The 60,948-nt window shown below is 34.4% G+C and overlaps 3 protein-coding genes and 3 long non-coding RNA genes across 7 annotated transcripts in view; 3 read left to right on the top strand and 3 right to left on the bottom strand.

The window, feature by feature from the left end:
• Positions 1–350: 350 nt before the first annotated feature.
• Positions 351–19,851, bottom strand: LOC130053189 (uncharacterized). The gene is made up of 4 exons (XR_008801693.1): positions 19,349–19,851; positions 4,698–4,846; positions 3,132–3,231; positions 351–1,791 (listed from the first exon to the last, which is right to left on the bottom strand). It is a non-coding gene; the product is annotated as an uncharacterized LOC130053189 (long non-coding RNA).
• LOC125662808 (uncharacterized) lies at positions 6,351–13,981 on the bottom strand. The gene is made up of 9 exons (XM_048895169.2): positions 13,869–13,981; positions 12,852–12,961; positions 10,997–11,371; positions 10,711–10,803; positions 9,384–9,639; positions 8,915–9,117; positions 8,511–8,652; positions 8,319–8,419; positions 6,351–8,076 (listed from the first exon to the last, which is right to left on the bottom strand). Exons 1-9 carry the CDS (start codon positions 13,975–13,977, stop codon positions 7,729–7,731), a joined length of 1,737 nt encoding a protein of 578 aa, XP_048751126.2. The 5' UTR covers positions 13,978–13,981; the 3' UTR covers positions 6,351–7,728.
• On the top strand, positions 14,006–18,567 carry LOC125662803 (uncharacterized). 2 transcript variants are annotated; one of them, XM_048895163.2, is made up of 4 exons: positions 14,211–14,516; positions 14,843–14,989; positions 15,448–15,660; positions 16,026–18,567. In XM_048895163.2, the coding sequence occupies exons 1-4, from the start codon at positions 14,232–14,234 to the stop codon at positions 17,982–17,984; spliced, it is 2,604 nt and encodes an 867-aa protein (XP_048751120.2). In that variant the 5' UTR covers positions 14,211–14,231; the 3' UTR covers positions 17,985–18,567. The 2 variants fall into 2 exon arrangements, with proteins under 2 accessions (XP_048751121.2, XP_048751120.2); XM_048895164.2 differs by having other exon boundaries at positions 14,006–14,516; positions 15,448–16,414.
• A 2,033-nt stretch (positions 19,852–21,884) lies between the features above and the next one.
• LOC130053191 (uncharacterized) lies at positions 21,885–25,767 on the bottom strand. Its single transcript, XR_008801695.1, has 3 exons — positions 25,592–25,767; positions 24,586–24,735; positions 21,885–22,389 (listed from the first exon to the last, which is right to left on the bottom strand). It is a non-coding gene; the product is annotated as an uncharacterized LOC130053191 (long non-coding RNA).
• A 10,299-nt stretch (positions 25,768–36,066) lies between these two features.
• Positions 36,067–37,037, top strand: LOC130053196 (uncharacterized). The gene is made up of 2 exons (XR_008801704.1): positions 36,067–36,775; positions 36,991–37,037. It is a non-coding gene; the product is annotated as an uncharacterized LOC130053196 (long non-coding RNA).
• A 22,916-nt stretch (positions 37,038–59,953) lies between these two features.
• LOC125675098 (cell death abnormality protein 1-like) overlaps positions 59,954–60,948 on the top strand; it is a 3,785-nt gene continuing 2,790 nt past the window's right edge. Inside the window, exon 1 of the mRNA XM_056159007.1 lies at positions 59,954–60,086. Coding sequence (XP_056014982.1) covers positions 59,977–60,086 — 110 coding nt within the window. The 5' untranslated portion in view covers positions 59,954–59,976. The remainder of the gene's footprint in view (positions 60,087–60,948) is intronic.

Raw genomic sequence — 60,948 nt, 5'->3', positions numbered from 1 at the left:
TGTTGAGTTTCACTTTGTCACCAAAAGTGTTTTTTGCATTTAGATCTGGGAGGTATGCAGATAAAAACCTCCTGCGAGTTATTTTGGTTTGCTTATCTGATGGACTATTAAGTAGCAGTCCACGTAAGAATCATGCAGAAGGTGGCATACTGATAATCTTGGATTTTCATGAAACTTTCCATAACTTTTCATAATAGTGATATATGAAGACATGCAGAGTAAAAAAAGTGTGCATCAATGGTTGATATGGAAATTAAAGCATTTGTGTTTCCATAGCAACCACTGTATTGGGTTTTGTAAAGTGCAGAAATACATACTTCTTAAAATTTGTATAAAAATGAAAATAATAATTTTTCAAACATAATGATAATTTATTTAGGCGAGGTAAAGGTTACTTCAATATAAAAATGTACAATACTAATGAAATACTATTATATGGTATCTGTAGAGGACTTTGGAATAGGCATTGTTTTAATATTTATCAATTTTCTGTAAATTCGACAATTTTAAGGTATTTTAAATACATATTACTTTAGTTATCCGAAAAGTGCCAAATTTTGATACATATTTTCTAAACAATCAATACTAAGTGTACTCAAAATCAAAATCAAAAGAGTCGGAAATGCACATAGTAACGGTTGCTAGGCAACTCTTTCAGGCCCATTTCCAACACAATAAAACAAGAATGTCTGCAATATATGCATTAAAATGATTCTATTAACTGAAACTAAATACAAATCATCTGGGTTCACTTTAATTTATTGACATTTCAGACCAATTGGAGAAATCAGACTTCAACCATATCACCATAGCAACTGATTTTCCTTATCAACGCACATAAAATTTAAAGTTGTATGATTAAATTGCACTGGAATGAGAACCTAATGCAAATATACCAATATATGATTTTCTACTGATATGTTGAATCCAATGAAGACATCAGGTTTAACTATATCACCATAGCAACCAATTTTCCCTAGCAACAAGCAAACATTTCAAACTGTACAATTCCAATTGCCTTCAAATAAGAATATAATACAAATATATCAACATGTAATTATTTACTGACATGTCGGACCCATGGAAGACAATATGTTTACACATATCACCATAGCAACCACTTTCCCTAACAACACTTAAAATATTTATTTGTACAATGCCATTGCACTGAAACGAGTATATAATTGAAAAATATCACCATATGAATCATGATTCTCTACTGACATGCCATACCCATTGAAGACAATGAGTTTAATTATATCACCATATAATTCTCATTCTCTCTCTCTCTCTCTCTCTCTCTCTCTCTCTCTCTCTCTCTCTCTCTCTCTCTCTCTCTCTACTGCATCTTTATAATTATTCTACATTCATGCTTGAGTGAGTCTCTCTTTATGTACAATTTTGCTGCAAGTAAATTTTCCTGGTACTCCTCAAGCTATGAAATCTTGTCATTATCCAAGGTGAAGATAACGAACAGTGATCAATCTCATAACAATCTCATTATCTGGTTAATAGGCCTCTATGCTTCTCATAATTCCTATGAGGATTTCAAACCATGCAGTTCCATCTGCAGTCAGATTGTGAAGTCTTTTTAAGCTTGTGATGCAGGACAAGTAGTTAAAATCCTAAATAACACGGCCCTTGAAAGAGGATGAAATAAGTTTCTTCACAACAGGACTGGTAAATTCATATATGTACAATGGTTGAATGGCAGGCAGTCCCAATTTCTTGTCGAAAGGTTATAAGTTGTCTGCTGTGAAGGTACATTTCTTTTGTACTCAATGATGTTACCTGAAAATAGTTTTGTTGGTTCAGAGACATTGTTTTTAAAAACAAGAGGCCCATGGGCCACATCGTTCACCTGAGTCACCTTGGCCCATATCTGAAGACTTTCCATATATATTTGCATGTAAAACCTTAGTCCCTATTATGGCCAAAACTGCCCTTTGCAATCTTGAATCTACACTATGTCAGAAAGCTTTCATGTAAATGTCAACTTCTTTGGCCCAATGGTTCTTGAAAAGAAGATTTGTAAAGCTTTTTCCTATATTTGTATGTAAAACTTTGACCCCCCACCCCACTTGTGGCCCCATCCTACCCCCCCGGGGGCTATGATTTGAACAAAATTGAATCTACACTATGTCAGAAAGTTTTCTTGTATATATCAGCTTTTCTGACTCAGTGGTTATTTAGAAAAAGATTTTAACTATATATTTGTATGTAAAACTTTGATCCCCCTTGTGGCCCCATCCTGACCCCGGGGGCCATGATTTGAACAAACTTGAATCTACATTATGCCAGGAAGTTTTCATGTAAATCTCAGCTTTTCCGGCTTAGTGGTTCTTGAGAAGAAGATTTTTAAAGTTTTTCCGTATATATTTGTGTGTAAAACTTTGATCCCCCCTTGGGGCCCCATCTTATCCCTGGGGACCATGATTTGAACAAACTTGAATCTGCACTATGTTAGAAAGTTTTCATGTAAAAATCAGCTTTTCTGGCTTAGTGGTTCTTGAGAAGAAGATTTTTAAAGTTTTTCCCTATATATTTGTATGTAAAACTTTGATCCCCCCTTGTGGCCCCATCCTACCACCGGGGGACATGATTTGTACAAACTTGAATATGCAATATGTCAGGAAGCTTTCAGGTAAATTTCAGCTCTTCTGGCTCAGTGGTTCTTGAGAAGATTTTTAAATGACCCCACCCTATTTTTACATTTTTGTGATTATCTCCCCTTTGAAAGGGACATTGCCCTTCATTTGAACAAACTTGAAAGCCCTTCACCCAAGGATGCTTTTGGCCACGTTTGGTTGAAATTGGCCCAGTGGTTCTGGAGAAGAAGTCGAAAATGTGAAAAGTTTAACAGACAGACAGACGACGGACAAAATGCGATCAGAAAAGCTCACTTGAGCTTTCAGCTCAGGTGAGCTAAAAATTGCACAATGTCAAAAATGCCTATTCATTGAAACAGATATTTTCCATAAATGTATGTCAGTTGCTATTAAAAATTCATTTTACATTGGGTAATCATGGGATGTATTTTTTCAGAGTGCAGTGCGAGTTATTTCAATGAATGTTAATCATATCCATTGGATGAAGACATAATTTGGCATTGTTGATAATTTATTGTTTACCTGATAAAAAAGCAGGATTTAAAGAAGTCTAGTGCATGCTCCAATTTTTCTTTATCCATCTTCCAACAAATACGCTTCCCCTTTTCCTGAAGTACAACACCTATTTTGAAGAACAAGAAAATATATAACATATTTCGAAATTAATTACAACTCATCATTTGTTGTCAAACAAAGGAGTCTAAAGACATTGAACAATATTTCTAATATCATTATTGATTTGACCTTTGTCTTGATTTTGTGGCCTCAAATACCATCAAGAGGCTCATGGGTTGCATTGCTCACCCGAGTCATCTTGACCCTGCTGTAGTGATTTTTAAAAGATTTGTTTCCAATCTTTATTCCCATGAAAATTTTTAACCCTATATTGCGACCCAAATCTAGCCCAAAAAGTTGTGATATTGCCTACTTGAATTCACATATGGGGATGCCTCAAAACCAATATGACTAACATGATCTTGCTGTTATTGAGAAAACATCTTTTTTAAAGATCTTCTTTCAAGCATATATGTCCTATAAATGTTAATTATGATTCATTGAGTAACTATAAACCAAGGGTTCATTTTACTGAGGGAAAAAACTTCAAATGAACTTAGGAATGTTGGTATTATGATAGGATTTCGTGTGGCTCTGTGACACTTACACTGTCTTAAACATTTGTTTCAATCAATTTCTGAATAGTCTAATATAAATCTCCAATTGTGTTTCACACCTACCCCTAGGGCCCAGAATTGAATACACAGAAATTTGAAAACCTGTTCATGCATGCATATTGATATGGCTAGTGTAATCATGGTCATCTGTTATTGAGATGAATATTTTTAAAGATGTTCCATACATATACCCAAATAAAACTTAGACCAATTATTGTGCCATACCCTACTTTCTAGGACCACAATTTGAACAAACTTAAATTGTGCAATATATGTGAGTTTAACCTGACTACTAGTAGTACCTGTCTTTTATGAAGATTTATTTAAAAAATTTCCAGTATACTTAGATCCCCTATGGTGATTGAATCTACACTATGTTAAGGAAGGTCTTTAGGTAAACATTTTAAATTTCATCTATGTGATATGAAATCAGATATGAGATCAGAGACATAGATAACATATTACTTAGTTATGTAAATATTCCATATTTCTTGATTATTTCCCCTTTGAAGGGAGCATGACCCTTCATTTAATTTGAACAAGCTTGAATCCCCTTTTCTCAAGGATGATTTTTGCTAGATTGACTGACAATGGCTCAGTGGTTGTAGAAAAGATTAAATTTTGAAAAGTCTACAAACAGATGGACAGACAGACAAAAGCTCACTAAAATGTTCAACTCAGGTGAGGTAAATAGGATAATATGCTCTGTGGTTTATCAGTATACCAAGTTTGTTGTCAACCAAGCAATTGGTGTGACTGACGGGGGCAAACTTAATTAATATTCCAACTCACATAAACAGAACAATATAACAACCTGAACAATACATATATTACATGTAAATATATGCATGTGTATATTTACAATGACAACGGCTTTTCATTTTCATACATGCAAAGCAGATATCATGATGTATACCTTTAATATTGCTACATGACTTTGCATGTATTCAAGTCTGAACCATTCAAGTTCTAATTCTAGGAATCACGTCCATATTCTGTTGTTTGTTGTATGGCAAGCAAGTCATGGAATCTTCTTGGAATTTCAGTGAATAGATTCCTTGTATACTGAAATTTAAGTAAATATATTTCATTCAATGAAGCTGAACTACCAACTATCAATTTGTGGTGATGGCAATGATCTCGATACCTGCAGAGGTGTCAATAATTCAATTTTCAATCAAGTTCACAAGTTACCAAATTCTGTAGACAACAAGTATAACGGACATTATGATCACAGAAAAATGGTGAGCTATACAGACTTTTGGTTAAAAGACCCGTGCTAAATCATTACATCCGATACATTTTTGCTGACAAGAAATATTCATTTGATTAAAAATTATGTTTGAAATTGTTCATCTTATGCAAAATTAACTAAAATAGATTCTTAAGGTCTTCATATTTGATGTGATAAAAATTAGCTAATGAAGAGCACTTTTAATATGTATTTTCAACTATGTGGGTTGTGATTGGATTTTTAAAAAATGCACCTATACTGGTTATAAGAAAATTAAAATGATCTTGATATAGAATGAGGTGTCACAAATGGTGTTTCCTATTTTAATTATTATTCCATGGCTAAGAAAATCAAAAATCATTAATTTTGAATTTCCACTGTGATGACATCATGATTAACAACTATGTGGAATCAACATTTGTACTTTTCTCAAAAATCAGATACAAAAAGACTCATGAAAATTCATGGGACTTGTGAATTTTCATGGGATTGAGGCTGCTCATAAACCATGAGTCTGGGGCTTATCTTTAAAAAGCCCTAGTAACACTCTAAAAAAAGTTTTACTTGTTGTTTTTAAAATAAGAAATTGAATTAAGAAAAACTAAAAATTAATAGTAATTCATTTAGTCAGAATAGCAAGTAATTAGCAATCACTCTTAGTAATTGTAAGCATAAATAGTAATTAGGATGAATTCATTTACTTATAAAATGATTTACTAAGTATGCACAGAATTACTTAAACAATAAGAATTATATTACTTAGTAAATGAACTACTCATTTATGGTAAAATATATATTACTTGATTAAAAAATAACATGGTTTTATTTAATAAATTTTATGAATTATTACTAAGTAAATGAAATACTTGTTATTTATTAAAATCTACTATATTATTTACTAGAAATACTACTAAGTAAATGAAATACTTGTTATTTATTAAAATCTACTATATTATTTACTAGAAATACTACTAAGTAAATGAAATACTTGTTATTTATTAAAATCTACTAAATAATTTACTAGAAATACTGCAAGAATTACTTATAATAAGTAATTGCAACAGCTATGTAATTTTACAAAAAATTAATTAGTAATCAATACTGAAAATAAGTTAAGGATTTAGTTTATCTTTTGTAATTAACAACTTAATGAATCATCGCTGTTTCTCTGATCTATATATCAAATTACCATGCATGAACAACCATACAGTTTACATGTATCTTCAAAAGCTTCTTTACAATCAATGTCTGTCTCATTATGTAAAGTAGTAATTAGAATGTGTATAAGAATATATGTATAAAAAAAAAAAAAAAAAAAAAAACAAACCCCTCAAATTGTCTTGCCCATTTATTTCAGAGAAAATAATAGACAAATTGGAAACAAGTACGAATTATTAAAATTTAAAGTTCATATCTCAAAAAAATTATGTATCAACTTTAAATAGATTTCACAATAACAAGTTTTTGTAAGATTTTTAATGCCCTTAACAACTGGGCCCATCATGAAATTTTCAAAGGATGGATACATAATCAGGTAAAGAAAATATAAACATACTCTATGAAATACAAAAATTGGGACAAAAGAGAAAAATGATATAAATTGTATATGACCAGAGTCTAAAGCATTTGCACAACCAATTATAATACAATAAAAAATAATTAAATTATACTGGATACATTTTCAATCGCAGGAAAATAAAAAATCAAATCAAAACAAGCGTTAATGTAAGAAAAAAATGTCAAACTTAAACAATAACAAAAAATACGCAGTATTAAGTCTTCCCCGGAAGACATGTGTCGCCTGCTAGTTCATTCTATATGTAATATATCACGTATAATGTTGAAAAAGTAAATTATTGAAATGGTTTTTGTCACTAAACAGGAAGTTGATAAGCGACAGATTCGAAAATGTCTTACACAATACAGTTGGCCACAGTGATGCTCTGTGCCAAATATCAGGGAGTTGCCCCATGTGGTTCTTGAGAAAACTGTGACAGAAATTTTTTGTGACGACGCCGCCGCCGCCAGACGACGGATAGTGATCCCTATATGTCGCCACTGCGTAACGCAGGCGACACAATAACATACTAAAAATGACTAGAAAATGAGGTAGCACTTAAAAATAAAAACTAGAATGCTTTAAAAAAATAAAACAATTAAATTGTAAATAACACAATTGTCACATATACCTGGTTGTAAAGTTACTCAGTCAATGCATAGAAGTTGAATATATATATATATATATATATATATATATATATATATATTTATATCACTTGAAATGTAATAACTATAGCAAGTCAGAGAAGAAGAATGATCTGGTACAAAAAAGTTCTTTACAAAAAATTGAACACTGCAGCTAGTAGAGTAGTTTCCACTAGTCCTCAAAGAAGATTGGGGGTCAACAAATTATCCAACAGAACTAATTTAAAAAAGAAAGATAATTTAATTGATAGCATTTAACTATTATTACTAAAGATAAAGCATATACACTATATTTAATGCTTTGATTTTTCATTGAATTTCCTTACTTTTATAAAGCTCTTCTTTTCTGGGAAGTTTAAATAGTCTGAAATGACCATGACCACCCAGCCTTCCTTACATAGAGAAAAAACAAAAGTTTAAGGATTTCAAACATTTAAAGAATACAAATTCATATCTACCAATTTTGACAAAGGGACAAAAATTACACTAGTATGGATTTAACCTGTACTTAGAAAAAACTGTCCAGGGAGTGACTTTCACTCCTCTCCTTGTACGCAGTGAATTCCTTTCTTGCCTTCTGTAGTGTTGGCAAATCACCAGAGTGGACTTTGTCTTCCAGAACAAGGTGTTGTAAAAGTAACAATGGCCCTGTTATCTGTGGTGGGTATGGCAATGATCCTAGATAGTACAACCCGAGCAGAGCCAAAATAGCCTCCTCTGCATCTTTACATTTAAATATTGCATCCTCTCTCTCCATCAAAGTGGTGGAGGTGTTTGATCCTATGGTATTGTGTAGGATCCATGGCCCTGAGGTGCCTTTGTGATTTTGTGCAACTTCACTCCACATTTCAGAGCTCTAAAATTGTATCACATCATAAAAATACAAGTATTTGTTAGAAGGAGGTTTACACATTTCACAAACCTTTCATGTACACTGAACAAATACACATAATGGTTGAAAATAAAGTTTTTAATCACCACAATCATCATTATTATTGCCTCGTGACAAAAAGATCTCTTTATGCTCCACAATCTAATATTTAAACATTACCATCTTTAAAATATTTGTAAAAATCAGTTCATAATCAAAGAACTCACTTTGACGACATGAACCAAATGATGTCCTGGTTTTAACTTCCCAGCCGACTTGTTACCACAAAGATTTGGCAAATGAAACAATGCAACAAAATACTTCTGATCTGAAAATAAACATATATGAATACACCCATTAGTGAACTTACAAATTATCTGAACTACTTCCATTTTTAAAAAAAAAACAAAACACAGTACCTGTTGTTTTAATTGCTGATCGAGGGATCTTAAGGATGTTTTTTTCAAACAACATGTCGAGTGATGTTGTCATAAGGTGCTCTAGTTTCTGCTTCATTTCATGTAGTTCTACAGGCACTTGCATGTACATGTTGAAAATAACCTGTAAAGTAAATATATGTGTTCTTGCAATTAGTTTGAACTTTTAATTTCAATAGCACTGCAACAAGAACTTCGAAGTTACAGTATAAAATACTTTTTTTTATCTGAATTTTTAGCACATTTTACATAGACACAAAAGCAAGAGATTTTTTTCACCATTGTTCAAGACTTGAAAGTCTGTCTAAATTAATTATCATTAAATATAATTTTATTCCAAACTATTTTGTTAGCATTTAAATTCAAAAACTATTTCAAACACTTACACTTTCAGGATGATTGAAAACTTTGTAAGTATTCAGTGTATACTTTAAGCGTTCCTTAGTAGGGATTTTCTCAACTTCTTTCAACCTTTCTGCAACTGTGAGTCTTATAAGCTGCTCACTTGTACATGGGCGTGTGCTTTTTTTAAGTGCGGCAACTAAAGACTCTGTAGCCTTGTCAGCTGGGGTATTTTGGTCATCATTTTCTTCAAGAAAAAAATTAAATAAATATCAAACAATAAGCTTAAATTAACATCTGAATATATGCCTGTACTTTGTGTAAGCAAAAGAGAGAAACAGTTTAATTCGATTTAACAAAAAATAGGGGGAAAATATTAATAATATGATAAAGATATACACTTTTAAATAAAGAGATAATTATCAAACATATAATCTGACAAAGAGTCAACCATGGACATTTAGTTCATTTCTTGATATACATTATACAATGTCTCTGTGTATAAATATATACCAGTTTTTTCCTGCTCTTTGCTGATGCACTCTCCCTGCACCATATTCTTCTCCTCAGAGTTCTCTTGATATTTCTTTTCAACGATTTTCTCAGTCTCTCTTGTATCAGTTTTTTCTTTAGTTTTCTCTCTAGCAACAGTTACTTCTTTCTCCTTAACTGCCTCTTCAGATTTTTCAGCAGGTTCTCTCCTTTCTGCTGGGTTCTCCTGGTCAACAGTTGATTTGATGTTATCATTATGATCCTCATTGTCTTTTTCCTGTTAAAAGTTACAATCATATGTACATAATTCAGGTGAAATCTAATCTATCAAGTAATAAGTAATATTTTGTTAACATGCCTTTTTCTACTGTTAATACCAGGGTTGGGCGGTCAAAACCGCCCCCGGTTTTAACCAGTGGTTTTAACCATCCCGGTCAATACTCCCCAAGTGGTCAATACTGGTCAATAATGGTCAATTGTGATTTAAACTGTCCATTTTCCTATTTTTGTACATTTCTTGCAAAGATAAAGATAAATTAAGTCTTTTCATTATATGGATCAATTATTCATATTTTTCATTAGATAATCAAATGTAATTTCATAAGTTTAATATATTTGGTTTGCTGAAACTGACCGAAATATCTTCAGTACCAACCAGAAGGTCACAGTTCTATAGCATAGCTTGACGATTGGGGATGGACCTTTTACTACATGTACCTGGACAGATTAAGAATAAAAGGTAGCTGGACATTACCTGAGCACAGGAAGCAGAGTTGACAGGTGTTAATAAGCATAGGCTGGGACCAGAGATGACCAGTGTGCCTGTTATTGTTATGAAAACATCACCAACACACCCCCTCAAATGTTTATTCAACAGTTAAAATGAAGATTGATGAAACAATACTTATAGGTAGTTCTCTTGTTAAACTAAGGAATTTGAACAGAAACTTTTACATCTTCCCCAATTCAACAGTCATTTGTACATTATTTATATTATAAACTGATAGTGCATGTTATGAATTAGAGTATTTACCATAATGGTCACTTAAACATTTAAAATAAATAACACAGACTATAATGACCAAATAATCTTCAATCGACCAGTATTGACCAGTATTAACCACTATTGCCCGGTTTTAACCAGTATTGACCACTGGCCGGTCAATACTCATATTGACCACTTTTTTGCCAACCCTGGTTAATACAACTCTTAGAATATAAAATAAAAAATTACTCTTCTGAAAGATAATCTCTACATCAAAATGACACAAAAATAAATAAAAATGAAAACCGTACAAAACCTTCAAGGGGGTTTTCAAAGGTTGTGCAAACACTGCTGGATATTTACCTTTGATTTTGCATATCCTTTTTTCCTCCCTTTTGTGGAGACTGGAGGTGTAACGTTGTACATTCTCCGTCTCAAAAACCCTACTAGAGAATTCTGTAGACAATGAATTAAAAAAAAACAAATGAATTAAGTCACAAACATTTAAGACTGAATAAGATTTACAATAAATGTCATATGCCTATATTTAAAGTTAAGGAGACAACCCCCCCCCCCCAAAAAAAACCACAAAGATTTGTGTCGCTTAACATAAGATTATAACTTTTCCCCTTCTCCAATGTATACTTACAAAATTATCTCTCAGACTTTCTAATGGCCGGTCCCTTAAGCACGGATATTGACTTGCCATCATCCGTGCAAGATTTTGAACTTCACTCTCAGATGGGCGTCCACCATTCTGGCCAATCAAATTGTCCATGGCCAACCGTACAACTCGTCTTCTTTCAGTTTCTATGCTTTGTTGAGAATACTGGCTGGAATTTTCAAGGATTTCAGACTTTGGGACAAAACACTCTGATGCATCAAGAAGTTGTTTTGTGTTGAATGAAGCTGGTTTTTTCACTGGTCTATGTAACACTGGCAGATCATTTGGTGAAGGTGAAGGAGATCTCTTTCTTTTTCTAAATGGTGGAGGTGTATTACATGCATCGGACTCATCTTCATTCTAAAATAAAATATAACAAAAATTAAAGATTTAAAAAAAAAAGAAAAAGATTTGCAGTTATTAACAAATATTAAAAGCCAACAGAGATTTTTTATTAAATGGTCTAGTTGTTGACAAAATCATATTAACAAGAAAACATGTACAGATTTGTGCACTGCAATTACAAAAACTGGGTACTAGTCCAGGGGCTAGTGGCAGTATCAAATTAACTAGCCAGAGGTCGCCAGTTACTAGTCCATGGATGTCCAACAGCATTACATGAGTATAATAAAGCCTAAAAATGATTCAAGGTGAAATAAAATCTTATCAATTTGTTTGGCATCTTCTGGTCACCCATTTGAGCTTAACTAACTTTTTCAGTAGGACCAGCAACACATCTTTTGTCACTGAAATGACTACTGTTAGCAACGCACAATGCATATACTTAAAAACAGATTGGAGATTTTGATTTGGCAATGTGGTTAATTTTACATAAATTCAGTTTTGTAATAGATCTATTGTCACTTGTACAAAGAAAAATGAGTTTACATTTCGTGTTAGATTTACTAGTCCAACAGGCTTATCAACATAATATTTCCTCGCTCGACCTCTAACATAGGTTGTCCTTGGCGATAGGTACAGTACCCGCAACGTTATTCTTGACATGATAAACGAGTGTATAGGATACACGCACGATACGATAGGACACACGGTAAACCTGATAAACGCAAAACCTGATAGAAATGTTGTAAATTTAGAATCAATTTAGACAGAATGAAATTTTGATACCGACAACATAATTACATTATGTTGGTAATAATACTGAAGGATTTCAATATTCATTATACACCTAAAACGTATAATTTCTTTAATACACGGTCGTACTTTAAAAAAAAAAAATTTCATTTCAATTTTTACGCCATCACAGCTAAAATCAGAAAACTAAACTGTATACGGTATTTAATTCATTATTTGATATCTATTTGAATTTTCCCAGCCAATGATTCTAAAATTATAATTGTCACCTAATGTTTAATATATAAATTATACAGTGAATTAATTAAATGTAATATAATGAAGTGATATGCTTCAGTAGTTCTCTAATTCTAATGTCTATTATCTTGAATGTGAAATAAACCAAGGAATATTTTGTGTGTAGCGAGAAGGGGGTTATTTTGCATCAAGCTGTAAGTTCACCGGTCATTCAACAATTAATATTATTTTCACAAAACACGATAGAAAACGGAAAACCTGATAAACACAAAACACGATACGATAGGATACACGCACAATACGATAGGATACACATGTCAAGAATAACGTTGCGAGTACTGTAATGGTAATTCCACACCCCTGAATGTACATGCAGGTTTATACTACAAATTTCATCTACTGTTGAATGATTTGTAACTTTTTGCAGTATGATGTTATATATATATATATATTTAACTCTGATTTCCAAGACGATAGTCATTACAAACATAAATATTATCTCTCTTACCAATTGTTCCAAAATCCTTCTGATTTCCTTCCTTACTTTAAAAGAATTGGAAAGGTCTTTCAAATCTTCACCATTTAGATCCAGAAATGTCCTTCCATCAATTTCATTGTCTATCATGTAAGAAATTGGATTTATATTTAAAATACAAAACATATTGGACAAAGTGTTTTATTCCAAATTATTGTTACTGGTTCTCCCACAGGCACCTGAAGTATGGATATTACTACGCCCCCCCCCCCTTTTTCCTAATTTTTTTTCTGGTGGCAATAATTTCTCTGAAATGTATGAATTCCCAGTCTATCTCATCCCTCTTTCGATTCATGTAATCGTTTCACGCTCTTTGTAAGCTTTAGAGATTGGTGTCCATTCTACCGGTATAATAAAATACACAAGGTAAGAAACAAAAATTTGTAAACAAACAGTGTCGTGTGATTCGTCCGCGAATAATCCCGAGACCCTTCGGATGATCCCGAGACTAAGCAATGTCTTTGCGAACCAATCACACGACGCGTACAACAAATTCGTACTCTGTGACCTCCTTTTTGGCTGCCAGTGGAAGAGATGAAGCCCTGTCCGATCAATGCACGCAAGATTGTGTCAAATAAAAGAGATGAGATGGGTTTTGAGTTGAAGAGACTTGTAGTATGACATCTCCCCGACCTGCCGCTCGCCAAAATTCCTTAGGTAACGCTGTAATTACTTGGAAAATGTGCCCCGAAACGGGGACCCCCTGTTTGTTTACAAATTTTTGTTTCTTACCTTGTGTATTTTATTATACCGGTTGAAGGCCAATCTTTTAAAGCTTACAAAAAGCGTGAAACGATAACATGAATCGAAAGAGGTATGAGATAGACTGGGAATTCATACATTTCAGAGAAATCATTGCCACCAAAAACAATTTATGAAAAGGGGGGGGGGTAATATCCATACTTCAAGTACCTGTGGTTCTCCTGGTGCACTAGTATATGACTTCACTTCAAAGAGTTCAACATACAATATTTGACCAAAATTACGTACCTGCAACAACAATTATGATGTCTTCAGATGCTTTTTTTGATCTTAACCAATCGCACAATTTATTAACATCGAATTCTTCGAACCCTTCTGCGTCCTTCGATCCTGCCATGGCGCTAAACGGATATGACGTTCTGCAGATGTAGTTATTAACTCGTACGCGCATGAGTCGTTCAAGTAATTTTACTTTATCTTATGACTAAGTTATATATTATATGATTATTTTAAGTCTTAGATTTGCATGTCTCAAGCAAATTAAGTTCATTTCTTTCATTAATTTTTATTTTCAATATATTACAAATGTAATAGATATTAATCCAAATAGATGTACAAGTTAACAACATAGTAAGCGAAACTGAAAGTAATATGGCTTGGCGATGTTCAATTTGTTTTGTTTTTGTTGCTGTTACGCTGCGTGTGCTTATGAGACACATTTACTCAGAACATTCACAAGCACCAAATTTTCGAATAGAATGCAGTGTCGATGAATGCAAAGAAACATATCGTAAATACAATTCTTTTTACCGTCACGTAATGAAACATCACTCCGACTTGCTGGATAGGCCTAATGAAATGCATGTCCATCAGTTAGATGATGCTCGAAATCTACCGAATAACAGCGACCAGGAACAGATTGACATAATACAGTTGGTGAGTTAAATGTAATCATGTCATTGTTTGATATTGAATAGTGCTTGTAAGCAAGTGTAATCGAAATTTCAATATAAAACTCTGGTTTTACTTATTGTTAGGGGCTGACAAATAGATTTTCATGCACTTACGCATTGGCAAGTGCATTGCTTGGTTCGCTTTTTTTTTGCCACATCATAAACTGATATGTTGATGTTCATCAAAATTTACTTGCCCACCCCTAAAATTCACTAGCCCCGGGCGTTGGGCAATTGGATTTGTCAGTCTCTTCTTTTATATATTTATAATGATGTGATCTGTATCCTAAATATGTTATCCTGTTGTAGGACACTGGGGAGGTTATGGAAGTGGATACTGAAGATAATCCAAGAGAAGACACTATGGAAGTTGAACTTGACCATAGTGAATGTTACGATACAGGCAAAGCAGTGTCTTTTATTATGAATCTCAAGGAAATGCACAGGATACGGGAGGTATATACTTGTTTGCATTTTATGTTTTATTGAAAGAGAGGTCAAATAACTTACTTGTAATGTATATGTGCTGCTTGTAACTTACAACAATTAAACCCCAGGTATACAAGTATCCTCTATCATCAAGGTTTCCCTTGGCAAATTATACACACATGTGTACCTATAGCAGTGTTAAAATTTGAATATTTATACATTTCTTTGCATGCAGAAACACAGTACAAATTAATAGTTGTTTGTATAAAGATGTTGTACGCATGCAAAATACAAAACTTGTATAATATCATGATGAACGAAATGATGACATGATTCTCAAAATACTCTATGCAGAGCTGTATGATGATCGTCGATGGGATAAAAGTTATTTAAACCTGTCTAATATCCTTTGGATTTTGTATTAAACATGTTAAGGTAGAAAAGCACAAACTGCAATACATGTCTATTATTATCATGAATTTCAGACTACTGCAGAAGCTGTTGCAAATGGGATTAATGGTATAGTCCAGAAATACATCGACATGTTGAGGAATAAAGTGCATCAATGTTTGCAGGGTGCTGGTATTCCTGAACACATCAACGAGTTGAATAAAGTATTTGACGTTGAACTGCCATTTCATGGTGTGGTTACATCGTATGAAAGAAAGAAATTTATAAAGGAGAACTTCCTGTATATTGTATGTATAATGTATAACTTTACATATGTATTTTTTGTAAATGTTATGAATGCACAATTGTTGGTGGGTTTTTTTTTGGTTAAATTTCATTGAAGCAACAATATTGAAGCATAATCATTATCCATGTTAAGAATGGAGCAACAGTTCAATTTTACATGTACTATATGTAAAACTTATACGGTACCAATTTTGATGCACCAGATGCGCATTTCGACAAATAATGTCTCTTCAGTGATGCTCAACCGAAATGTTTGAAATCCGAAATAACTATGAAGTTTTAGATCTAAATATAGCCAAAAACAGCGTGCCAAACAAGTGGAGCCAAATTCGTCCAAGGATAAGAGCTATACAATTTTCTTTCATAGGAACCAGAACTTGTTCGGGTAGGACAAAGGCTGCGAGTGATTAGACGGAGAGGAGATGCTAACCTTGATGTTGTTAGAGACTTTTTCTATTATGTCCCTATTACACAAAGTATTGAACAATTTCTCCAGAATGAGGACATACTTGAACTTATTATGCAGGATCCTTTACCTTTTGATGGCTTTTTTTCTGATATTAGAACTGGCACTGCATATAGACGTAATGTTCTATTTCAGCAGAACAGATTAAGTTTGTCAATTATTCTCTATTTTGATGATGTAGAAATTTGTAATCCAATGAATAAGCAAGCTGGAGTGCACAAAATTGGTATATTCTACTACAGTCTTGCAAATCTTCCTGTAATTTATCGATCTCGATTACCAGCAATACGCTTATTGGCTGTTATTAAAAGAAGTATTATGAATAAGCATGGGATTAATGTTGTTCTGGATCGGCTTAAAACCGATTTAGAAGTACTTTCTAATGGCATAACATTATCCATAAATGGAAATAATTATGATATTGTAGGGGGTTGTCTTTGTTTCATTGGTGACACTTTAGCTGCACATGAGTTTGGAGGATTTAAGTTAGGGGTGGGATTTGCATATCAAAAATGTAGGACTTGTGAATGCACTTTTGACGAAATGCAAACAAATTTTGAGGAACATCTTTTTATCCAAAGAACATTAGAACGATATGATGATCAGTGCAATGAGCTTGCAATAGCACATACAGTGGCTATTAGAGATGCTATTTCTCGTTCTTATGGTATTAATTTTCGAAGCATTGCAAGAGATTTTCCCTATTTTAACTTGACTGAGCACATACCACATGATATTATGCATGTAATGTTTGAGGGTGTTGCAGTTTATGAGATAAAATTAATATTAAAAGTTCTTCTAGATGTAAAACTTATTTCATTAATAGAGCTCAATAATGTTATAGATAATTTTTGTTATGGATATGCAGATAGAAGTAGCAGACCAGTGACAATTCCTGCCAAAGTGTTTAATGGGAATGAAACAACATTAAAACAATCTGCATCTAGCATGATAGTGCTTATGAGACTACTTCCTTTTTTCCTCATTGAAAAATTAAATTGTGATTTCAACAATAGATATGTAGCATTTTTGGTAGAATTATGTGAAATTACATTGATTTTGATGTCTCCAGTTATATCATATGAGTCTGTGCAAATGCTGAAAATGATTATATCTGATCATCTAAGAAAATTTACATATTTATTCCCTGACAAAAATATCATTCCAAAACAGCACTATCTTATTCACCTACCCTCAACAATAGAGAAATTTGGATGTCTCAGTAATGTCTGGTCCATGAGGTTTGAATCAAAACACAATTTTATTAAGGAACGCATGACTGGCTGTCATAATTTTAAAAACATTGAAAAGTCTATTTCAGATCGATGTGTTATGTATGAATGTACTTTAAATTTGTGTGATGATCATCCACTTTTTAACAATGACTGTATGTATGGCAAAACAAAGCCTGTGAAAAATATTAACTACTGCAAAGAGAGGCTTTCAAGTTTTTTTGGAATAGATGAAAACCAGGTAATATCTATTCATGAGGTGGGATGGATCATATACAAGGGTAAAAAATTTGTATCTGATCAATGTGAAATTGCATTTGGTGTGGCAAATGGTATGCCTGAATTTGGAACTGTTAAGTCTATTTGGATTACCAAGGAACGTGTTGATGAATCTGACATTCAGAATGTTTACTTTAATATTCAAATGTTTGAAACTTTGAATTTCAATGAAGAAATATTGTCATATCACGTAAAGCAACCTGATTTACCACAAGGTAATGAACTGATCTACATAGAAAACATGCTAATGCATTGCCCTCTCCATTTATATGAGGGTAAACAGCAAAACCTGTTCATCCCAATTCCTTATGATTTAGTTGATGTGATACATAAAGAGTCAAATATGTAAACAAAGACATAATTAGCTCTATATTTAATATGTATTTTTTCATGTGAAAAATCATCATTACAACACTACTATAAAGAAAAACAAAATTGTGTTATTTTACCAAACTCTTTCTTATTGAAGACATAAGTCTGTCTGAGTATCATATTATATGAATATTTCTTTACTGGCCTGGCTATTTTATATTGTTATGTGATATTAACAGTTGATTATGTGATGTAAATATCTTTACTTGAAAATTTTGACATCCTATCATTACATCATGACTATTTTCACAATCTATTATTTGATGTCAAAGTGCATTATGAGATTTAAGTACATCTGTACTTTCCATAAAAATTGTGCTAAATTCTTGATTGCAATTTAGATGTAATTAGAAGTTTACCACAATGTAATGTATTATCTGAATCAGATCCATTATTTTTTTTCTTCTTTCAAATATTGTATTTTTAATTATCAAAAATGAATTTGTTATTTGTTTGCTGATGTTTTGGAAATATTTTTTTAACAATAAAACTGTTGCAATTATGTGAATGTGAAATAATGAAATATATGATACTGGAATTAAATCCAATTCTGAAATCTTTATCTTTTTTTATTATTCTAGTATATATAGTGATTAGACTACCAGATTTAAGTAATTTGTACTGCAGCTGCTCTGAAATTTCCTTGATGTAGTAAATAATTTATTGTTTTAAGTAAACCAATTAAATATTGCAATTTAAAAATATTTTTGTAATAGTTAGTAATTAATAGTAAACTGTAAGTAAAAACCAAGTAATTTGTTATTACTTACATACACAAATTTAAGTAAATATGAATTACTTAGTAAAAGTTTTTTTAGAGTGAATAGCCCTGATGTGTTATGAAATTTGAACCTGCGGTACATGTGTTAGATTAGAGTTGTGAGGATCAAGATACCCCAACATATCACCATATGGCATATGTCATTGACTTGTCTAAACAATGTGTAACTGTTGACCCACCAGGTTCAGTAATCATGGGATGGGGGTGGGGTTGTTAAATCATTCATTGAAATAACATGAAAAAAGAGCAATGATTCATTAGTTTCATTTTAGCTGATGTGTTTTGATTTTAGCCTGTGGAAGAAAAAGTTACTTTCAACCACTGGTTGGCAGAGGGAAAACAGAAGTGTTTCTAAAATGGCCTAAATTTTAAAGTATAATATTTTTACATAGTTTTCACCCCCCCCCCCCCCCCACACACACACACACACCCACTGATACTATTTATTCATTAGTCGACAGCTTATTTATGGTACAAAGCAAAATAATTATTAAAATAAAGTATGGTGAAATTAGCTTAAGTAACCAATGCATATTTATGATTTATTCACACAAACTTACCTGCACCGCCACCCATACTGGCCATAGCATTTTTCCACAAGCATGTTGCTCATCCCAAATGTTAATGATATGTGCCCATATCCGGTTCGTATATCCAATACAACTGACCGAGTGATCTGGGAAAACACATGTAGTATTCCTCATCCACTCCAAAGAACTCTGATGATATGAAACAACCGCTCCAACGTGTGATTGTGAAAATAGACACAGGTGCAGGCGGGCCTTGCGTCATGGATTTCCCGCAATGTGATTTGTTTAAGGAGCATAAATATCTAGCTACCGATTTCTTATAGTCATTCACATAAATTGTCTTTGAAACTTCTTCACATGGAGTATTTGTCCATAAAGAAATTTTACAAAACGGCATCGTCTGTCTTCAAACCGCCAACTCGTATGACATGTTGTCATGTTTCCCCAAATAATCGTATCTTTAACACTAAAGAGTTAGCAAAGGGAGATAATAAAATCGTCAATCTGCTAGATCGTACGTAGTTTTTAAAAATCTGTAACTAATTTGTAAACATGTTCCCAAATGATGTTTTTTATTTCTTTTACTGTCAATACTATTGACTTTATGTATCTATTAATCTTTAATGACACAGTGTCCGATAATTAATTTTTATGACCATTTTCATTAGTGCTCTTTATAAAGAAAACAACGGGAAAATATTTTTGAAACCGAATATCCTTTCAGCCGATTAAAAATCTTACGAAGGATTCAAAGTGAATTTTTTTATTGGATCAAGTACAAAACATGATTTTCTTCAAAATCAGCAATTTTTCAAGAGATTTTAAATTTATACCTGTGCCACGTATTTTTCATTTTGCATGATTCTTACGTGGACTGCTACTTAAGTTTCCTCTTTACACGCTCCGATTTTTTGAGTTGGTTATCATTACCCTCACTCGACATGAGTTCTATTCACACACAAAACACTACTTGTAATCCCTTTGAAATCTAAAAACAGCAAAGCGGGAATGAAAATATATCATTATATAACATTAAACAAATAAAAAAGGCATGCTCTGAAATAAATATTTTTTTAGAAAATTTCAATATAACATTTTAAAATCTCTCTGAATGTTTCGATTTTAATGCAATTTCGGTTATCGTTCTTGAATTTAACCTCGATGATCGCTAGGGGCGCTGCGTTGTCAACACGCTAAGTGCGCGGAATATGGCGGATCCAAAACTGAATGCCGTGTAGGACAATATTCCGACAGAGTGCAGGGCCCATATTTACTAAAGTTCGTAGACGTAAACGTAGCGTAAATCTAGACGTAGCGTACGTTTACGTGTGGGACGGTATTCACTAACAGTCGTAGACGTAGATTTACGTCAGAAATAAGCGTAACTCTACGTGTGCTATACTAGTACACGTAAGCTGATCGTAACTTTAAGAATAAACAAAGCAAATGGAGACTTGTCATTTTTATCGATAATTTCTTGCGTAAAGACCTTACAAACCCTCTAGATGCATATAAGCTGGTTAGTAATACACAAATTAATTGTATTTATTCAGATTATCGTTTTCTTTGAGATCATCTGCAATTGTGTGACAATTCTCAAAATTTTGAGCCCGATCTAATTTACCTTGTGGCGGATCTCAGTCTGATTTAAAATCAAACCTCTCACTTCGCTCGACATACGGACAGTCGCTGTCCGTATATCGAGCAAAGTGCGAAATTTGATTTTAATCAGACTGGGTGGATCTAACCTTGCCTTTAGAAATAATTGGGAAGCTTTTTATTTTAGTCATGCAGGTTATTTAAAAAAAAAGAATATTTGCCATTTATTTTATTATATAGGGTAGGTCTAGCATCTTTCAGGGAAATACATTTTTTTTTTAATTTTCCAAACATGGTAGAATTAATGTATATATATGCAGTCAAACATGCAATGTTTTAGATTTGAAAAGAAGAGAGTCACTGTGTGTACAAGAATACATGGTGATTGACAGCTATAGAAAAACTATTTCTGCTTAAAGATATGTGATCTTTACTTTGTGGTTATAAGCAAATATTGGTAATCCAAATAACTATTTGTTACATTGTAACTTACACAACAGGGAAATGAGCCTCTAAATAAATATTTCTTTAAAAAAAAAAAAGATATGCATTTCATTCCAAGAATACAATTTTGTGTAATTTGTTTCAGAGAGCAATTGTGATGCCTACTAGTTTAGTCATGTGTAGACTTTCAATCTTTCAGAGTGCCATTTCCTTTAACTATAATCCTACAGTAGTCAAACCTTCATTGATAATGCATATATATGAATCTTTCTACCATTCATGATTTGTATATAATTGACCTTTATATGTGATCAGCTAGGTAAAAGTCTTTGTAGTGTGTATTACCAAACTCCAAGGATGATGCCTTCAACATACATATTATTTTGTTGAAGCCCCCCCCCCCTCCAATTTACAAAAATCTCACTGATAAAAGTTCATTCTGAAGGCTTCTCACATTAAACCGACATATGTACTAATGCTCCTCTTTACAAATTTTAACCCACCAGACAACAACTTTGTTGACAAATATTTAAGATTTATTTATTATGTCATCTTTTTAATATCAAGATGTTAAAATCATTCTAGAAATGGAAGTAATACATGTACATGTTAATATCAATAACAAAATGAAAATTCATCTAAAAATTTATCTATTAACAAATATAATTACATGTACATAATTGTATGCATAACAATGCATGTACATGTACTTAATTTCTTAAACATGTATTATAGCAAATTCTATTTTGCTGAATATCAAACTTTTTTTTATTTTACTGTCATGTCCATATGATATAAATGAATAAATAAATATATAAGATGACATCAATGTAGCAGATGGACCATCAACATGGATTGATCAGTGGGTAGAGTACCATACTACTGGTCATGGGTTAGATTCTCAATCCTGCCATATATTTTTGAATCATTCCTCTGCTCGTCCTTTTACACAATCATGGAATGGAAGAAGAACATTTCTCGGTTTCGCAAAAGATTTTGCAGGCCATTACAGCAATGTACCCATAGACCTAGAAAAATAATAGTATTACATTGATTTAAATAAACAACTGTCATTACACTGCAATCAAAATTCATAAGGCTTGAAAAATACATGCAACATAATTGTTAGTTAAATAAACTGTAAAATTGTGATAATACTGATTTTATTTACATTATATTTATCTACCGTACACCATATCTGGGAAGATATCATTAAGTATCACCTACAATTTCTAATTTTAATGATTTATAACCCAAGAGCCCATATTAAGAAAAAGATTTCAAATGACCCCAAGGTCAACTTTAGTATTTTTTCATTAACCATTCCCCTTGTAATGAAATTGGCTTCTTTCCAAACCAGAAAAAAAATACTTTTTAACCAAGAATGGTAAGTTTCAGTTAAGGTCATTCACGTTTATAAATAAAAGATAATTTTTTGTGACATTTCAGGTACAATTCACTTGCATTCTATTTTCTGTCTACAAAATTCTCAGGTTTAATTAGTCTAGAGTTAACAGATTTTGATAGTTCCTGGTTGTGGCAAGTAAAAATGTAAAATCTGCTGATATGTACTGCAGTAAGGTATATGAATGGGATTTTACTGTAGCAAAGAAGGTGAGAAAAATCTTTAGCACAATTGAGTATTGAACCTGGTACCTTTGCACTGAGCTACTCAGGCTGACATATAATACATGGTAGTACAACATTACAAATTTAAAGGGGCATATTTGCTGTGAAAGTGATGGCAACCATTTTTATCTCTCAAAATCTCCCAATGGCAAAGGAATATGTATTACTGACTAATAAAAATATTTCTTTAGTAAAATAAAAAAAAACAAACAACAGAAACCTAACAAGAGGCCCACAGGCCTTATCGGTCACCTGAATACTAGTGGAAAAGTATCATCACTTCCATGGACTATGAAATCTAGAAAAAATTTCCTGTTCTAAATATCTAAGCTAATTATATTCTAATGTTCATCAACAGTATAAAACAAGATGTGTTCTTAAAACTTCACATCCCTCAAAGTGCATACACTGATGAAAGGCTTTAAATAGGTGTATTCACATGAAAACATCTAAAGATATGACTAATTTGGACTCATCTTAAAGTCATAACCCAGGGTTGTGAAATTCACCATTTTTTGTACATCCTTTTCTGCATTTAGATTTTATACAGTATCAGCAAACTTACACATAAATACTATATACTAAGTTTGGCCCCACCCTGGGGTCAAAACCCTTACTCTGGGGGAAATCAAATTTACAATTTTGGTAAAAGACTACCTGCTCTATCCATTTTGTTTCAATTTAGTATCAATAGCATTAAAGAAGATGTAATTTAAGTGTTTTATACACATAAACACTATATAACAAGATTTGCCCCGCCCTGGGGTCAAAACCCCTACCCCGGGGATTATGAAATTTACAATTTTGGTAGAGGCCTGCCTGCTCTACATCACTATGCATTTAGTTTTTCTTATATGTGTGTTTCTTGATAAGAAGATTTTTGAAAATTGGTCCCCCTTGTCCCAATGATGCTTCACACCAAATTTGAAAAGAATTGGACTGGTAGTTATTAAGAAGTTAAAAATGTTCAATTGTTAACGCACGACGAATGAAAACTAATTGCAATAGGTTACTGAGTAAACTCAGGTGACCTAATAAAAGTACATTTGATAACCGCTTTTAGTGTAAAGAAATATATAAAGAAGAATTATTGGCTTGCAAGATAATAATTATTTAATCACCAAAATTACATATATTCATTTGCTTGCTTTGAGATTAAAAGGTGTTTCAAATAACTGAATACATGTGTTATTACTGATCAGAAATATATAATATAGAGCAATTTTTATTGAGTGTTGATTTCAAATTTTGGTGACAAAATTACAGCTATTATTTTGGAAATCATGCAAGAATTTTTAATATCGAGGAGATGAAAAATAATTTCAAAGAAACATAGTGTATGTCCTTAGATTGGTTAAATTTCTGTTTGCCAAAAAGGTGAAGATATGCTTAGACAGACAGGCACAAAACATGCAAAATGGACAAACTTTGATCATAAAAACTCATAAATTTATGTTCTTAAATCTTTGCCTAAGGATTTAATCATCAATGCATTACAAAAATCATTACATCATGTACCATAATTTGTTTTGGATTTTTTAAAACTTTGTAAGTACAGAAATGATTAAATGTGTACAAACAGTGGATATACTTACATCATATATATGTACTGTACATCTTGCATCCCAATCCTAACCCTGAGGCATCATGGAAAATCTTTCAGGAGAGGGCATGAAGAGAAATGCATCTAAATCAAGGAATGCTGCTGTCTGTTGGCAATTTATTTCTTGACCACCTTTATGACCCTTTGAAAAATAACAGAGGTCAGCTAACTTGGATATATATCTAGTGCATGTTACATGTATATCACACCTAATATCTCCAATTAATATAAAGTCAATGTTATTCTACATTAAATAAATTAACACTGACTTCACACAGTTGTACAACTGTATTTGAATGCGATTTTGTTACACAATATTTTCTGAAAGTTTTGCACATGGATGTGCACAAGCAATAATTGAAATGATGCTAAAAGAGACTGTAACTGTTCTCATCTGGTACCGAGTCCATTCACCCTATCTACCTGTTCGACCAGAGTATATATTGTTAAAGCAATAATAATTTTCATATTTTATAACCATGCAATAGAGGGGCACGTACAAATCACACATTTTAGAATTAGTGCCTGTATATATAATGTATATTTTAGATTCATTTTTCACCAATATTCTTGTTTTTCTTTTTGCGAAATGATGTGAAAGCATGTGCGTACTTGTGTACAGGTAGCTATGATACTGCTTTGATGTTGTCCCAGTCATGAAATTAAAAAAATGGGATGAATATTTTTGAATTTCAATTGTGGTATTGTGAAAAGTTTGAAGTTACCATGTACACAAATGAGCTTGTGTTAATAGTGGGCACATATAAAATTGTAAATAACTAACACATATGTATATGTGCTCACTATTTAGAAATTAAGATCCAGGCATTATAGCAGCTACATAGGTTGAGAACAAAATGAATAAGGGGCTGTGATTTTGCGATGTGTGTCATGTACTGAATTCCCTTGAAGTCAATTTAACATTATTTAGGGGCCTAGTAACGAGTAGTCAGTGGTAAAACATTTAAGGTTATTACTACACAAACAACTTAACTTACTTGTCAGTCCATGCCGACTTCTTTTTGAACACCTACAGCATCGCAGATCCATGCACAAGTCAAATGCGTTAAATTTGATGAACCTTCCATTTGGATTTGTAAACAACACTGAATAACGGTACAGTTGATCGACATGCCGTTGGCAGGCTTACGTATACGTTGAAATTCGTTGCTTTCTCGGTAGCGCAGGGAAGTCAAAGTAAATGAGCAAATTCACACTTTTTACGCTTCGAAGTGAAAATAGCCACTGCGCACGCGTAAGTGCAATCGTACATCGTAAGTTACGTTTGCGGCTACGAACGGTTTTGTGAATACCCTTTTATGAGTACGTAACTCTAATCTTAAGTCAGACGTAAATCCTACGTTTACGTTTACGTCTACGAACTTTAGTAAATATGGGTCCAGGGCCGTAAATTACATGGAGGCGGAGGAGGCAGCTGCCTCTTCCAACTTTTGAGCCAAAAAAAATTAAAATTTAAAGTTCATTAGAATTTATGTTGTTTCCAATAACTAAGAACATGATACTTCCCTTAAAAAGCATTCCAAATCTTTCTTTTAGAATGAGTTAGTCAAGTAACATCTTAGAAGGCCCTAGAATCAAGGATTTTGCACGAAACGTGTTCAGTGTGCACAAAATGTGCTCAGCGTCTGGGGGCCTGGGCGGCCCCCAGACCCCCGCCTAATTTCCTGCCTCCTCCAAATTGAAGCTTAATTTACGGTCCTGGAGTGTGATCTACCCTCAAGCCTTATCTAAAGGAAACGAATATATTTACCTTCGGAGAGTGTCAGAAATACAGTGATGCATATGGCGTCACTGAAGATAGACCGTGTGTGGAGCAGCCGACAACGAAGACCGAGCAACATATCTGGTAATTTCAAATGGTGTGATTTACATATTTAATAAGTCAAAACTCGCAATATTTATTATTACTAGCATAAAAATCATAACGAATGTTGTATCATACAATGTAGCATTGTATGAGACGACTGTGTACAGATGACACCCCTCCCTTGTTTCAAAAAGTCTCATGCTTTCAACAGTTACGCTATGATATGTTTTAGGCCTAATCCATGCGGCGGAAGGCATGTATTCCACAATAAATATCGGACTACATCAATTATAAGGAAATACCGAATCAAATAACATGAGTATATATATACCGACGTAACATTCTAAAATGTCTTTAAAGGGTAGGTTTTCCCCGGAAAAGGGCTTCTTTGGGAGATAAAAAAGAAAAAAATGGGGCTTGGTTTTTTGGGTTGTCTGAAATATTGAGAAATCGCAGCAAGCGAATCAAATAACATGAGTATATACCGACGCAAAACGATTGATTTCCAGCGATATTCATGACATTTCGGAGTCCGTGCATTCCCCAGCATGGATTATAAGTAAATAGCGAATCAAATAACATGAGTATATACCGGCGCAAAATCACTGATTGTGTATAATCCATGCGGCGGCAAGCACTCATTAATTTTTATATCAATGAAAGTGAAATACGTTTTAAAATGTTTCGTCTATATATATAGTAAAGGTATGCGTCGGTATATACTCATGTTATTTGATTCGCTATTTCTTTATAGTCCATGTGGGGAAAAGCACGGACTCCGAAATGTCATGAATATCGCTGCAAATAAATCGTTTTGCGTCGGTATATACTCATGTTATTTGATTCGCTTGCTTCGATTTTTCAATATTTCACACCCCCCTCCCCCCCAAAAAAAACCAAGCCCCATTTTTTTTCTGTTTTATCCCCCAAAAAACCCTTTTCCGGGGAAAACCCCCCCCTTTAAAGACATTTTAGAATGTTGCGTCTGTATATATATACTCATGTTATTTGATTCGCTACTTGCTTATAATCCATGCGGGGGAAAGCACGGACTCCGAAATGTCATGAATATCGCTCCAAATCAATAGTTTTGCGTCGGTATATATACTCATGTTATTTGATTCGCTTGTTTCGGTTTTTTTAATGTACATTAAACAAAATGGAAACTATTTTTGTATATTATGATATTGCAATACGATCCAGATTTTATTATTTTGTACGGATTGGGTTTTACGTTTTGTAGAAAAAATGGCTGAATCCTGCATTATTTATCACATTTGAGTTGGGAAAGAGACTAATACCTCTTTAATGTAAAATTTGACGTTAACGTCTACAACGTCAAAATTATTTGAATCGCGAATCAAATAACGTGATTATGCCGTAATTTTTTTATGTTTGCAAATTCCAGGGGGGAGGGGTCCGGAACCCCCCCACCCCCCACCCCCACCCCCTCTATATCCGCGAATGATTATGGTATGTAAACACATAAAGAAGATCATTTTAGATATTAATGAATATGATAATTACTAGAACATGACAGAAAAGTGTACTTGTTGAATAGCTTTTAAGTAGAAGAAAACTTAAAAACATGAAAATATATTATTTTCCCGCCATTTTTCACAATCTTCATATATTTTTTTCCGAGTACAGTAAAAACTTTCAAAAAAAAAATTGATTAAAAATTATTCAATAGCATGTACTTTATCCGTCTAATTATAAAACTTTTTTGAAAGTGTTTGCTGTTTCGAGAAAAATGGTCTTAAAGTTGGAATGTTTTTCCGTTAGAAAATCCTTTCGTTGACTACAGTAACGGTTACCATGGTAACACATAACAAATACTCACTGTGACAACAGAAATTCGTAAACAGTAGCCTTCTTCTTCATTTAATATAAGCCATTTGAAAATGTATGATCTTTTCATTTAACAAAACCTTTAAGAATATATAGCATTTTTATGAGTCAATTTTGGTCAAAACATGGGTATTCTATTTTTAGTAACACAGCTCTGTGAAGGTCCATCATATAAAAAAAAATAATATCACCGAATGATTTCCTATAAACAATGTTACTATATATATAAGTACAGGCTCAATCCCTGACGGTCGACTTATCACCCTCTGCCTGATTTTTACATGGAACCATACTTAACAAATAAAACAAGTAATTTTGTAAACTATGCAGAAAAAAAGACTCTTGTTGCGATATTGATGGATACCGTTTTAAAATATAACTTGTCTTTTAAACTTTCTTTCCGAAATGAGTAGAGCGCTGACCACGTGACTGTCATATTGAAATACATGTACCACTTGGTATTATCGACACATTCTTGGATATATGCATATTCAACTACAATTTAGTGTTTTTATATGATCTAATTGAACGCATTTAGCCTGATAAATCCTTATTCTTCTATCTACAATTGCTAAACCTGATGCTGAAACTTATTGATGCCTTTGTTTTATCACAAATGGAAAAGGACAAATATTGCTATGTTTGACATGCCATAGAAGAATAGCAGCCTTACTCTCTTTCCTATATATATATCTACTGAGGAACATTTGAAAACCATACAAGAGGTAAAGAAGAAAAACTCCGATCTTAAGATCAACGTTAATGAAGGAAATTGAGCAGTTTCCTTCATGAAACCAAATTGCGTGGTTATATACATGTAACCACTATGAAGCAAGACACACTTAACTTGTGCCGTGATGCGAATGTACCACTTTTGGATTCAGAGGTATCGGAGAAAGCTTAAGGATTCTGGTAAACTTTCCTTTGTATCTGAATCAGGTAAATACTGCATTTGTAGGGGGGACTGATACAGGGACCACCGTGATTCAATTGAAAACAATAGTTTCACGATTCCCATGTCAAGGTCCCCTGCAGAGACGGTCAAGATTATTGGTATCTGTAGGCAAGTTGTTATTGTTTGCTTTTTATACGTCCCGTCGATAATTTTTCACTCATATTGAGACGTCACCAGTTGTAGGTGAAGTACCAAAAATTCAGACCTATGCTAAACACTCAGGGGTCGCAGTAGTGAGGGTTCTTTAACGTGCCTACGCCTGTTGCGACGTGGAACCTCCATTTTAAGGTCACATCTAAAAGACCCGTGATCCTCACTCCTAAATGCCGAGCATTTGGTGAAAGAGCAACCAATACTTTTTTACGTCTTAAGTTTGATACGACTATGACACGAGTCGGGCTCGAACTCATGACCTCCCGGTTACAAAGTGAACACTCTAATCGCTAAGCTATTGCGACCGGTAAGTTGTCCATTAAAAAAAGACTACACTAGTGGATCATAGGCATGTGTTTCTACATTTCAGGTTGGATGAAAATTGTGTTTTAAAGCAGTTTTTAAATTTTGAAACATGCAAAAGATACAATGATATAAATCCGCGAACAAACTGTCTTAATCCAAGTATATAAATCTGACAAAATAATGTTGCCCATGGGTTTGGTTTTATTTTTCATTTCAAAAGCTCCGTGCTACTTCGCATATGGTGTCCTTTTTAAGATACTGTCAACATTATATTCCTTCTTTTCTTCTGCGTTGCTGAGGTAAATGTAAATGTAAATTTGATGGTATGTAACAATGTATAAATACCAAACATTGATTACTATTCAAAAATCATCTTCTTTACAACTGCAATGTGTAAGAAAAACTAAATGCTTAGTGACGAAGAGCAGGAAAGCTTCGACCAAAACTGTAAATTTCATGATCCCCGAGGTAGAGGTTCTGACTCCAGTGCATAGCCAAACTTTATATATAGTATTTATGTGTAAAGTATTTAATAACATCGTCCGCTGTGTTAATAATACTAAAATATTTGCATTTACCAAATCGTTTCTCTTGTATTTCTATTGGAATTGACATTGCTTTCATCTGCGACAATGGATGCATGTTTGTTGCAAACTAGTTCTATCCTGTTTTTAGTACTATCTGTCTCCGCAATCATTACCAAATATGGAGCGTCATCAAGGTCAAAGAGTGCATTGGTTGTTCCGTTTAATGTAACGAAAGGATCAACCATATGATATTTTAACATTTACATCTAGTTCATATTCTTAAATATTGCATAAGAATATAAATATGAACAATAAAATGTCTTTCGTTGTTGTTTCATCATTACGCGAGTTATGATTTTTTTCTGAAATCCTAGCTACCTTGATCACCAGATGAAACAACAAAGAAAGAATTTTAAAACACAGTACAGTTAAAGTGGCAGTTTGAAATTTCGCCGAAAATATGCAATTGAAAAACATCATGCATTAGGACGGATGGAATATGTTGGAACTTTATTGATATTTGGATCAAGATATGAAAGACTAAAATACATATTCTGGGCAATTATATTCTATATTTAGACTAATTATGTGATTTAGCGTCACGTGTTTTTGTAGCAAATATACCTGACACATTGAGGTCATCTATAAATTTCGATATTGCAAAAACACAATGAGGTTGAAAATCAAACTTTAATTCATGAACGTTTTAAACAACCTGTTGTTATGAAAATGCTACGGAGTTCTACACATTTCGATTTATAATTGTTGAAATACTATTGCAGTGCGTGTTGATTTTTTTATTGATTTTTTTTTTTTTTTTTTTTTGGCCGTAACGATAAAAATTTCAATGTTATGTTTTTGTGTAGTGCGATACTTCCGTGCATTTTAGAAACATTGCATATCTTATTTCATATTTTGAAAGATTGCGATATTTTGTTGTTTATGCGTGATGTCACAATACCCATTTCTGCATAGATTAAACCACGCCTCCTTACTGGAACTTTAACTGTTCTGTGAACTAAATGGATAATTAGAAATGAGCAGGTAACCCTTTAACCAAATTGTTAAATTGCATGATCCCAGCGGTAGGGGTTTGGTATCAGGAAAGGGTCAAATTAGTAAGTGATTAGATAGGTTAATAATTAAACATTTTTAACTTCTTGATAACTATCATTAATGGGTTGTTTTGTTGTTTTTTTTGTTTTTTGTTTTTTTTTGTTTTTTTTTTGATTTGGTATGAATCATTTTAGGAACAAGGGGGATAGTAATTGTAAATGTTTCGTCTATTGCACCCTGGGACCTTAGGGGTTGACAAAAACTGGCAAATATTGACCAATGGTTAAAAATAATCTATACAATACGGGACTCTCGAGATACGGATCCACTCGAATTTTATCGCGCGTTGAACGTCATATGTAGGGCATGCCACTTCCGGATTACAATACCAACTAAGTAAAAAAACATGGAATTCTTCAATTGCTATCAAATTCCTGCATTTAAATGCTACCTTTGAAAGAAAGGAATTACTACAACCATTTTATAGGAAAATGCATTTGATTAAAATATGCGAGTTGGCGAGGGAAATAAATCTAGGGAATATCTTGAGGATATCGATAAAACCTCGCGCCTTGCATCCAATGATACGCGTCTAAATGCACCTTTTCCCCTCCACCTAATTTACACCCAGGTACTAGGCACCAATAGTGACTCGGATCATCATCGTGGGACTGCGCTTGGACTTTACGGAGGTCTGCTAGCTAAACACCATTTGTAACGATGTCAACTTTGCCCTACAATTGGTTATTATCACGTCACCGTGGTGTGTAAATGTCAAATATAATCGGTCGTTCCGGCACATTCCGAAAGTTCCGTATTACACGTCTGTAAGATAAACTAAATGTAAAGTCATTTAGATCAGGAAGGTTCTCCCATAATTGTTCATTCTGTGATATCCAGAGTAGAGCTGCTGCCACCGTGACGGTGTCATACTTGGTATGCATAGTGTATATGTGTAAAGCCTTCTGTAATCATATCTATATCAAATGCAAACTTCATAGATGTTTAGATGGATTCGGTAGTCCTTCATCAAACTGGTAAATTTCATGATCCCAGAGTTAAGGTATTTGGTTCCAAGGTGGGGCATAATTATTACAGTGATTACTGTTTTATGGTTTCAAAGATTTCTCTCTTTAAGTTTACTGATTCGGTATAAAACTCCACATTTTTTTAAAAAATGCAGAAAAGGATGTGCCAAAATTGTAATTTCGCCACTACAATGGAAATCCAGGGTTTGACTCTTGAAAGAGTCCATATTAGTAATATCGTGTTAATGTTACATATGTTAGATTATGTAAAAAAAAATTTCATCAGTATAGGCACTTCGGGGTTATTCAAGTTTTTAAAAGAAGACATCTCTTTTTCAAACTTTGCTGAATATTAGATTATAGCTTAAATATGCAGAAAAGGATTTTTTTTTTTTTTTATATTTCATAGAATTTGGGACAATTGATAATTTTAACTAGTACTCAAGTGACCGATAAGGCCTCTTGGGATCTTGTACCTTTAGGAGAGAAGCAATATTTTACAGAGGTTCAAACTGTAGAAAAAAGCTAAGTGCTCTAAGTTTAAGTCATTTTTTGATACACCTCTGTTAGAGACACAGGCTTTTATAGATGTGATTGACAACCATGATGCAATGGCAGTGTAAGTCAGTTGTTATATCTCTGGTAGAGACTACATACTTTACCGAAGGAATGAAACTTATGGTTATCACAACGTTTGTAGAACAGCTACTGTATCAGTGGATAATTCCGAATAGGGATCGCTCTTGGTCGATAGTGATCACCCGGTAGAGTTCAAGAGTTCGGTTGATAACATAGTTCATTCTAAAGACAATGAGCCTGTATCATTCCGGAAACGGAAGTGTAGAGTTATGTGTGGTACTGTTACTATTTGAAGAAAAATAAGCACTGCAGATTTTGTATGGTCACTCATTGGATGGGTAACAGTGATCATCGGAAACTATCTGTAACTATTACAGATTTTTTGGATTGCTGTACCAGTTGTGCCTTCAGGAAGGATAGATCCGACTGGTCTATCAAAGAGCAATGCAGTTTTAAAAAAATCCCCTTTCCCGATAATGAACACACGAAGACCTGAAAGAAGCGTCATATCCATTGGCATCATTACCCTGATTGGTTTTCAGAAAAGAACAATGATCTCACACGGTTACGGACTCTGCGTTCATTTCGTTATACCTAGAAGAGTTACTTATATTTTGTATGGCTATATATGTAACATGTCTGAATTTGCTGGATGGACGATACTTGAAATCTTTACAGCACACTCAGCGAATTTACCGGCAGTGCTACTACACTATTGCTATTTCTATCATAAAAGACGACAAAATGGAAAGACAACAAAACAATAATTAGCGACTTCTCGCCTCGAAATAACGAATAGTCGAAAAGACAACAAAACGAAAAGTTGACAAAACGAAATAACGAAATTTGAAAAGACGACAAAATATAGATTTTCCCGTTACTTTGCTATCTGATTAGTTTCTAGGAATTCAATATCTTAAACTTATTCGGTACCAATTTTGATGCACCAGATGCACATTTCGACAAATATGCTGTGTTTTCGATGATTATTAATTACGTTTACAAAAAGGAAGCATCTGAAATTAAATTATAGTTCTTATGTACTTGTATTCTACTGAAGAATGTTTTTCTTTTTGTAAATGTTATACCAGGCATATTGAATTGGCGGTTGGGGTGGGCAGGGGCCCTGGTCTATCCTTTTTTAATGTTTTACTTTTCCTGGTATTTTTGCATACAAGTCTCATATTTTCTACATGCAAAGTTCGATTGAACCCCCTTCATTTTAAGGCAATAGTCAAAGGTAGATGATGTTGTAAATACTGAACTCAGGAATACCTGCGATGAACTACCCCCCACTACCCCCCCCCCCCCCCCCCCCCCCTCTACGATGTAAAGGATATTAAGATTTGGGCAGAAGTATCCTAAATCCATTTCTTTTTCTTTTTCAATTTCATTGCAAGTGCGAAGTGAACTCTGGCTTCCCCTTCCCCTACTTTGACTTCTTCACCAGAACCACAAGGTTAATTTCAGCCAAACTTGCAACAAAGCATGCTTGGATAATGAGAATCCAGGTTTGTTCAAATTAAGTGCCAAATTCCTTTTCATTGGAGATAATTAATAGTTAATAAAAGTGTTGAGGCATCTTTTAAAAATCTTCTCAAGAACCACTAGCCCCATTTCAATCAAACTTGGCACAAATTCTTGGGTAAAGGGCGTTCAAGTTTGCTTAAATGAAGTACAGTAATCCCTCCAGAGTGGAGATAATCAAGAAAAGCACTTCTTTATAATGTTAATTCAGCATACTTGCAGAAGTTACAGAAAGTTCAAAACACTGCTGCCAGGCTAGTGGCATGTTCATGGAAACAGGAGCATATTACACCCATTCTCGTTTCGCTTCACTGGTTACTAGTGACATATAGAACGGAATATAAAATCCTATTGTATACTTGCAAGGCCTTACATGGATACATCTCGGAGCTAGTTCAAATATACTATCCACAGCGAACACTTCGTTCTGTGGATTCGTATACCTTTACAAAGCCACGTGTTCGAACTAAACTATATAGCGAAAGACAGTTCCGTGTTTCTTCATCATCTTTGTGGAACTGCCTCCCGTTGGATCTTCGTGTCGAGGATTCATTAGCTGTTTTTTAAAAACAAACTTAAAACATTCCTTTTTAAACTTGCATTTAATTTATAATTGGATATTTATGAATACTTTTTATCATTTGAAAAGAAAGTTTTAGTATTATTTTATGCCCTTTTCTATGTATTATTCTTTGTTTTAGGTTGTTTTTAAAGTGTTACATGTGAAGCGCTATAGAGTAATTGTCTTAATTAGATAAAGCGCTATATAACTGCATAATAATAAAAAGGCAAACCGTCGTCTTCTCTAGAACCACTAGACCAGAAAAGTTTAGCTTTTGATATAATGTAGATTCAAAGCAATAGATAGGGTCCGTGTTTGCTCAACTATCTATTTTGTATTGCTTATAGGAATTATGAGATTGATCACTGCTCGTTATTTTCACCTTTCATAGGATTATTCTTTAAAAAAATATTCTCAATAACAGCAAGGCCATTGATGAAACATATTGATATGCAAGCATTCCCAGGCAATACAGATTCCATTTTGCTCCAATTGTGGTCCTTAAGGGGTAGAGTGAGGCCACAATAGGGTATCAGTGTCCTGCATATAAATATATAGGACACATTTCTAAAATTACTCCAGCAGGGCACGAATACCCATTGATTTGCAGTCATAGGCTTGTTCAAGACATGGCCCCGGGGGTAGGATGGCGGCGGCAGTAAAGGATCGACGTTTTAAAAGGGCATATATAGGGGAAAAAAATAAAACTTTCTTGAAAACAACAGGACAATTAAAACAATATGATTTAATTCTCATTGTATCCTTGTCTCTGATTGGTCACATTTCAATTGAGGAACGCAGGTTATTTTTGTATAACCTGGTTTGGTATGGGGGCACACCTCCTTGACAACCAGAAGCCGGAACTATTTTTCTCTCTCTCTAAATTTACATCGCAGTACTGTTTTCAGCCTTCTATAGAATAGAAAGTCAACATGTACAATAAGATTCTTCGGTTTGATGCACATACTGTTTTCTCGTTGTCAATTGGCATCTACTTGTACGCTAATCACTGTTGTAAATCATCTTTCTCTGTATGATGATCGAATAATTTTAAAATAGATTAAAACAAAGATATTATATTCGAATTAATGATTTACCAAGTGTGGTAGTTGTACTTAGTTTAGTTTTATATTTTTATATTGCCATTCACATTCATTCACTTCAATACATATTGCGCTGCGCTACTTACTAACTTTGTGTTGTGTGTTAAAGAAACCTAAACACCCCTTTTAAATATAATGGTTTAATCCGTAAGGGTCCAGTTAGAACATAACTCGGATTAGTGCATGTATCTCTTAGGTGTCATACTTGTTCTGTCATCTGATTGGTCTTAGTATTTTGTTCTAGCCAATAGGAATTCCTGGCGGGAATTCCTGAGTTCTTTTTATGAAATAGTTCAGGAAAATCTAGTTTTGAAAGAGATTCCAAAGGGTGTTACCACTATTGAGTTCTAAATAAGCATAAAATATATATTTAATTTATAGAGGATTTGCTAACACCAACAACTGTAAGTAGCTGATAGTTTTACTATATGATTAAAAGCAAGTAATGAATTTAAATAAGTAATTAAACTTTTCTTTATTCATAAAACTTGTGTGCAAGTCATGAGTGAAAGATTTACTGAAAGTAGAATTGTGGGAAAACATAATTTCTGTTCTTTAAGTAAATAATGAGTTTTAAGTAATATAAATGCGCAGAGTGATATATGTGTACAGAATTTAGTATTTTAGTAAATTATTCAATAGGTCATCATAAGAGTTTTAAGCAGTTCACCTTGATTTCGGAAGCTGTAGCTCAGTTCCATAAACTGGTATGTACATGTATATATGCAATTCACTGCAGTACATTATATTCATTTTTTAATATCAATTACTTATAATTGATGGTTCAGAGAGTTATGTCCTTTGACGATAAAATGATGACCAATATATATATATATTTGTATCGTTGCATATATCATATGTTCGATAGTGTCTTTTGTCTTTGTATTGTATTTGTCCTTATATGTTTTTATTGTTGTTATAGGGTTTGTTTTCATTGTTTCCAAAAAGTAAACGAATCTACGACCTTAACCGTCTTGTGGATTATTCTTATACTCAAGACCGGTTACAAATTTGGCGCCCAACGTGGGTCCATATGTTCAGACCTTAGCGCTGATACAGGATACCAAGAAATCAGTCATTCCTAAGGATTTGGATGTGATATCTAATCTCGTTGATTACCAGTATGGATCCAGGGAACCACTGATGGTTACGATTAGCAATGTCACAACACGGACTGTCAAGATTGCACCGAAGGCAGTGATAGCTGAACTGCAGCCTGTGACATTGGAGGAAATACCCATATTGCCCAGTAGCCAGGATACTGCAGAACCAACTGTTTTTAATATACCTGAGGACAGTTTGACCAATGAGGAATTTGCTAAGGCAAATGAGATGATCTCCAAGAATGGCGATATCTTTGCATGGGGAGATGTAGACATTGGTCATGTAACAACTGTGAAGCACAGGATTGAGTTGGTGGATCCTACACCTTTTAAGCAGCGATGTAGACGTATTCCCCCATCAATGTTCCAGGAAGTTAGAAATCACCTACAACAATTAGTGGAGGCAGGAGTGATTAGGAGGTCCAAATCGCCATTCTCCAGCAATGTAGTCCTTGTAAGGAAGAAGAATGGAGACCTGCGAATGTGTGTGGACTACAGGCAGCTGAACAACAAGACGAAAAAAGATGCCTATGCCTTGCCCCGTATTGAGGAGATCTTGGACAATTTATCAGGGAATCGCTACTTCACTGTACTTGATGCAAAATCAGGATACCACCAAATTGAAATAGATGAGGAACACAAGGAAAGGACAGCTTTTACTGTGGGTCCTCTAGGATTTTTTGAATACAACCGGATGCCCTTTGGATTATCAAACAGCCCAGCTACATACCAACGACTGATGGAGGACTGTCTTGGAGAACTGCACCTCAACATCTGTTTTATTTTTTTAGATGATATTATTGTTTTCTCTAGAACTTTCGAGGAACATCTCCAACGACTGCAGCAAGTGTTTGATAGACTGAGGGCAACTGGATTAAAACTTTCGCCAAAGAAATGCACATTTTTCCAGAGACGTGTGAAATATGTAGGACACATTGTATCAGACCAGGGCATCGAGACAGATCCAGACAAAACCAGCAAAGTTCTTAACTGGCCAACCCCTACAACACCTGAAGAGGTCCGGAAATTTTTAGGATTTGCTGGTTATTACCGGAGATTTATCGCCAACTTCAGCAAGATTGCGAGACCCTTATCACAACTCATGCCTATACCTACAGATAGCAAGAAGTCAGCCAAGAAGAAAAATTCTAAGACATGGCAGTGGGGGCAAGAGGAAGAGGAGTCATTCAGAAAGCTGAAGGAAGCATTAGCATCACCTCCGGTACTAGGATATGCCAACTACAATCTTCCCTTCGAGTTACATACAGATGCCAGTCTGAATGGATTAGGCGCTGTATTGTACCAAGAGGAAGATGGACAGAAGAAAGTGATCAGTTATGCCAGCAGAGGATTAACAAAAGCTGAAAGGAACTATCCAGCACACAAATTGGAATTTCTGGCACTAAAGTGGGCAGTCTGCGATAAATTTAAAGATTACCTTACAGGCAGCAAGACCAAGGTTTTGACTGATAACAACCCACTTACTTATGTCCTCACGACAGCAAAACTTGATTCCACAGGACATAGGTGGTTAGCTGCACTTGCCAGTTACGATCTAGACATCCAGTATCGTCCAGGAAAGAACAACTCGGATGCAGATGGACTTTCCAGACTAACAGGACAGACAACCCAAGATTCCTGTACATGTATTTCTAATGAATCTATTAAAGCTTTATGTAACTGTGTACAATTAGAAATTCCATGTGTAGAAAATTTGTGTGTTGATTCAGAAATTGTTAATCAGTTAACTGATCAAGTTTCTCAGTTCCAACAGGTAAACTGGAAGGAAGTCCAAGGAAGGGATCCAACACTCAGGAACTGGATGCATCATGTGAAACTGGGAAAGAAACCCAAGATGAGTGACCTACCACTATCCCCCAACTCCCTAGCACTCATCAGGAATTACCACTCTCTGTTCTTGAGCAATGGAATACTCCAGCGACAAGTCCAGATAGATGGCACTGACCAGACGCAGGTGGTTGTTCCTGGAGATATAGTCCCAGACATCTTGTGTAGTTTACATAACAACTTTGGACATCCAGGCCGTGATCGTCTGATATCCTTGGTAAAAGATAGATTTTACTGGAATGGGATGAATAACGACATCGAGAACTGGATTAAGAAGTGCCACAGATGTCTGAGGAGGAAAGTCCCCACCAATCAGAGAGCACCACTCATGCCAATAAGGACAACCTATCCATTGGAATTGGTTTGTATGGACTTCTTAACCCTAGAACCATCTAAAGGAGGATACCACCATATCTTAATCATCACAGACCATTTTACTAGGTTTGCACAGGCAATTCCTACCAAGAACCAGACGGCGAAGACAACAGCCGAAACGTTTTACAACAGCTTCATGACCAAATATGGGTTTCCAACTAGAATACACAGTGACCAGGGAGCCAACTTTGATGGGAACATCATCAAGGAGCTGTGTAACATCACTGGTATGAAGAAATCCCGAACAACCCCTTACCATCCTATGGGTAATGGCATGTGTGAGCGTTTTAATAGGACATTGATGGATATGCTCGGAACCTTGAATCCCTCACAGAAGTCCAACTGGAAGGCCCATGTACCATCATTAGTTCATGCCTACAACAGTACCCGACATGAGAGCACAGGCCAGTCTCCATATTTCCTCATGTTTGGAAGAGAGCCCAGGCTTCCTGTGGACTTGGCCTTTGGACTTGGAGACAAAGAAGAGAAAACAAGGACAAAGTATGTGGAGGATCTGAGATCCAGAATGAAGACAGCATACCACCTTGCTCGGAGAGCTGCTGAGAGAGCAAGAGAAAAACAGGGCAGATTCTACGACCTGAAAGTAAGGGGAGCAGATTTGCAGGAAGGAGATCGAGTCTTGGTGAAAGTAGTAGCATTTGAGGGAAAGCACAAGATAGCAGATAGGTGGGAGGAAGATCCCTATCAGATTGTGCGGCAACCTAATCCAGATGTCCCAGTGTTTGTCGTCAAACGGGAGGATGGAACAGGCAGAACACGAATTCTCCATCGGAATTTACTTCTGCCGATAGGTTGCATAGATCCCGAAATGCTAACTACTCCCTTGCGACCAGTTCCTAAACCCAGAAGAAAGACACAACCAGAGAAGAAACAAATCACAGACAAGATAGTACATCGGACTGAGGAATCGGATTCTAGCGATTCTGATGAAGATTGTTTGTTTGTAGAGGTACCGGTACCTAACCCGACAGTGACACCCCCTATAGATGACCCACCCATCATCAATGAGGAGGAAGTGCCACTTGATGTACCCCAGCAACGACCAGAGAGGGAAGCCATGGATACCCTTTCACCCCGAGCTCCAGAGGGTGATGGTCAGATGCCTGTGGAGGAGGAAGTGAAATATTTACCTCGACGATCTGCTAGGACCAAACAGCCACCAAAGAAGCTTGCTGACTACCATGTATATCAGGTTACCCATGACAGGAGAAGCAAGGATTTAGAGACATTCAGGGAAATGCTAGAGGTCACACATCGACCTGAAGAGAGAACTCTTTTATTGAAATGCTTTTCAGACTATGTAAATAAAATTTAAGTCAACTACTTTTTATGGAGTATTATCTTTCCTAACTATTTGTAGCAAATGACGAGGCCGTCATTTCTCAACTGGGGGGAGTTTGTGGTAGTTGTACTTAGTTTAGTTTTATATTTTTATATTGCCATTCACATTCATTCACTTCAATACATATTGCGCTGCGCTACTTACTAACTTTGTGTTGTGTGTTAAAGAAACCTAAACACCCCTTTTAAATATAATGGTTTAATCCGTAAGGGTCCAGTTAGAACATAACTCGGATTAGTGCATGTATCTCTTAGGTGTCATACTTGTTCTGTCATCTGATTGGTCTTAGTATTTTGTTCTAGCCAATAGGAATTCCTGGCGGGAATTCCTGAGTTCTTTTTATGAAATAGTTCAGGAAAATCTAGTTTTGAAAGAGATTCCAAAGGGTGTTACCACTATTGAGTTCTAAATAAGCATAAAATATATATTTAATTTATAGAGGATTTGCTAACACCAACAACTGTAAGTAGCTGATAGTTTTACTATATGATTAAAAGCAAGTAATGAATTTAAATAAGTAATTAAACTTTTCTTTATTCATAAAACTTGTGTGCAAGTCATGAGTGAAAGATTTACTGAAAGTAGAATTGTGGGAAAACATAATTTCTGTTCTTTAAGTAAATAATGAGTTTTAAGTAATATAAATGCGCAGAGTGATATATGTGTACAGAATTTAGTATTTTAGTAAATTATTCAATAGGTCATCATAAGAGTTTTAAGCAGTTCACCTTGATTTCGGAAGCTGTAGCTCAGTTCCATAAACTGGTATGTACATGTATATATGCAATTCACTGCAGTACATTATATTCATTTTTTAATATCAATTACTTATAATTGATGGTTCAGAGAGTTATGTCCTTTGACGATAAAATGATGACCAATATATATATATATTTGTATCGTTGCATATATCATATGTTCGATAGTGTCTTTTGTCTTTGTATTGTATTTGTCCTTATATGTTTTTATTGTTGTTATAGGGTTTGTTTTCATTGTTTCCAAAAAGTAAACGAATCTACGACCTTAACCGTCTTGTGGATTATTCTTATACTCAAGACCGGTTACAAATTGTCCTGTTCATTTTCGAATACATTTCTCACTGGGGAAAGGTCGGGGGTGTTTCATTGCTGATCCGCCTTTCAACAAAGCAAACAAAAAATCATACGTCACATTTTACCACATGACGTCAATCACATTGACATGTGGATCGCGATTTGTCACTTGCTTACACATTTTCTTGTGTTGAATTTACTATTAGTGACAACTTTGCATGTAAGGGTAAGTTTTCATGTAGTAGAATTTTTCACAGAGTTAAAAGCCGCAAAGTATTGCGTTTTCTGATATTTGAAGACTTACTTTGGGTAGATCTAGGCCTAAACAATGCGGCAATTTCCCGTATTTTCTCAATCTGTCGGAGATGAGCGACTTCCAAGTCGATATCTAAAGGGCAGCGAAATACGCATCGCATGCATAGTCTACACATATTTTCTTTCACGACAAACGTCACCTTCGAAACAATAATTTAGTAAATAGGCTAGGCTCTGTTGAACTAAGGGCGAATTTGTTGCACTTAAACTAGTTTTAGTTTCGAATCAGTTTAGTAAACTATTCATTTGTTTTTCGAACTGGTTTTGAACTAGTTTAAAACCAGAACAGGCTTTTTATTTGTTTTTACCAAAACTTAAACCAGTTCGTTAAACCAACTAAACCGCCTCTGGGGGCAGTTTATTTGGTTTACGGGAGAGGCGGGAAATCAATCCAGCATGGCGATGTTGGAAACTTTTTTCACCAACTGGTCATTTTATGTATTGCTTTAGAAATTCTCGACAAACAATACTAGCAAGACGTTTTACGATACCAAATACTGTATATTCACATATTCCAAATTGGTCAGCAATGGCTTGTGTTGTCATTTGAGTTGTTAGGTAGCGTATGAAAATTAATAATTGTTTTCCATTCAGAGGCGTATCTACACAGTAGCACTGTATGCACGTGCTTACAAATATTCCAAACGTAGCTACGCCACTGCCATTGATACTATTGTTTTGTCTTTAAATTCTTCAAATACTGACAAGAGGGATGTAAAAGTTTCTTGACTCATTCTAAATCTTTGTCTGAAATGATGCTCGGTATACTGAGGAATTACCTCCTCAACATAAGGACTCTGATCCGACGTTGGGGGACCAGGTTCATCAGAGCAGAGCACATTGATCTTTGCAATTTGATTTGAGATAGCCCAACTTCAGGATCTTCCGTATCATCGCTTTCTAATAATGTATTATGAAGGATTAGAGATGCACATACTAGTTTGTGTCTTCTAGACGCCATATTTGTGATTTAAACTGTTCATTTGTTTCTGTGCTGTAAACCAAATTGAAACCAAAACTGGTTTGAAAACTAGTTTCAAACTCATAAACCAAAACCTTAACCAGTTTATGAGCAACAAATTCGCCCTAGGACAAATTGACAACGAGTTAAAATGGCGACCTTCTATAGCTACATGTAGAGGCTTCGTCGTTGTTGCTAAGTGAATCATTGCGCGGCTCAGTTGACTTGTATTTTTCCGAGTTTATGTACATTTTGATAAACGAAGGTTAGTATTTTTATCTCCTGTATTAAATTATAGGGAATGACTTTCATTAATGACCAGAATTAAAGTCATTCCTTATATAGCGTGTTTTTTTTTCCGTGGGTCTAACATTTGGTGATCTGCTGGTTCAAAGGTATGCTAATAATTTCAGCGGAATAAATTGTGGCTGACGGGAAAGAGTTATCTCTCTTGCAAATACTAATGTCGCAAGTGTGTGCATATTTGGCGAGTGAAATTTTGGCAGAGAGCTATCTAACCGTTAAAGTAAGCCAAATCTATCATTCCGTGGAAAAAACCGCTATACGGTAAACCGGTTGTTAGGCCGTTCTTGGCACACTGATTTTCATTACGGATACTTCCGTCTGCCTGATCAAAATATAGGGTTCACGGCGGTGTGGCGGGTCGTCGACAGGGAATGCTTCCTCCTAGACACCTGATCTCACCTCTGGTATGTCCAGGTGTCTGTGTTTACCCAACTCTTTATTTTGTATTCCTCGTGGACGTTATGTGATTGATCACTGTTCATTGTCTTCACCTACCATGAAAGCATTCCTAGGTATAGAGTGCAGATTCAAATTTATCTAAATTGTGGTCTTTGATCGAGGGTTCGGTGAAACCACAGTATGGGTTCAACGTTTTACATGGAAATATATAGGAAAATATTCTTTTTTAATAACAACAGGGTCATGAATACTCAAATTAATATGCAAGCATCCTCAGATAGTGCAAATTAAAATATGCTCAAATCACGTCCATTTGGGGTAGGATGTAGTTACAACAAGTGAACAAGGTACATATATAAGTAAACATCTTTGAAAAATTCAGACCATGATTTTTTTTTCTTGTGACATTGTATCATGATTATGTCGTGACCCTAAGAGGGTAGGTTGAAACCACAATTTGGAGTCATTTTTTTTCCATGGGAGTAAAGATTTTAAGTACTAACATAAGTACTAACTCACCACTTATTACATTATGCATCTTCAGTTTTATACACATAATACATACTATCGAATAAGAATTATGGAGCCATGTCGTGCTACGAACTGGATCCAGTTACAGAAACATGGTACAGGGTCTGAGGTGTAGCACCTGACGACGACCTCAAAATTCTTGCCTGATGACGATCTCAAAATTGTTGTCTGGCATAATTTTATAATTTATGATTAACAAAGTAATAACTAGTGGCACTCTATCATCAAAATTTTCTGTATATATTTTAGTTATTTCACATGTATATACATACCTACATCCCTATTACTATTACCTGTTACTAATATTACTAATTATGTAATAATTATGGTATATTTATTTCGATGTATCTTGATTTATTTGGACGAAGGACGGAGACTCGTGCGATTACTAATTATTACCTTCAATTAGAATTCAAATAAATAAAAAAATGTTTTAAATATTCAATTTTATATTTACTTATTATATTTTTTTTTTAATTTTAATTTACTTATTGAAGAAATAAAATAAAAATTATTATTAGAATTATTATATAAAAAATATTATTTATCATAAATAAAAAATATTTTAATTAATTAATTTTAATTTACTTATCATATTTATTTTTATTTTAATTTCTTGAATAAATTAAATAAAATATTATTATTAAAATTATTATATAAATAAAAATATAATTCATTTTATTAATTTTTTACTTTTTATTTAGTTTTGTAAAATATAAGTTACTTCTTTATTTCATTATGATTTATGACATACGACCACATGTATGTGTCCGGCCATCAAAAGACAGTACCGCAGTCATCAGACGTGTTGGTACACGATGGTCCTTATTTATTTATATTTATTTATTTTTAAACCATGGGACAACCCATACGTCCCATACGGAGCATATGTATGTTACTACAACACATTTCAACTTCACTATGTTGGTGCATTTGGGAGGTGTTGGAGGGTGAGGCTGGATCGCAATGAGATGGATAGTATTATGGTAGATAATACAGTCACCAATCGGTTAACGATATATAGTTAACCAATCCTACGAATATCAAACAAACAACAGGTGAACAAGATACATATATAAGTAAACATCTTTGAAAAATTCAGACCATGATTTTTTTTCTTGTGACATTGTATCATGATTATGTCGTGACCCTAAGAGGGTAGGTTGAAACCACAATTTGGAGTCATTTTTTTCCATGGGAGTAAAGATTTTTTTTCAAAATCACAACAGCAAGGCCAAAGTGACTCGTGTTAAAAGTGTATCCCATGTGTCTCTTGTTTCTATATCTGGAAGCAGATATATAGTACAGTTGTCCATTTACCTCCCATGAAATCACAAAATCTCAAACCATAACATTCTGACTTTGCTTTATACTTTAAATTTAGATAACTTGTCATTTGTGAACAAAAACCCAATGCACTAAAGTTACTGCAAATATCGCCAGGAAGCCACAGCAAACCTCTTAATATAGAAATCAAAAGAACTCAATGAAAAGGCAATACATGTTCGTGTACTACGGTAAGGCGCTAAAATGTTAATCATGATCTTATGAAGATGAGGATTCCCAGTACATATTCCCCTCAGAAAAGGAAAAGTTTAATCTCTCTCTGTCTGTGTCTCTCTCTCTCTCTCTCTCTTTCTCTCTCTCTCTCTCTCTCTCTGTGTGTGTGTGTGTGTGTGTGTGTGTGTGTGTGTGTGTGTGTCTCTGTCTCTCTGTCTCTGTCTCTCTCTCTATCTCTCTCTCTCTCTCTCTCTGTATCTATCTCTCTCTCTCTCTCTATCTCTCTCTCTCTGTATCTCTCTCTCTCTGTGTGTGTGTGTATGTATGTGTGTGTATCTCTGTATCTCTCTGTCTGTCTGTCTGTCTGTCTGTCTGTCTCTCTCTCTCTCTCTCTCTCTCTCTCTCTCTCTATATATATATATATATATATATATATATCACTGTTCGTTATCTTCACCTTTCATATACTAACATATTTTCACTGCATCCAACCATATCTTTAATGCCAAAGTCAAAAGAAAGTGGGTTCGAAATTAAGAAGTTCGGAAACCGTTAACGTGACGAAGGCTTACTCGTCTGATCGCCAACAACTTTGAAAGAAAAAAAGAAAGAGAGAAAACATAATATCTGCAGGGTACCTGTAAAGTGCGAAACGAAATCGAAACGAAACGAAACAAAATTTACCGAAACGAAACGAAATCTACCGAAACGAAACGAAACCTACCGAAACGAAACCCACCGAAACGAAACGAAACCTACCAAAACGAAACGAAACAGATTGTATAACCGAACTCTTTTAATTATAATAATTAAAAATGGTATCTTAGGCCCCTGTGAAAGTTACAACATATAAATAAAATTCGCCTCCCCTTTGATGTAGGCTTTCGGCTTGACTGTTACAAAGTTTTAAAAGTTGGAAAGCGGAAGGGGGGGGGGGGGTAAGCACAAAGTACATATCCGTAGTTGATTAAATGACATGTACAATTAGTTTCGGATCCATAAATTTCAGAACCGAGGGTTACAGTCTCAGAGATCTGGGGAAACACACTACACGAGGGGTGGGGTCGCCGACGTTGGATCCGCCTTTGGGCATAGATACATTGTTTGAAGAAGCTGGTGTCTGAGAAAATTGAAAGCAGGAAGAGCTCTTAACCTCTTATTTTATCTCTAACTGCTGAGGTGCGAGTACTTTCAATAATGGAAAAACTCTATACATTTGGGCATTATCGTTGTAGCGTAGCGTAATACGCCCTCTGGTGAGAGATTGACATTTGGGGTGTTGCTAAGACGGGGAATTGAAAACGGGACGGAAAACGGAATTTTTTCAATGCAATAATATTAGGAGGAGGTCGGCATTTTGTAAACTGAAAAGGCTTATGAACAAGGGAATTTTAAGCAGAAATCACAAAGAGAACGGGAGGACATATTCAGAATCCACCGTTTGATATACTACATACAAATACACAATATTCACATGTATAGATATATTTGTCTTTAGAACAAGAATACTGAAACATGTATTTATGCCCAAAAGCGGATCCAACGCCGACGACCCCATCCCTCGTTTAGTGTGTTTCCCCAGACTCTGACCTGTGAGACTGTAACCTCCCGTTCTGAAATTTATGGATCCGAAGCTAATTGCACATGGTATTTATGTGCTTTGTGCTTTCCAACTTTTAAAACTTTGTATCAGTCAAGCCGAAAGCCTACATTAAAGGGGAGGCGAATTTTATTTATATGTGTAAACTTTAACAGGGGTCTGAGATACCATTTTTCGAGGTGACGTAAGTCAGCCTCGTATGTCAGACCCCAGCTTCAATGGCGCCCTGTTTTAATCACTACCATTTGCGAAATCACTTTGATTTTTAATATAAGAAATTTGTTGTCACATATGCTAATGCAACGTAAAAGCTGTCACAATTCACTTTGAGATTGATATAGGATCCATATGTTTACCCTCTACGATAAGCGAGTTAAATAAGAATTTATGAAATCGCAATTTTTATCCCTTCGATATGAAACAAAGTCCACACATCAAAAGGAATCGCGAATTAGTGTTTAGGTTTGTAAACAAGATCAAAATTATTTGTCGTTTGCCAACATTTTATTCCACGATCTTAGAAAAACAGAATTGGACTGTAGGAAACGATTTGCATTGCTTCTGTATTCATTCGCATTTTCACATATAGGCGGGGAAAACATGGTCTATTTTTCTCTAGGAATTCTGGGTAAAAAGCTGTCTCCTCTTATGTCTGAAAATTATGTTAATTAGCCGATTTATCGCCTATCAAAAAATAGTTCACATTGATACTATGTTCCATTTTTATTAAACTGTTATATATAAATTCTGTTTTATGTCAGATTGAAGAAGTCTTCCTTGTATGTGATCTGTTGTATTTATCAAGCAGAAATTGTGTGTAATTAGAATTTTAATATTAAACTCTGCACTATCTCTCTGTATCCATACGCGCCACGCTATCCTGTTTATCAACAAGGAGAAAACGTCTTGCCTGAGAGAACTGATATATTCTTGCCAACGCATTAACTCAAGGTAATTATCTGAAACCCAATGTGTTAATTTCGTACAATTTTACCAAAATATTTCTTTTGGACGCATTTTTTGAGATTTTAATACTAAATCTGGGTGTAAACATGTAATCTTCGATCGAAAGGGCCGAGCGCCATTTCCCGCGCTCTTTCATGGTCAAGTCAGATAGCTGTAAACATTGATTAAGAAATATAAATGAACATGTTTTTGTGAATATATTTGTTATTCAAGAAAAGAACTCCATTGGAAGTAATATATTGGAAATCAAGTTTACATTTCTTTGTCACGAAATATGATTTATCTCAAGAGTTGAATGAATTATCTCAAGAGTTGACACTTGTTTTCAAGAGTTGATATTTCAAGAGTGGAAATTTTCTTGGACTGGTTTAACTTTGACTCAAGAATTGAATGAGTTATTTCAAGAGTTGACAGTTGTTGTCGTCATCAGATATGAAGGGTAGCAAAAACAAGAAAAAAATCATGATTTTGATAGTCATCAAAGGGAGAGCCCAAAATCTGTCAAAAAAAGAAAAAGTCACAATGTAAGAAAAGATCCCATAATTTTGAAATGCGTGTCTGCCAACTTTCATCAAGGGTCAGAAACTTTCTCAGAATATAGCAGAGGTAAACAATGTGTAGCAAATTCACTTGTGTGCATTGCATTTAATGCAGTTAACCAAAAATTGTTTGGAGATTGGGATGCGAATGATATTCATTTTGTTCTCGAAAAAGGTGATGTTTTATACAAGCATGCAAGACAGGCCATGTGTCTGCTTTTCCAGTTTATGCAGGGGAAATACAATCAATTTTGTTCATATGAACTCTTTTAAGCGGAAATACCCAAGAATTAGTGAAAATTTTGTCACATTTTTTTTTTTTACAAATCTCAACAACAACCACAGAGTAAAAAACACTGTAACTTATGTGAAACCTTCGTTTCATAGTGTTGATTCAAGTATGTTCAAGTAATAACCCCCAGGGGTAGGGTATGCCAACAATTGGGGATCAATACTTTACAATGAAATATATAGGATTTTTAAAAAATATCTTCTCAAGAACAACAAAGGCATCATTAAAAATATTGATACGGAAGCATCCTTAGTTAATCTAGATTCAACTTTGTCTTAGTTACGACTCCAAGGGGTTAGATGGGACCACATTTTTAAAAATCTTCCTACTAAGCACATCCTTGGTAGGTCAGATGTGCATTGTGGCCTATGGGCCTCTTCCTCACATATAGCTTAATTATGCTTGCTACTCAGTTTTAGAATGTTTCAACAGTTAACACATTTCATTACCTCAAATTGAAGGTATAACATATGCTTCTGGATTACAAATAATACCATCCAACATATTATATCCTTCATTTAATTCGATCTTGCATTAGAATCCATGCCATTCACTGCCAAACGTCACCTCGTTTCAGTACCTTCAGTACTTTGATTAATTATTATAATTAAAAGAGTTCGATTATACAATCTGTTTCGTTTCGTTTCGGTAGGTTTCGTTTCGTTTCGGTGGGTTTCGTTTCGTTTTGGTGGGTTTCGTTTCGTTTCGGTAGATTTCGTTTCGTTTCGTTTCGCACTTTACAGGTACCCAATATCTGCAATATTTTTATGGCTATGGATCTAAACATTGGTGAAAACCGAATTAATTTTATTAATTTATATGGCCAAATTATGATAGTCTTGGATTTCACGAAAAGCTCACGGCAACTCCAGTAGATTGTGATAAATAAATTATTATTTTATTCTTTGTGGGGACTTCAAATTGGTCTGAACACCTTTTCAATCATTCAGAGGTTATTAATCCTAAATCCTACGATAAACTTGTTTGATTATGATGATGAATGAGTTAAATATTGCTGATTATTACAGAATTCTTAACACGAAAAAGAAAATATACACAATGAGAAGGATACATCCAATTAAACGGGGCCGCAGTGACTACATTTTGAATTTTAGGGGTTTTTTTTGGTCTAATATTATTGAACACTTTGAAATTAAACCCCAGTATAGATCTAACCACACTTAATAGAAAACAAGTCAGTATTTCCAAGACCCAGATGAAGAGGAATCTGAATCTTTGGTTTGTGATTCTGTTTCCTCATGGAAATAGGAGGTTACAATATATCATTCTACATTTTAAAAGATGAGATTGATCAGCTAGGAAATTCCTAATTAGTATTTGGAAAATAATACCCTAGGTATTAATCATTCTTTATTGAAGGAAATGCATCTGCTTTTAAAAATTATGGCCATACGTGACGTTTCTGACATTTCTCTAAACTTTATTTTATGATATGAAGAATTCTTGTATTATTTCCGAAATGGATTGACAAATTATAGTAACATTGCAATAATTTGTACATCGGAATGGGTAGTTCAGTGGTTAGATCATCTAACTAGTAATACAAGGGTCCCAGGTTCAACACCCGACTGTTCCAAGGGATTTTCTCTCCTTCGTTGCTACAGTAATGTCCATTATACAACTCACTGTGATACACAAGACTTTACTTGTTTATTGGCTACAACCAGGTACATTTAAAACATGATAGTTCAAATACAAATATGGTAATGTCCATCAATATTTTTTGTAGAAACGAGATAGAACCCATTTGAATTGTACGTGAAAGGTAAAAAAAAAAAAATAATACATATTGTTGAGAAACGTAGCATATGTTGTTTATAAAAGAAAATCTAAAAAGGAACACGAGAAGACCGAAGACCACTTGTATGAAGGAAGAAGAAAACCTAGAGAATATCTCTGTCTTATTATATACTTTCAATTTCAGCTCTTCTCTTTTCTTTAAATGTTTCCGGGCATATATCACACGATATATGCCCGGAAACATTCCGGCCCGCAAACGTTACGTCACAATCAATACACAAGTAAATTACTACGTCGTTAATTTTCAAATTTTTCGTGTTTTTCATCTTTTACACAGTTAAACTAATAAAGAAATTGTTAAAAATAAATTATTGTTAGTTTCTAAATGAAATTGAAAGTATATAATAAAAAGGTTATAGACTTTGTATGGGAAAATATGACGACCTCGTTTTTTGTCGCGGACGGACCTCGCAAGCTCGGTCCGTCTACGCGCCAAAAAACTCGGTCGTCATATTTTTCCATACAAAGTCTATAACCTATAAGTATTGAGATTCTAATTCATTTTTAACGAACCAATAATGTCCTGACGAAGGAGAAACAGTATGATTAAGATTTATACAAAAATGCAGACAAGGAAAATTTAGATTAAATATGTCATTAATCGTCAGTTTCCTGATATAACAAAATTAGACTTAGATGTAGCATTGACTCCTGATAAAGATACACAGGAAGGGGAAGTTTTATTTGTATCAAAATATGAATAACGTGAAAAACAACAAATCACCCGGAAATGATAGATTTACCAATATCACGAAATTCTTGGAGTTTTTCTGGAATTGTTTTCAAGTTTTGTTATGAAGGCAATGAATCAAATATTTTTACAGAAACAGTTTCCATTATACTAGAGACTTGTTATAATATCATGTTTACCTAAGGAAGACAAATCACCGGGGAAAATAGACAAGATGCTGCAGATACGTTGCTATATATATATGATTGCGCCCATGACAAAAGGGTCCTTATGGCAATTTTTACCCATTTTCACTTTTTAGCAGATTCTGATAGATAATAGGTAGATGATTCAAAATATGTAATTTTATAGCCCTCCTTCACTTCTAAGACGTATTTTTCTGCGTTTGAAACACTTATATATTCTATAGCATCGGCGTAACGTCATGACGTTCTTGGGGTCATTCCATAGAACAATATTTAATCTGAAATAAACAAGGTGTTCTAAGTCTTAATTTGATTCCCTTAATTGTCTGTGTGTGTATTGTGTGGAAAAAAGAAGCTCAAAAGTTAGGCACTTTTAATGGTTTTAAATGGAAATAAATTTCACCACTTTAAAATGATATTCACGACTTAAAAGAAAATTAGCTTTTCACTGTTTTAGTTAAAAAAAATAAAACATGAAATACACCGTGTTTTGCCGAATAAAATGCGCATTGCTATTTGATATGCACCCCCTTTTTTAGTCTGAGAATTGAGGAAGAATCGCAGCCCGTGTGTATAATACGCGGCAAAAATTCTTACCAAGCGGTAATCCTGATTTTATTATATGCGATTAATTTCACTAGAATTCTATGTGGAAATAATGTAAGTCCTCAATACAGCGGAGCAGAATTTTAAGAAATGGCAATCATGCCTTATAGCGGTGAAATGTACATTTCAGTAAAGCACGAGATTTTTTAGCATTTCTGTTAAAAATTTAACAGACTATATAATTTCTTCGTTTAAACTTCAAATCATGTAGCCGACGTTATATACATAAATTCAAAATATTGAATGGGCATTCATTGTGTTGTAATTGAAAAACTACCAAAGGTGCGAAAAATGATGTACAAAGGTGCAGTATACATGTATCAACCCAACTCGGTAATTATCAAAATTATGATAATCAAAGCCAAAAGTTTAATCGTTGCCGTAAACAATTGGTGCTCCGTCTGTAAAGAAATAATTAAATGGTAGTGAAACGGGGAATTCAAACATAACAATCCGAAATTTCGCTGCATTTAAGATGGGTAAATTTCGTCACTCGTTTACTGCGAAAGAAAAGTTTAAAGTAATCGTATTTGCCCAAACCCATGGAAATCGTGCAGCATGCAGAAAGTCATGCTACAGAGAGAAAAATTACGACATCTATCCTTACGGGACAAGTGGAAAAAAACATGCATTCTCTCTCTCTCTCTCTCTCTCTCACGTGTGCACGCAGACACATAACACATTTAACATGTACCAAATGAACACATTATAACTGAACACTTTTAAATATCCTGATAGTTTTGTAAGAAACTCACTACATGGTACATGTACTTAAAATATGTGTTGAATTTCGCTTTATTCACTCTAGCTTCTTTGATTTTAGCTTATGAAGTGAACACTTCACCGATGCACTCTCAAGTGAGCACTTTTATTTACACACGGTCAATTAAACACTCTAAAAACAAACCCTCTGACACACACGGTCAATTAAACACCCTGACACATGGGCAATTAAACACTCTGACACACACAGATAATTAAACACCCTGGCACATACTGGTACATGTAATTAAATACTCTGACACACGGGCAATTACACACTCTGACACACAGGCAATTACACACTCTGACACACACAGGCAATTGCACACTCTGACACACATGGGCAATTAAACACTCTGATACACACGGGTAATTAAACACCTTGACACACACGGGCAATTAAACACTCTGACACACACGGGTAATTAAACACCTTGACACACACGGGCAATTAAACACTCTGACACACACGGGTAATTAAACACTCTGACACACAGGGCAATGAAACACCGTGACACACACGGGTAATTAAACACCTTGACACACACGGACAATTAAACACTCTGACACACACAGGTAATTAAACACCTTGACACACAGGGCAATGAAACACCGTGACACACACGGGTAATTAAACATTCTTTAACAAACCACTCTGGTACAGAAAATAACCAGGACCACCCCCACCCCACCCTAAAAAAAAACAAAAACAGAACAACAAAACCCCACCTAATCAAACTTGACCGACATGCACAGTCTACCAAACAAGTAGCACACAAAGACAATCTTACAAATGAGAAAAATATTGCCAAAGTATGTTTTATTATCGATATCGTTCATAGTCAACGTATTGTGAACAGTCTTCAAAGGAGGTAAATATTAAACGAGTATCAATATCATTTTTTTCTTTTCTTTCTAGTTTTTGTTGTTGTGTTTCATCATTATTAAAACCAATTTCTCTATTTTCAATGAGTATTTTCGATATTCATAGTCAATGCTTCCTAAATTAAACTCTAAAAACCAGTGGCCCTATTCACAGAATATCTTACGACCAAGATCAAATTTTTCAAACACTGTAAATTTCTTATTTTTCATTTCTTGTAGATTTTCTTAATCAATATGTATAGTGCATCTTTGGTTTATAAAATTATGACCTTGTGATTAGTGTTTGATTATCAGACAATTTTTCCCCAGCTTAGTCGTACGATATTTTGTGAATAAAGGCCCCTGGGCCCATATTCACAAAATATCTTACGACTAAGATCAAAATTTACAAACACGATAATTTCCTTATTTTTCATTTCTTGTAGACTTTCTTAATTGATATGTAAAGTACATCCATGGTTTATAAAAGTTGAATACATACTTGTGACCTTGGAATTGGTATTTGATTATCAGACAGATTTATTTTTTTTTCATCTTAGTCGTACGATATTTTGTGAATACCAGGGTGGAGGTGGGGAGGGGAAGATGTCCTAATTTTTGGATAAGTTAATTTTTTCTTTGTTATTACTTACCCCCCAAAGATTTTCCATTCGAAGTTAGGGAATGGTAACACTATTTAGGTTTCAATTCTTATATCCATGCATTTGGGGTGGGTTTTTTAAAAAATTATTATTACTCATTTTTTCTTTTTAATTTTGCTTGCTTGTCAATAATTATTCGAAATTCTTTTTTTTTTTTATCCCGAACATCCCCTCTAACTGCCTCCCCCCTTTGGAAAATTATAGGCCTATTATGTGTCAGAAACCGTCAAATTTAGACTAATGACTGTAAATGTGTTAATAACTTATTCATCTTCCGAAAACCTTTAATGTCGGCTTCAAATGAATTTATAAAACCGGAAAGCGATATAAATCCTAGATACATGTATATGTTACAAAGATGGCACAATCTAATTTCAAATCTGCTAACAAGGGCGGATCCAGGAATCGTGGTTAGAGGGGGCGCACTTTTTTTTTAGACAGGGGGGTGTGGGGCCGTCTTAAAATTGAGGTCCCTAATGGGTCCAGGGCGAAGGCCTCGTTGGGGGCTCAGGGGGCAAGCTTCCGGAAGCTCCTGGATTTTAGTTGTTATGAGGTGTGAAATATGTCTCATATATGTAGTCCTTTTTACTATTTTTTGATAGAGCGAAATTAATAAAATGACGCAAATTTTAAGGATTTTATTGGGGGGGGGGGGTGATTAAGTTCTCCCTATAAAAGTAATTTAATAAATCAAAAGATTTGGTCATTTATTTCACCGAAAGTGGAAGAAATTATTGCTTCTTTAATCGTTTACATTTTTCTAAACAAGATGCCACTATTTACCTTAAATTTGAAAATTTTAGTGGGGGTGCGCGCCGGCTGCGCCCCCTCCTATTAAATCCGCCACTGGCTAATGTGATATGTTTGCATCTCCTAATAATTATTTAATAAACATGTGACTAGCAAGTCTTTGCCCAACTATCTATTTAATTGCTTACGGGATTTATGAGATTGATCACTGTTTGATGTTCGTTATCTTCACCTTTCATTTTAAAAGATGATATCCAGAGTTTCTGAGACCATCCTATCTCAGGAAAAAGGCAACTTTAGTGAGTTTATGAGTATTGGATAACAAAATGGCTCAAACAAATATTGTTAATTGCCATCTTTCTTTGATAAAGCGTCACTCATGTAGAAGAGGAAACGAATAATGATTCAATAGCCAATTTGATGATCTTATTCAAACAAATTATGCTTGATATGGCCAGAATATGCATACCAGTGATTAATATAAATAAAAGTTAAGCTTTTATTACACTAATCGCACGTAATCGTTATGTACAATGCCAATCTACGATATAATGTGTACATTGTGTACCCACCATACGTCATAAAATGCGAAAGAGTTCGACAAAGGGAAATAACTTTTGGGTAACTCGGAACTTGCGTATTACATTGCTTTTGGGAACAATGGAAAAGCCTAATGGAAGTGTACAAGTAATTATATTTTATGCCAATCTGCATGTCATATTTAAACGCAAGGGGTACTTGCATTTGTACATCTTCTTGCATTTGTACATCTTCTCTCTCAACATAACTTGTAAATTTACAAAAGATTTATGATTATCTATAAGAGTATATCTGAAATGTATAAGTTAGTGTTTGAGAATATTTTCATAATAAATATATGAATATATACAAGATTATATGATAGCAATGATAGCAGAAAAATTAAGCATTTTAAGAAACAAATATTATAGTTATCTTAGCAATATGATTGCAAAAACAACTCACAAAAAATGTCCGACTTCAGAGAAAAACATCTTGGTCAATGATATTAATTCCAACCAACAAAAAAAGTCCCTATAAGGGAATGGGAAACGATCTGAAACTTGCAAACAGTAGCAGAGGAGAATATATATGTTCATATATTCTGTATGCACCAATAGTTATGCTGATTTGAATGGACGTGCAATAACATGTTCAGTAGACAACAAAGCTGATACCCCCTCTCTCCGCTCCTTTTCCACTTAAACCATTGTGTAAAAGATATCAATTTTTAAATTTCATTTTTACCCGTTTTGATAATTGTTGGGCCGTTCTTGGCATACTGATTGGCTACGGATTACTCCGATATAGGGCTCATGGCGGGTGTGACCGGTCGACAACGGATGCTTGCCCCTCCTAGACACCCGATTCCACCTCTGGTATATTCAGGGGTCCATGTTTGCCCAACTCTCTATTTTGTATTCCTAATAAGAGTTATGAAATTAATCACTGTTCATTATATTCACGTTTCATGTTCAGAAGGTATAAATATACATATGTAGAATTGTTTCTACAACGTAATAATCGCTATTACAAATGTGTAAGGAATTCATTACAACACGCCCATGGGCCACAACGGACACTGGCATATGACATGACAAAGAAATTAAAAGTATTGAATGCTGATGATACAATAGAGAATCTAGTCAAAGGAAACGATCATTGCTCCGAATGTTAAAACCTCGACAATCACGTATAGTATATTCATCTGAGTGTTCAAAATGGTAGAAGGTTCAAGTTCTCGACTCTATGCCTCTCGTATATGAGCTTGTGTGATGTGCTAATGTTTGCAGAACAAGACTGACAATAGTAAAAAGTATACAGACGAATACCAGAATAGAGTGGCGCTGATGATGTCAAGAGACGTGCAGAACACTTTTATGGAATGAAAGGCAGTGACCATCATGCAGAAGGATCATCAACGCAAATTTCTAGTCGGTATACTTGCGTGCATAAATGGGATGTTAATCAAATGATCTATATTCCTATATAAAGAGGTCCACAAAAGAGCATGGACATTGCCATCATGGAAGAGCAGAGAGCTAGATTTATCTCACAATGTTATTAACACAGATGAGGTAATTGTTGATGGACACAAGAGCAAAAAAGGGCGTTGACACAGGCAGTAACCAAAGCTTAGTGAGGATCTATATGAGACTAAAGTGAAGAATTTTACAAAGAGGGAAAAAAGCAACAGGGCATTTTATCTTCGGAGAGTACAGAGGACTGTGAAATGTTAAAATAACGAACAGTGATCAATCTCATAACTCCTATAAGCAATACAAAATAGAGAGTTGGACAATCACGAACCCCTAGATATCCCAAATATTGGATCAAGTGTCAAGGAGGAGTAAGCATCCCCTGTCGACCGATCACATCCGCTGTGAGCCCTAAATCTTGATCGGTAAAACGGAGTAATCCGTGGTAAAAATCAGTGTTCCGAGAACGGCCTAACAATCGGTATGATACATGTCAAACAGCATATGACCAAATGATAGGTTGTGACGACCATATAATTTGTGAAATGCTGACTTTAAACGAGACTGCTGAAACCCTTGCACCATCAACTTATTAGTAAGTAACCTGTCTCGTTTAAAAATTGATCATATGCAGAAGAAACTCTTGCGTGTCAAATCATTTCAAATATCTACCCATCAGATGCATGGTACAAACACCGATAGAGCTACAAGGGTGGAAGAGGAGAGTAAAAATCGAGAAAATGTTTATAGAGGTAGCAAAAAAAGTCATTGGAAAGACATAATAGAAGAGTCGGGCATGAATATGAGATACCACTTGGAAGAAAGAAGCTCGAAAAGTGGAGAAAATGAAGCTAGCTGGGATAAGGTCGAAGGAGAGACTGAAGCAGAATTACATATATGTCTGAACGACTTTAAAATGGTACAAACATGTGTCAAAGAAAACACAACAACACAGAGACAAAAGAACCGTGTAAACAACCCCAAACTGATACACTAGAAAATCAGTGAAATCGATAGGCAATTAATTAAACCCATGAAATCGGTAGATGAGACCACATATCAAAACGATGGACAAGAAGACAAATTAAATAGACAGACAAGGAAATAGATGATATCGGTGCGCAAGATCTCAACTCCAAACGGTGGACAAGAAAATAAATTAAATAGGTAAACAAGAAAACAACCCAAATGGGGGGATTGGCTGTCGAAAATTCAACAAAAAAGAAGTTGTACATAAACAAAACAAATAAAATCGGCAGAATAACACACAAATCAAAACAGTATACGAGATCACAAATCCAAAAAGTAGGCAAAAATGCCAATCCGATTGGTAGAAAACAATATAGATACAGAAGAAAACATTTCAGATCCATAGTTGATAGCACAAATCAAGTCGGTAGACTAGGACACGAATCAAATCGATAGACAAAGACACAGTTTAAAAAACAGTAAGGATTTGTTAGTTTCTTTATGTGCCATTCAAGAATATTTCACCAATGTAGAAACGACACATATTTTGCTCCACCCATGGTCATGCGAGTTAAGGATCATTATCGTGTCAACATCTTCCATAATATGTAATCTCCTTTGTACGGTCATATCCCCCCCAAAAAGTATTTTACTCCAAATTCCGAAAGTGTTTGGAAGGCAAAAGTCACAGTTTATATTCAACGTATTAGGTTTGAAGTGGCGCAGGAATAAAACCCTAGCATCCGGACTACAAATTGAGCTCCGTAACCATAAGCTACATCGACTGATAGAAAAGAAAACCAAAACGATAGAGACGAAAAGAAATCTGAACAGCTACTAAATAAAAACTGAGTTTGTTTGATCAGTGATAATGAATATACCGATTTACTATAGAATGCTGTAGATATAAATGTATGGGTTTTTTATATTATATAGGAGTACAGGATAAAACACTGTCATACTCCATCAATTGTTTATAATTTTTGTAAGTATTGTGGACAAAGTAAATTTGCCTCTTTAATTGGATCTGTTTTGGGATTTTGATAATGTACTTTCCTTATCATTTGGCGATATTAAAAAAAAATGTTCGATTGAAATTCATTCAATTCATGATATAAATGTAAATGATTGAAAGATTTGTTTTGAAATTTGTGTGTTACGCGGGCATATATTATCATTTATAAAACAATTGTAAAACTCGTTGACAGAAAATGAGGAAGTAATGCATAGGTTTCCATGTATTTCAAATGAAAAAAGTTATTCTGATATTCAATTTAAAAAAACCACCATCTGTTAAACTAGATGGCTGTATCACTTGGTGTTTATAAAACTTAGAATGACGACAATTCAACATACCGTATGTGAATGTTGCAAAAAACAGTATCCGATCACATGACACTTTTCCATCTAATAAATACAGCGGTCTGACAGACGTGTAGTCATACCAATGTATGTGTAGGTGTGTTTGCAGCCATCAAACTATGCTCCCGAGAGAATTGTTTTTGATTGCTACAATCCTGGCAGTATGTGATATTGGATCTTCCAGAGAAGCATACAATCGGTAGGTAACATTATTTGGATTTATTTACGCCCTGTCACCAATTTTTCTTTGCATTTACTTGCTAATTCAAGAATTCATTTAGGCATTGCTATTTTCTTTTGCAATGGATTATTGGTATTTAAATACATTTTTATAAAGTAATTTGGTGCATTGGTAATTGACTTTCCTTTCAATTACAAGTAATTCAATCTATTTGTTCCAAAAACAATCAAGTATTTTCAATTACATTTCAATTACTTTTCAATTACATTCGTTGGTGTTTATGCAATAATTAGATGTATCATTATGTCTATTTATACTTGATGCAGCATGACTACAGTACCCAGGGCTATAGGTGAAGGCTAACTGTCTTAAGATGTGCACCCTTATCATACCTTAGAACAAAGGAACTCATACTCTTGATGTTGATTAATAATCATGCATATTATGAAAGACTATGTAGTTATGTTCTTACCATATATATAGGGAGAGGGCGGTCTAAGTTTTTAAAACTAGTGTCCGATCCTTTTGTAATTATATCACTATGAAATAAGTTCAAACCAAACCAAAGGCAGCACAGTTAGAAAAAAAAATGACTTAATTCAGATATTACATTCAGATTTGAATATGACTTAAAATGTACCAGATGAATTTCATGTTCTAGAAAATGCATCTGGAGATTTCAAAGCCAAATTTTAGCAGAATTTCTCAAAAAGCTTTAAAGACAAATCAAAGCATGTTTCGAGGTCAAATCTTCCAAGACATTTTGAAATAAACTTCAGTAATTGAAATGCATTTAAATACATTCTTCAAAGTAATTGGGAGTAATTAATTGCATTTGTTAAAATCAATATAATTCCAATGTTATCTATTACAATTGATT

Source organism: Ostrea edulis, chromosome 3, assembly GCF_947568905.1.
Source record: "Ostrea edulis chromosome 3, xbOstEdul1.1, whole genome shotgun sequence".
NCBI classification, from domain to species: domain Eukaryota; kingdom Metazoa; phylum Mollusca; class Bivalvia; order Ostreida; family Ostreidae; genus Ostrea; species Ostrea edulis.
The sequence above is the reverse complement of the archived record's forward strand: the minus strand, read 5'-3'. Positions and strand labels throughout refer to the sequence as shown.

Bases quoted from the DNA above. Each gene is read 5' to 3' on its own strand.
- LOC125662808 (XM_048895169.2), bottom strand. From the start codon at position 13,977: ATGGCAGGATCGAAGGACGCAGAAGGGTTCGAAGAATTCGATGTTAAT. The intron at 9,640-10,710 runs GTAAATATCCAG...AACTTTTAACAG, and splicing joins AAGGATATGCAAAATCAAAG to GAAAAAGACAATGAGGATCA. The intron at 8,420-8,510 runs GTACTGTGTTTT...GTTTATTTTCAG, and splicing joins ATCAGCAATTAAAACAACAG to ATCAGAAGTATTTTGTTGCA.
- LOC125662803 (XM_048895163.2), top strand. From the start codon at position 14,232: ATGGCTTGGCGATGTTCAATTTGTTTTGTTTTTGTTGCTGTTACGCTG. The intron at 14,517-14,842 runs GTGAGTTAAATG...ATCCTGTTGTAG, and splicing joins AGATTGACATAATACAGTTG to GACACTGGGGAGGTTATGGA. The intron at 15,661-16,025 runs GTATGTATAATG...TTTCTTTCATAG, and splicing joins AGGAGAACTTCCTGTATATT to GAACCAGAACTTGTTCGGGT.